The sequence below is a fragment of the Sus scrofa genome, chromosome 10, assembly GCF_054392235.1.
Source record: "Sus scrofa isolate SSC_HxYL_T2T_F1_AM1 chromosome 10, Sscrofa_HxYL_maternal_Yorkshire_Landrace_v2.0, whole genome shotgun sequence".
NCBI lineage: Eukaryota > Metazoa > Chordata > Mammalia > Artiodactyla > Suidae > Sus > Sus scrofa.
Genome location: NC_139392.1, coordinates 69,646,847 through 69,706,954, shown reverse-complemented (window position 1 = coordinate 69,706,954; position 60,108 = coordinate 69,646,847). Strand labels below are relative to the sequence as shown.

The 60,108-nt window shown below is 42.0% G+C and overlaps 2 protein-coding genes across 2 annotated transcripts; both read right to left on the bottom strand.

Annotated features, from left to right (window-relative positions):
* Window positions 1-9,274: 9,274 nt before the first annotated feature.
* LOC110255686 (patched domain-containing protein 3) lies at window positions 9,275-24,623 on the bottom strand. Its single transcript, XM_021064808.2, has 4 exons — window positions 23,162-24,623; window positions 20,125-20,246; window positions 16,695-16,840; window positions 9,275-10,978 (listed from the first exon to the last, which is right to left on the bottom strand). Exons 1-4 carry the CDS (start codon window positions 24,227-24,229, stop codon window positions 9,474-9,476), a joined length of 2,841 nt encoding a protein of 946 aa, XP_020920467.2. The 5' UTR covers window positions 24,230-24,623; the 3' UTR covers window positions 9,275-9,473.
* An 18,201-nt stretch (window positions 24,624-42,824) lies between these two features.
* On the bottom strand, window positions 42,825-58,025 carry LOC106505154 (ubiquitin-like FUBI-ribosomal protein eS30 fusion protein). The gene is made up of 3 exons (XM_084980190.1): window positions 57,849-58,025; window positions 55,356-55,515; window positions 42,825-44,468 (listed from the first exon to the last, which is right to left on the bottom strand). The coding sequence occupies exons 2-3, from the start codon at window positions 55,362-55,364 to the stop codon at window positions 44,097-44,099; spliced, it is 381 nt and encodes a 126-aa protein (XP_084836316.1). The 5' UTR covers window positions 55,365-55,515; window positions 57,849-58,025; the 3' UTR covers window positions 42,825-44,096.
* Window positions 58,026-60,108: the final 2,083 nt, after the last annotated feature.

The window sequence follows — 60,108 nt, the reverse complement described above, 5'->3', positions numbered from 1 at the left end:
GCTACAGCTCTGACTCGACCCCTAGCCTGGGAACCTCCATATGCAGTGGATGTGGCCCTAAAAAGACAAAAGACAATAAAATAAATCTAGTTTCTACCCTCCCCAACCTGTTCCACCACAGCTCTTCCCAACATCTCCAATAACCTCCAGTTCACAAAATCCAATGGACATATTTTTATTCATCATACTTGAACTCTCTGAACCATACTTAGACCAATCCTTGCCTCCTAAAGTTATTTCTTTTTAGTCACTAAAGTGTGCTTTCCTCTCTCCCCGACTTCCTCCAAGTCTACTTCTATTGGCGTTTAAGGAATGGGATGGGGAAGTGGGACAAATAAACACAAAAAATAAAAGAAGAAGCAGTGTTTTTTTGTGTGTGTTTATGTTGTTTTTTCGTGTGTTTATTTTATTTTATTTTTTGTGTTTATTTGTCCCACTTCCCCATCGCACTCCTTAAACGCCAATGAAATGTCTAGTACTCCTTCTTCTACCCTCTTCTCATTCAACTCATTTCCTTAGTTGTCACATTCTCACATTTCCTACAGCTCCACCTAGACTCTAACAGTTGGAAATGTATACCCCTAGCTTAGCCCTGAGCCATGAATCACAAACCTCCAAATACAGTTGCCTCTGTAACATCTTCATCCAGGTGCTCTTCCAATTCAGCCATTCTAAATCTAAACTTAAATCTAAATCTGCTCTTCCTTCTACTTAATCCATCTAGTTAATCAAGCCAAAGCCCAGGAATGTGACTTGACTTCCCATTTCTTCATATTCTACATCTAATCTTCACCAAGATCTTTTTTTTTAAGACCGCACTGGAGGCAAATGCAGATTCCCAGGCTAGGGGTCGAATTGGAGCTGTAGATGCCCACCTACACCACAGCTCACAGCAACACCGGATCCTTAACCCACTGAGCGAGGCCAGGGATCCAACCTGCCACCTCATGGTTCCTAGTCGGATTTGTTTCCACTGTGCCATGATGGGAATCCTTCACCAAGATCTTTTGAGTCTCCATTTTATTCCCCCTTCTTCAACCCCACTGGGATTGCTTTAACTCAGACTAACACCTGTCTGACATCTGTTATCATGAAAATACTGTGATTTCCTACAAACAAGAAACCGAGGACATAGAAAGGATTTGTACCTGGGAAGGCCCCATAGGGTCCTGCTCAGTTTCAGAGCCATCACCCGATTCCACCCTTGGGGAACGCCACATGCTCTGACCCAAGCACAGAGCTGCCACAGAGGTGGGGACACTGCGGAGAACCCCACAGGGGTGAGCCCAGGGACAGAGTGGCCCCAGGGTCTGGACACTGCCATTCCAAGCCTTGGGGGTCCATCTGCCTCGGTGTGCCTGAATGAGGGATCTCTGCCAGTACATTGAGCCAAAGAAGACTCTTCTTGATCCTGAAGGTTTGGGACTTGTTTGGGATCTATCACCCCTTTCTTCTTTCCCACTCCTTTTAAATGGGAATGTCTAACCTATGCCTATCCCATCATTGTATTTTGGAAGCACAGAACGTATTTGACTTCACAGCTAAAGGGAAATTCACCCCAGGAGACCCTGTGCCTTGAGTTACACTCATAAGTTTCTGATTTAGATGGCATTCAAGTGAGATTTTTGGATTTAAATTCTTAGGTTGATGCTGCAACAAAGTAAGACCTTAAGGGCTGGTGTGGTGGTATTAATGTAGCTTGTGTGCGAGAAGGACAGAGGTTGGTGAAGGTGGGGAGGTTGCTTGTCTCTCCCTAAAACTCATATGTTGAAATCTAACCCCCAAGGTGATAGTTTAGGAGATAGGGTCCCTCGAAGATGATGAGGTCCACAGGGCAGGACCTTTGTCATTGGCGTCCTTATAAAAGAGGCTTGAGGGAGCTCCCTCGCCCTTTTCCACCACATTGAGGACTTAGGGCAAAGTGTCTGTAAGGAAATGAATCCTCACAAGAGGCCAGATCTACTGGTGCCTTGACCTTGAACTTCACAGCCTACAGAACTGTGAGAAATAGATGTCTCTTGTATAAAAGTCACCAAGTCTATGGTATACTGTTATAGCAGCCTGAATGGGCTAAGACATGGACCCACATGTGGGGCCAATTGATTTTCAACACAATTGTGAGAGTAACTCAGTGAATAAAGGGCAGTCATGTCAACAAATTGTGCTGTGTAATTGGATGTTCATATGCAAAAAAGAAAGAAAAACTTGGACCCATACCCCTACCACATACAAATAAAGTGGGTCATAGAGTTAAATGCAGCCTAAAACAATAAAATGTCTGGAACAAAATATAGAAGAGAAATCTATGTCACCTTGCGTTAGACAAAGATTTCTGAGACACCACCTTAAAAGCATAAAAATCCCCAGAAAATTGGTAAATTGGACTTCATCAAAACTTAGACTTCTGTACTCAAATACTATCAAGAAAAATGAAAAGATAAGCCACAAAACAAGACAAATATTTTTGAAATTACATACCTGATAAATAACTTTATTCCAGAATATATAAAAACTTTCACAACTCAATAATATAAAATAGACAATCCACCAAAAAATGAGCAAAAGATTTGAACAGATACATCACCAAAAATACATGGGTAGCAGGTAAGCATTTGATTAACATTTTGAGTCATTAAGAAAATGCAAATTTAAACCACAACATTTAAAACATCTAAAACTACAAGTTCCTGGAGTTCCTGTTGCGGCGCAGAGGAAACGAATCCAGCTAGTATCCGTGAGGATGCAGGTTCCATCCCTGGCCTCGCTCAGTGGGTTAAGGATCTGGCATTGCCTTGAGCTGTGGTGTAGGTCACAGACGCAGCTCTGATCCATTGTTGCTGTGGCTGTGGTGTAGGCAGGCAGCTGTAGCTCCCATTTGACCCCTAGCCTGGGAACCTCCATATGCCTTGGGTGGGGCCCTAAAAAGACAAAAAGGAAAAAAAATATATGACTGCTAATATATTATGTACAAACTTTATAAAAATATATATTTGAGTCCCACATATGCTCTAATTAAAAATCTAAGCATATTTTTATAACATGATAAAACAGTAGTAGAACTGATCAGCAGGCATCAGCCGGAGAAGTACTTCATCATGGTGGTTAAAGGGCAAGTGCTGACCAGGCATAAGTCACAGAGGGACACAGCAGTGCCCATGCGTTGTATGACCACATTCATGTTAAGGACGTTCTCTGAGTGGCACGCAATTTCTAACACATTTTCTTCCAAATGACAAGTAACTGTGTGTGTCATGTTTTTTCTGTTATCTTTTTTCAAACCTACAATACTTGACATGATTGATGGCCTGTTTGCCCCATCCCTGAAATATATTTAATATCAATCAGAACAGTCATGTGCAACAGAAAACAATTTGGACAATGTTGGACTAGAGCAGAGTAAAATATATTGCAGTTTAAGAATGTTGGCTTCTTTTTGGACTGAAGTGGGGGCCTCATTTTCCATATGCTGTTCTTGCTTATTACCGCTTTCCGCCTTTGCTCCAGTTTTGTGAAATATACAGCTTAGAGTAGAATCTGAGGGAGTTCCCTTCCGGGCTCAGTGGTGAACCTACCTGACTAGGATCCCTGAGGATGCGGGTTCAATCCCTGACCTCGCTCAGTGGGTTAAGGATCCAGCATTGCTGCGAGCTGGGTGTAGGTCACAGATGCGACTAAGATCTGATGTTGCTGTGGCTGTGGTGTAGGCCAACAGCTGTAGCTCCAATTTGCCCCCAAGCCTGGGAACTTCCATATGCCATGAATGTGGCCCTAAAAACCAAAAAAAAAAAAAAAAAAAAGTTCTAGAGTAGAATCTGAGATTTGACGGTTGTCCTGAAATCTTACTTACAGACAGGAGGGTTTTTGTTTATTTTTAATTTACTTTTCTAGTTCCTGCTCAGTAAAAAGGCTGGCAGGTCGTATTGAAGTGATATCTTTATCATAGGCTTTTAAGTGTGTTTTTAAATAAGATAAGCTCCTCCTGACGATAAAGATAACACAGCTCATTCTAAAAAGAAGTTAAACAGGAGGAAGCAGAGAAAAAAAGCTCATCTTTAACCAATGTCTACGTTTTCGCAAACAGCCCTTAAAATGTTAGATGCATGCATGTTGTTACACATGTTTATATGCAATTTTCCAGAAGACAGGATTGTATCATGTTTTTTCTACAGGCTTGCCCCTGCCTCCACCCCACCACCGCACAAGTTGCCCATTATTCTGTATCAGTGAATCCAGAGGTACATCAGTGCAAATGACTTGTTTTCCATCTGACAGCTATACTTTAATTTACTCAAACATAGTGAAAGATACATTGTTAATAGTTGTTCACAAAGATGAGCTGTGTTCTAATGAGCATCCTAATTTTTACATCTGTGTGTAATTATCCAGCTAACTGTACATTGTGTACTTGGAAGTTGAGTTGTTGGTTCAAAGAACATAAAGACCTAACACTGGGAATAGGAAAAAGGTCTTCTGTACTATATATTGTTAATCTTTCTCATTGTTGCCCGAGTAAAACCTTTTCACTTATATTTGCATTTGTTTTGATTAGTAAGATTTTTTGCTCTTACGTATTTATCTTTTAATGAATTTTCTTTTATATGCTTTGCCCATTTATATTAGCATTCATCTTTTTCATGAGTTAAGTCTCTCTCTCTTTTTTTTTTTTTTTTTTTTTTTTTTTGGCTTTTTAGGGCCGCACCTGTGGCAAATGGAGGTTCCCAGGCTAGGGGTCCAACTGGAGCTACAGCTGCTGGCCCATACCACAGCCACAGCAACACCAGTCACAGCCACAGCAACTCAGGATCTGAGCCACGTGTTCAACCTACACCACAGCTCACAGCAACGCCAGATCCTTAATCCGCTGAGCAAGGCCAGGTTTGAACCCATAACCTCATGGTTCTTTGACAGATTTGTGCCAAAATGGGAACTCCCAGCTTTTTTCTTTTTTTTAAATACATCGACAAGTGATTCTAAAATTAGTATTCTAGGCAAAGAGTCTAGAATAGCCAAAATAATTTGGAAATGAGGAAAAATGTTGGGTAACTTACCCAAACTAATTTCAGTAATTCATATAAAGCTTTAGTAATCAGTGCAGTGTGGTATTGCTTTAGTACAGACAAACAGATCAATGCACAAAAACAGAGCCATCCATAAATTGTCAGTTGGTTCTTTGACAGAGGTGCCAAGTTACTCCTCTGCTGAAAGTAGACTCTTTTTATTAATGATACTGGGACAGTTGGGAAGAAGATGAACTTCTGTCCATATTTCCCAACAAACACAAGTCTATGAATCATAGTCCTAAATGTAAAATAAAATGACTAGGTTTGAGAAGAAAAACATAGATGCATTTTTTTATAATCTTGGATTAGGCAAGGATTTCTTACAGAGGACACAGAAAACACAAAATTTTTAAAAAAATAATAAATTGTCCCTACAAATAAAAGTCCAGGACCAGATGGCTTCACAGGTGAGTTCTACCAAACATACAAAGAGGAATTTATACCCATCCTCCTTAAACTTTTTCAAAAGGTTGAAGAAGGAACACTCCCAAAGATATTCTATGATGACACAAACACCTTAATTCCAAAACCAAACAAAGATACCACCAAAAAAGAAAATTATAGGCCAATATCTTTGATGAATATAGAAGCAAAAATTTTCAACAAAATTTTAGCCAACCAAATTCAACAACATATAAAAAAGATCATACTCCATGACCAAGTGGGATTCATCCCAGGTTCACAAGGATGGTTCAACATATGCAAATCAATCAACGTCATACACCACATTAACAAAAGAAAAGTCAAAAACCACATGATCATCTCAATAAATGCAGAAAAAGCATTTGACCAAGTCCAACATCCATTCACATAAAAACTCTTACCAAAGTGGGTATAGAAGGAACATACTTTAACGTAATAAAAGCCATTTATGACAAACCCACAGCAAATATAATACTCAGTGGAGAAAAGCTGAAATTCTTCCCACCAAAATCTGGAGCAAGACAAGGATGAGCATTCTCACCACTGTTATTCAACATAGTATTGGAAGTCCTAACCACAGCAATCAGACAAACAAAAGAAATTAAAGTCATCCAAATAGAAAGAGAAGAGGTAAAACTGTCACTGTATACAGATGACGTGATACTATATATAGAAAATCCTAAGACATAACCCAAAAACTACTTGAACTGAGCAATAAATTCAGCAAAGTAGCAGGATGTAAGATTGACATTCAGAAATCAGTGGCATTTCTGTATACTAACAAAATATTAGAAAAAGAATGCAAAAATATAATACCTTTTAAAATTGCACCCCAAAAAGTCAAATAGCTGGGAATACACCTGACCAAGGAGGTGAAAGACTTATATGCTTAGCCCTATAAAACATTAACCAAGGAAATTAAAGAAGATGTACAGAAATGGAAAGATATTCCATGCTCCTGGGTTGGAAAAATTAATATTGTAAAAATGACCATACTATCCAAAGCAATCTACAGATTCAGTGCAATCCCTATCAAATTAGCCATGACATTTTTCACAGAACTTGAACAAACAATCCAAAAATTTATATGGAACTACAAAAGACCCAGAATTGCCAAAGCAATCCTGAGGAACAAAAACCAAGCAGGAGGCATAACTCTCCCAGACTTCAGGCAATATTACAAAGCCACGGTCATCAAGACAGTGTGGTACTGGCACCAAAACAGATATACAGACCAATGGAAGAGAATAGAGAACCCAGAAGTAAACCCAGACACCTAAGGTCAATTAGTCTTTGGCAAAGGAGGCAAGAACATAAAATGGGAAACCTGGACAGCTGCATGCAAATCAATGAAACTAGAACACGCCCTCATACCATGCATGAAAATAAACTCAAAATGGCTTAAAGACTTAAATGTAGGACAAGACACCATCAAACTCCTGGAAGAGAACATAGGCAAAACTTTCTCTGACGTCAACCTTACAAATGTTTTCTCAGGTCAGTCTCCCAAAGCAACAGAAATAAAAGCAAGAATAAACCAGTGGGACCTCATCAAACTGACAAGATTTTGCACAGCAAAGGAAACCAAAAAGAAAACAAAAAGACAATTTACAGAATGGGAGAAAATAATTTCAAATGATGCAACTGACAAGGACTTAATCTCTAAAATATGCAAACAACTTATACAACTCAACAGCAAAAATTCAACAACTCAGTTGAAAAATGGGCAAAAGACCTGAATAGACATTTGTCCAAAGATATACAGATGGCCAACAAGCACATGAAAAAATGCTCAGTATCACTGATTATTAGAGAAATACAAATCAAAATTACTATGAGGTACCACCTCACACCAGTCAGAATGGCCGTCATTTTTTTTTTTTTTTTTGTCTTTTTAGGGCCACACCATAGCATATAGAGGTTCCCAGGCTAGGGGTCCAATCAGAGCTATGGCTCTGGCATAGGCCAGATCTGAGCCGCATCTGCAACCAACACCACAGCTCACAGCAACACCGGATCCTTAACCCGCTGAGTGAGGCCAGGGATCGAACTCCCAACCTCATCATTCCTAGTGGGATTCATTTCTGCTGCACCAGCACAGCAACTCCAGAATGGCCATCATTAATAAATCCACAAATAACAGATGCTGGCGAGGGTGTGGAGAAAAGGGAACCCTCCTACACTGTTGGGGGGAATGTAAGCTGGTACAACCACTATGGAAAGCAGTATGGAGGTACATTAAAAAACTGGAGTTCCCGTTGTGGCGCAGTGGTTAACGAATCCGACTAGGAACCATGAGGTTGCAGGTTCGGTCCTTGCCCTTGCTCAGTGGGTTAACGATCTGGCGTTGCCGTTGCCGTGAGCTGTGGTGTAGGTTGCAGACATGGCTCAGATCCTGCGTTGCTGTGGCTCTAGTGTAGGCCGGTGGCTACAGCTCCAATTGGACCCCTAGCCTGGGAACCTCCATATGCCGTGGGAGCGGCCCAAAGAAATAGCAAAAAAAAAAAAGACAAAAAAAAAAAAAAAGAAAAGAAAACTACACCTAGAACTACCATATGACCCAACAATCCCACTCTTGGGCATCTATCAAGACAAAACTTTCCTTGAAAAAGACACATTCACCCGCATGTTCATTGCAGCACAATTCACAATAGCCAAGACATGCAAACAACATAAACGTCCATCCACAGATGATTGGACTAGGAAGATGCGGTATATATACACACAATGGACTACTACTCAGCCATAAAAAAGAACAAAATAATGCCATTTGCAGCAACTTGGATGGAACTAGAGACTCTCATACTGAATGAAGTCAGAAAGACAAAAACAAACACCATATGATATTACTTATATCTGGAATCTAATATACTACACAAATGAACCTTTCTACAGAAAAGAAAATCAGACTTGGAGAATAGACTCATGGTTGCCAAGGGGGAGGGGGAGGGAACGGGATGGATTGGGAATTTGGGGTTAATAGATGCAGACTATTGCCTCTGGAATGGATAAGCAATGAGATCCTGCTGTGTAGCACTGGAAACTATATCTAGTTACTTTTGATGGAGCATGACAATGAGAGAAAAAAGAATCTATACATGTAAGCATAACTGGGTCAGCATCCTGTACAGTAGAAAACTGACAGAACACTGTAAACTAGCTATAATGAAAAATAAAAATATTGTTATATTAAAATTTTTTAACTAAAAAATGATAAATTGGGTTCCAAAATTTAAAAATTTCAGTTCATCAAAATACACCATTAAGAAAATACTTAGAGGAGTTCCCATCGTGGCTCAGCAGAAACAAATCTGACTAGTAACCATGAGGACTCAGGTTCAATCCCTGGCCTCACCCAATGGGTTAAGGAGCCAGTGTTGCTGTGAACTCTGGTATAGGTCACAGACCCGGCTTGGATCCTGCATTGCTGTGGCTGTGGCATAGGCCGGCCGCTACAGCTCTGATTTTACCCCTAGCCTGTGAACCTCCATATGCCACAGGGTGGACCTAAAAAGACAAAAAAAAAAAAAAAAAAAAAAAAAAAAAGAAAGAAAAAATACATAGGAAAACTAACTCCGGAAAGAGAGAATAAATAACAATCTTTTGCACTTTTACCTAATAATGCATGTAGGAGGTACAATGAAAATAATATCCCCCTTAGAGTTTAACACATAAAATATTTGAATTTCAGGCAAAACTTCTAATGATGAAATTAAAGAAAAAAAATAACTGGAAAGTTATACCTTAGGCTTGATGGTGTAGATCACAATAAAGATGACATCACGTCCCCATTTAGTAAAGACATTTTAATGTGAGACTAATTTCTCTCGGGATATTTTAAATAACATTGTGAAATGCGACTGACAAGCCAAACAAACAGGCCTTTGTTTTTAGTTTACTGACTGTTCTTCATAGTGCATTTTTATCGGGTTGGGTTGGGCAATCAGGACTTCTGTAATTGGTCTTGGATTCGTTTGTAGCTATTCAAACTCAAAAAAAGGTTAAGAATACTGGAATAAAAATGAGGCCATGTGCAGCTCCAAATACCATAACAAGAAACATAATCTTAAAAAATGTTCTGAAGATGTATGCTTTAGCTGCAGATAACACAGACACCCCTATTATTGTTGAAACGGCACTCTGTAGCATGGGGTAGCCTAGCAGATACAACGCCTCAATGGTTTTTTGGTTTACCGAGGGATTTGAACTGGAAACAAAGGCATAGGAAATGTGCGCAGAAAAATCAAAAGAAAACCCTATGCAAATGACAAGATTAATCATGGATACAGAATCAAGATTGACATTCCAGAATGCCATGAAACCTGTTACGCCCACAATCACAGAAGCAATAGCAAGAGTCACCCACAAGGAACACAGCGGGTGAGGAATTAACAATAAGGAAACAATGAACATTGCTGTTGATGCAACAATTACATTTCGAACCGTGTTCTCTAATATTGAAAAATACTGATCAAAATAGATGAATGCGTGGTTATACACCATTAGGGGAATTTCACACCTTTTAGCCAAGTCTCGGAACTCAAGTAACATCATCTTTTTATCGCTTGAAGAAGAAATGCCCATGGTCTGAATGAAGGCCCGCGAACAAATGATTTCATGTGATGATGAAATATTAATATCATATCCAAAAAGTGGAAAATCTGTTATAAAGGTGGGAATATGTTGGACAAAAGTATCCCTGTCATTTACATTTTGTTGGTGGCTTTCCAGAAATTGCACATATTCTCGTAACCAAAACTCTGTAAGATTTTTATCCGCATAGACGTTGTTTTCGAAATCTTGCAGACATTTTTCAAGTTTTTGCCTAGTGGCTTCATCCCAGTAGTCAAGAGCTTCAGTAACGATGACCATGACCCTGGGACCATAAATTGAAAAATACTCTTCTTCGACATTAAAATATGGGGTGATGTAGGAGTCATCACTTGCCAAATTTCGAAGATCTAAACCTTCCTGCACTTGGAAACACCCATATATACTAAGTATGAGGTACAGCGTGTACAGAAGCACTACAAAAAACTTGGCCTCTGGTCTTGTGAGAAAAGGACCAAAATAGTCTCTAAAGAACAAATTCATTGGATGGATATCATCTGCTTGTTGCTCTGGGAGAGAATTGCATGGGTTACAGCAGGACTTTTTTAATGACAAACATTTTTGGTCGGGAGTTTCTGGCTTCTTCAACCAGCGTAGACAGATCGCTTCTCTTTTACCATCCAAGGCCATAAATGCTCCAAAGCAGGTGATGTTATAAAGATAACAGAAGAGCAGTGTTGTTCCTGTATAGATGCAGAAGTACTGTAAGGACCTGAAAGAGGTCATAATTCCTGTATAGAAAGCCAGGACATTGGTGATGGTGGTGATTGTAATAGACACTGCCACTTTGGAATAGACAGTAGACATCCGCTCTTTTAAGTTATCCACGATATTGGTCTTCTGCCAGGCAGCAAGCATGATAAACATGTCATCAACCCCAACACCTGTTTAAAAAAAGAAAACAGGAGTCTTCATATATTAACAGCCCATTAAAATTAAACAATCAAACCATTTCCTTTGTCCCCTTTTTTTTTTTTTTTTTTTTTTTTTGGCTTTTTAGGGCCACACCATGGCCTATGGAGGTTCCCAGGCTAGGAATCTCATTGGAGTTACAGTTGCCAGCCTATGCCACAGCCACAGGAACACAGTATACAAGCTGCATTCATGATCTACACCACAACTCATGGCAACACTAGATCCTTAACCCACTGAGACAGGCCAGGGATCATGCTCGCAACCTCACAACTGTTCCTATTCAGATTCGTTTCTGCTGCGCCACGATGGGAACTCCTCTTTGTCCCTCTCTTGAGGCCTTGTTTATCTTGCCCAGTCTGTGTGTGGATACTACTTTCTCCAGTTGCCTCTGAATCACTCCTTGCTCTGTCATAACTCTGTGTTTTGTACATTCTCCTGTTTGCACATAGCACAGGAGACCCTACTCCCCATCTTCATTAGGGCGTTTTTTATGATGAGTCAGAAAACCTGATTGATGGGGTGTTAGGTGAAATGAGATTAGCAATGTATCTTCGATTCCATTGCAATACTTGAGAGACCATTTTCTCTCGTAAGCCATTTCATTCTAAGGCACTAACACTGAGCCAGCATTCTCCTGCTTAAACTATGAGCTGGATTTCTCTCTTCTCCAGTTAGCATCTAGCTATCAATGTGTTGTGATTTAGACACACCACATAATTTATAGACACACGGACACACACACAAATGCAGTTTTCCCACTAGTTTGTTTTTAATACCCAGAATGCTGTCATTCAAACTTCACTGGACCATGTTACGGCATTATCTCAATAAGATGCAAGTACTTTTTTTTTTTTTTTTTGCTTTTTTCAGGTCGCACCCTCAGCATATGGAGTTTCCCAGGTTAGGGGTCTAATCGGAGTTACAGCTGCTGGCCTATGCCAGAGCCACAGTAACATGGGATCCAAGCTGTGTCTGTGACCTACACCACAGCCGTATCCTTAACCCACTGAGCAGGGCCAGAGATCGAACCCGAAACTTCATGGTTCCTAGTCAGATTCATTTCTGCTGCGCCACAATGGGAACTCCAAAATGCAACTACTCTTGAGACAGAAACATGTACCAAAGTAAGAGTCCTTCACATATTAAATGCCTGCTAATGTTCTCAGTCTTTTCCACAGTGACGTTTCATGATTGGTTTGGAATGAAGAGGCCAGGAGAATATTTGAGGACTTTGACATCATCACTGAAGACTAGGAGGGGACTATACAGAGAAGAAAGGGGCTAGAAAGGACAGCACAAGCCAGTTGCAGATAAATTTCATCTCCCTCAAGCGCTCTACAACTTCCACCCACGGACACCTCTGTTTCTGTGTGTTCTGGTCTTAATACTTGGAAGTGAAATGCCGATTTTGATTTCAAGTCTGGAGGATCTCCTCCATGGGTGACAGGGGAAGAACTGGGAATTGCACTTTGCCTCTAATTCAGATGTTCTCTGAGTATGATCAAGGCGGCAGGGTCTACACTGACACAGGTTTATGTTGCCTGTCAGAGACTGCATCTTGGCGGTCCCACTGCTGCCGGCTTTGTGGATTTCAGCTGTACTTAGCTGGCCCACAGGGAAGAATCAGAAATACTAAGAACCACGAATGAACTCATGGACACCTTCTCAAGATGGCCGATAGAAGGACTGGAGCTCAACTTCTCTCCTAAAAACAACAAAATTCACAACTAAAGGCTGAGCAATCCCCACCCACATGGATTGGAAACCTTAAAAAAAATACCCTACTCCAGAAGAAAAAGAGGAGGCCACATCAAGAGGTAGGAGGGGCAATTTCACAATATAAACAACCCCATACCTCCAGGGTAGGAAGCTCCATAGACTGGAAACTAACTGGTTCACAGAGACTCACCTACAGGAGGGAGAGTTCTGAGCCACACATCAAACCCTCATGTGCGGGGATCTGGCACAGGGAGAAAGAGCCCCAGAGCATCTGGCATTGAAGGCCAGTGGGGCTTGTATGCAGGAGCTCCACGGGACTGGGGGAAACAGACCCCATTCCTAAAAGGCGCACACGGACTTTCACGTGCACTGGGTCCCAGGGCAAAGCAAAGTCTCCATAGGAATCTGGGTCAAACCTGACTGCAGTTCTTGAAGGACATCCTGGGAAAATGGGTGAATGTGGCTTGTTGTGAGGGATGGACATTGGAGGCAAAGCTCTCGGGAATATTCAGCAGCAGTGCCTTTCTCTGGAGGTGGCCATTTTGGGAAAATCTGGCCCCACCCATCAGTCAGCTGCTGAGAAGCCCCAGGGCAAACAACAATCCAGGTGGGATCACAGCCCCACCCTCAGTAAACAGGCTACCTAAAGAGCCTCAGGCACACAGCTGCCTGGAATCCCATCCAGAGACTAAGCCCCACCCACCAGAGGGATACGAATCAGCTCCACCTACTAGTGGGCAGGCATCAGCCCCTCCCATCAGGAAGCCTACAGCAAGCCCCCAAACTGACTTCAGCCACAAGGGGGGCAGACACCAGAAGTAAGAGAGGCTACAACTCTATTATCTGTAAAAAGGTCACCACACCAAAAACCTATAAAAATGAAAAGACAGAGAACTCTAACTCAGATGAGGGAGAAAGGAAAAACCCCAGAATATCAGCTAAGCAATGAGGAGATTCTTAGCCTCCAGGAAAAAGACTTTAGACTGTTGGTGCTGAAGAAGATGCAAGACATTGGAAATAAACTGGAGGCAAAGATGGATAACTCACAGGAAACACTGACCAAAGAGATACAAGATATAAAACTTAAACAAGAAGAGATGCAAAATACAATAACTGAAATAAAAAATTCATTAGAAGCAGCCAACAGCAGAATACAGGAGGCGAAGAATGAATAAGCGAGGTGGAGGACAGATTAGTGGAAATTACGGATGCAGAACAGAAAAGAGAAAAAAGACTGAAAACAAATGAAGAGCGTCTCAAAAGAACTCTGGGACAAGGTGAAACACACCAACATCCATATTATAGGGGTGCCAGAAGGGGAAAAGAGAGAGAAGGGGACAGAAAAAATATCCCAAGAGATAATAGCCAAAAACTTTCCTAACATGGGAAAGGAACCACTCACTCAAATCCAGGAAGCACAATGAGTATAAAATAAGCCCAAGGAGGAATACACCGAGACACATACTAATCAAACTGACCAAAATTAAAGACAAAGAGAAAATCTTGAAAGCAGCTAGAGAAAAGAAACAAGTAACATACAAGGGAACCCCGATAAGGCTATCGGCAGATTTTTCAGCAGAAACTCTGCAGGTCAGAAGGGAGTGGCATGATAGACTTAACGTGACGAAAGGAAAAAACCTCCAGCCAAGATTACTCTACCCAGCAAGGCTCTCATTCAGATTTGAAGGAGAAATCAAAACCTTCACAGATAAGCAAAAGTTGAGAGAATTCAGCAACAATAAACCAGCCTTACAACAAATACTAAAGGAACTTCTCTAGGCTGAAAAGAAAAGGCAGCAACAGGAAGCAAAAATTCCACAAATGACAAGGCTCACCAGGAAAGGTGTATATACAGTAAAGATACAAAATCATCCATGCACAATTATACCACCAAAATCAGAAATCAAGAGAAGAGGTGGGTACAAATGCAGAACACTGGAGATGAACTTGCAATTAAGAGCCCAACAACTTAAAACAATCTCATATACATATAGACTCTCATATCAAAACTTCAGAATAACTGCAAACCAAAAATCTACAATTGATACACAAACAAGGAATCTCTGGAGAAGAAACATATCTCATAGTAAATAAGTGCATAATCCACCATGAAGGGGGTCATTTGACATCATTCTTGGAATGCTGAAGTCTTCTTAGATCTGATTCTGATTTCTTCTCCATCAAAGAATTTATGATAATTATAATTAAATAACGCAACTGTACAATTAAATAATACAGTTCTACAATTGTATTATTAATAACCATTTCTCTCCATGGTACAATGTAAGGTCCATAATGTCTTGTTTATCACATCACCTAGAATGGTGTAATGCCTATATTGAAGAATCAATAAGATGTAACAAATTGTGAGGACATTAAAAAAAAAAAAAAGAATGAACTCATGGATATGTATTAGGTATTTTTAAAACAGTTGTTACCATTTACAGAACCTGGTTTAGAAAGGTCCTCACACATTCACTGCTTGAGCTGCTGAAATCACACCCCCCCACACACACTCACGCACCTACACTCATACGTCTGTGCACACACAGACAATACAAAGATGATGTATATACACTTTCCCTCCAGATATTCATGGCTGTGGGGAACCCTGGGTGATGAGTGTGAGTGTGCACCAAGAAGGGGCACCTTCAGTGCACGCTTCCTCCACTCGCTCCCCAGGAAACCAAATGGAATTTCTTCCAAGGTGCTTACTTTCCAAAACATAAACACCTCTTTCTTCTCATGCTTATTTTTGTAAAATAAATTCTGAAAGTACAGGAAAATACAAAGAAAAATGTAAACAACTGTAATTCCACCCAACGGGGATAACCCAGGCTAACATTTTATGTATATCCATCCAAAATTTGCTCTATACAAATAGACACATATATGTGTACATCACTCTATTTTAAGCATCTTGTTTCATAACCAGCATTTTTCATTTAACACTATATATATGGAGTTCCCGTCGTGGCGCAGTGGTTAAACGAATCTGACTAGGAACCATGAGGTTGCAGGTTCGATCCCTGCCCTTGCTCAGTGGGTTAACGATCGCGCGTTGCCGTGAGCTGAGCTGTGGTGTAGTTCGCAGACGCGGCTCGGATCCCACGTTGCTGTGGCTCTGGCGTAGGCTGGCAGCTACAGCTCCGATTCGACCCCTAGCCTGGGAACCTCCATATGCCGTGGGAGTGGCCCAAGAAATGGCAAAAAAAGACAAAAAAAAAAAGAAAAAAAGAAAAGAAACACTATATATCTAACACTTCATAAGGACTGAATAGGATTCCAACACTTTAATAGGCTGTGTTTGAATTGACCAATTACATGTTGATGCGGGATTGAGTTGCTTTTGTTTGGTTTCCATTCAAAATCACACTGACATGAACAGACTTGTTCTGCTTTGTGAGCACTTGTCCAATGATTAGGACAAATTCCTAGAAGTGGAGTTAGTTGGCAGGTCAAAGTCATTCCCTTGTAAAATTTTTAGGTCTCTTGATTTGTTGTGAAATTGGATTTCAAAAAGTGTAACAATTTACAATTTTCCCTCAGCAGAATATGAGAGTGTTCATTTGCACACCACCTTTCCAAAACCTTCAATCTTACTAATATTCATTAATCTAATAAGAAAACAAGGTGCCTCACTTTTGGTTTAACTTTCTTCCTTGATTAATTAAGAGGTCATTTTTTTTCCTTACATTTTCAGTGATTAGTATTTTGGATTGTGTGTGTGTGTCTGTGTGTGTCTGTGAACTGCCTACTCATGTCTTTGTTTTTCCATTTGGGGTACTAGATTTTTTCAACTCTAAAGACACATAATTCCATTTGATTTTTCTTCATTTCTGACAGCCCATTTTGGATCTGTAGCACCACCTACATATAATTAGTATGCTTAATATAAGACAATCCCTTTCCCTTGTCTACCCCCCCACACACACACACAATGTGTAGCCCCACGTTTTTACTCACCTAGAATAAGAAAGGGTGAATTTGCAACTATGGTCACAAAAGGCACCCCAATGTACAACATCAGGCCAAAGACGCTCACCACTGCCAAGGCAGCAGAAATCACTCCAAAGGCTGCAACCCACATTTTGTTTCGTACACAGTCAAACCTGTAAATTTGGAAGGAAAAATCATGGAATTTGTGGGGGTAGTTTCTATACTGAAATTCCATCAATTTATAACATTCTTGGCTTGGACACCTACTCAGAGACCACTTGGGCAATAATTCCACACCTGTCTGCTGGAGAACTTTAATTTCTGGGCACCAACCCAGACAAATTAAAAAAAAAAAAAAAAAAAAAGAGGGGAACTGAGAAGTTGGGAATCTGTTCTTTTACCAGACTATACTGGTTGGTTCTTGTAAGCCAGTCAAGCTCTAATCCGCTAACTTGCATTTCAGAACCAAAGATATAAAAAAAATACCACAAATAGTTAATTCCACTCTGATCTTCAAAGAAGTATGAATGGAATTCAACAGCACATGAAAGGCAAGCAGTCGGAAAGTACACATATCCAGTTATCTTCTCACCTCCCCTTGACTCCAGTTAGTCATAAACACAATTCTGTGTAGTGCCTGTATTTCAAAACTAGTTCAATATGTATTGTGACAAAAAATATGAAAGCCTCCATCTCAAAGATTTTCAGGATTCTCCTCTACTGGATAACTGACCCCTAGAAAAGTGGCACTAATTGCAAAAATAAAACACACTGTGATACATAGTCCATTTTGAATAACACAACCTATGCCTGTTGGATTAATAGAAATGGGAATATATGCCTACAACATTTTAAAGAATGGATTTAACACTTTATCTTCCTAACAACCACAACTTTACATTTAAAACATTGACTAGAACCTTAGGTTTTCTATTTTACTTATTTGCTAACTGCTTCAAAACAAATGACTGATACCTGCCCCTATATATTTTTAGGAGGAGAAATTAAGTTTGATTTGAAGGCTTGGAGATGAAAATGGAGCTGCTGATTCCAAAATAGCAAGAACATAATTAAAGAAAGGCCTTTTTAGGCAAGACCATATTAAAATAGCTTTTTATTTACAGATTTCAAAACTTATAACAAAGCCATAGTAATTAAAACAGTGTGGTACTAGTATATAGACAGACACATAGGCCAATGGAATAGAATTGAGTATCTAAAAGTAAACCCATACATCTACAGCCCAAAGATTTTTTACAAGAATGCCAAGTCTAATCAACTGGAAAAGAACAGTCTCTTCAACAAAAGGTACCTGGGCAACTTTGCATCATATATAACAATGAATTCAAAATTGATCACCTACATACAGAGCTGAAACCATAAAACTTTTGAAGAAAACATAGGTTTAGTGTGCATGACCTTAGACTTGTCAATGGATTCTTAGATTTAACACCAAAAGCAAAAGTAGCAAAAATAAAAATAGGTAAGTTAAATTAAAATTTTTAGGAGTTTCCTTGTGGTTAAGGATCTGGCATTGTCACTGCAGTGGCTCAGGTTGCTGCTTTTGCATGGGTTCTATCGCTGGCCTGCGAATTTCCATATGTCATGGGCATGGCCAAAATCTTTTTTTAATTTTTGTGAATTAAAGGACATTGGCAAGAAAGTGAAGATAAAATCTATGGAGTGGGAGAAAATATTTGAAAATCATATATCTTGATAAGAACTTAATCTCTAAAATATATCAAGTAACCATCAAAAACAGGACTCAACAACAAAAGCACAAATAACTTCATTAAAAATAACCAAAGGGAGTTCCTGTTGTGGCTCAGAAGGTTAAGAACCTGACTAGTATCCATGAGAGTATGGATTCAATCCCCAGCCTCGCTCAGTGTATTAAGGATCTGGCATTGCTGCAAGCTGTGGTGTAGGTTGCAGATGCAACTTGGATCTGGCATTGCTGTGCCTGTGGCACAGGCCAGCAGCTGCAGCTCCAATTCAACCCCTAACCTGGGAATTTCTATATGTGGCAGGTATGGACTTGTCATTTCTCTGAAGATAAAAAGAAAAAAAAATGGGCAAAGGACTTGTCATTTCTCTGAAGAAGATATGCAAATGACCAATAAGCACATGAAAAGATATTTAATATAATTAGTAATTAGGGAAATGCAAATCAAAGCCACAATGAGATGTCACCATGTACCTACCTACTAGGATGGCTACAATCACCAAAACAGAAAATAACAAGTATTGTGAGGATGTTGAGAAATTGGAAAGCTTATACTTTGCTGGTGGGTATAAAATGGTGCAGCCTCTCTGGAAAATAATTTGGTGGTTCTTTGAAAAGCTAACCAGAAGAGTTCCTGCTGTGGCGCAGCGGGTTAAGGATCCAGTATTGTCCCTGTGTTGGTGCGGGTTCAATCCGCAGCCTGGTGCAGTGGGTTAAGGATCTGGAGTTGCAGCACCTGTGGCAGAGATCACAGCTGCAGCTTGAATTAAGTCCCTGGGCCAGGAACTTCCGTGTGCAGAGGGTGCCACCAAAAAAAAAGCTAACCAGAGAATTACCATACAACCCACTTATCCATGCCTGGGTAAGATACTTGAAAAGAATTGAAAACAGGGGCTCAAACAAAGTTCTGTACACCAATGTTTATTGCAACATTATTCACAATAGTCAAAAGGTGAAAACATCCCAAGTGCCCATCAGCAGCTAAGTGAATAAACAAAATCTTGTGTATACATAAAATATTATTCAGCCATGAAAAGGAACTCATGCTACAACATGCACAAAGCTTGAACTCATTATGCTAAGTGAAATAAGCCAGTCACAAAAGGACAAATACTACATGATTCCACTTAATATGAAATCTTTAGAATATGCAAATTCATGGAGACAGAAGTAGATTAAAATTTAACCAGGACTTTGGGAAGACAGTGGGGATTTCCTGATTAATGGTTACAGTTTCTGTTTGGGGTGATGGAAGATATTTGTAAGGAGACAGTTTAGGTGGTTGCACAACAGTGTGAATATAATTGATGCCACTGAATTGTACCCTTAAAAATGTTTTTTAAGGAGTTCCTGTTATGGCTCAGCAGTAATGAACCTGACTAGTATCCATGAGGACGTGGGTTTGATCCCTGGCCGCTCAGTAGGTTAAGGATCCTATATTGTCAGGAGCTGTGGTGTAGGTCACAGACGCAGCTCGGATCTCACTTTGCTGTGGCTGTGGCATAGGCCAGCAGCTGCAACTCTGATTTGACCTGGGAACTTCCATATGCCACAGGCGTGGCCCTAAAAATGCAAAAAATAAATAAATACATAAATACATAAAAATAAAATTTAAAAAATGTTTCTTAAAATGGCATATCTTATAAATATTACATATACATTACATATATATAAACCCACAATAAAATACTTTTTATAGTTACAGTTAAAAAAGCTAATAAAGGGTTTTACCTGTAGCATGATATGACTGCAAATATTATGATTAGAAGGTATGCCAAGTGAAACAAGGGGATCACTGTCTTAGAAGTTGCCTCAAATTCCAGTTGTCTAGAAAGTGATGTAAAGTAGACCACCTGCAACAAAAATATACTCAGATAAGTAACTTTAAATTCCAATATTTGTGTGTGAGTTACAAATGATATTGAGACACTACAGCTTACTGACCAAAAGATTTAAATGCAGCAAAAAAATTTGAATACATGGATAATGATTTTATTTTATTTATTTTTTAAAGGGATGAAATTTATTCCTTTTCCAAATATTACAATAAAACTAGGTGGAAGCGAATGGATTTAGCAATTAGAAGAGAAAAAAAAAAGTACAAATCTGTGGTTTGGCCATTAAAAGTTATTTACAACAATGGGAGGGGAAAAAAGACGACAAGAAGTTGTTTCAGGAGTTCCTGTAACGGCACAGCAGAAACAAAGCCAACCAGGAACCATGAGGTTGTGGGTTCAATCCCTGGGCTCGTTCAGTGCCGTTAAGGATCCAGCGTTGCTGTGAGCTGTGGTGTAGGTCACAGATGCGGCTCGGATCTGGCATGGCTGTGGCTGTGGCGTATGCTGGCAGCTGTGGCTCCAATTAGACCCTGAGCCTGGGAACCTCCATATGCTGCAGGTGTGGCCCTAAAAAGAAAAAAAGTTGTTTCACATTACAGACCTCACTCCCACCCCAAAGCTGAATACTTGCTTACCAAGTCGAAAAAGAGACAGCTGATTCACAAGCTGGAGGTTCAAACTTGAGTCAGAAGTTTATAAAAACCTAGATGGGGCAGTGTCCTTCCCAGCCCAGGTGCCACTAGGCACAGCACAAGAGACTAAAAACTCAACAGGGGAAGGCTGGACACTCAGGATTTGGGAGACCCCCACATCTGGCTCAGGGATTGGGGGAATAAACAAAACCTACTTGGAAGAGAATTGAGGGAGAGAACCAGCAACTGCCTTCTGCATGGGTGGGGACAGGGAGGGAGGGAGGGCCAGGGGCAGGAGCATGTCACATCACCAACCTAACCTGGGAAACTGCAAGGCAGTTAAGAGGAAGACAGATGGATGATGAGAGAATCCACAGGAGGGAGAGGAGAGGGAACGTGACTAGGGGCAAGAGCCCCTTCCCTTCCAGCACAGGAAGGCAGCCAGGACACCAGGTCCAAGCAGTGACCTCACAAGGACAGCACAGTTTTTACAGCTTAGAGACCACCCACCTGCCCCCACCCAGCTACTCATTCTGCTCCGGCCCCAAGGGAGTGGATGGCTGTGTGGCCTGGGGCCCTGCCTCTTCTGTGTCTCAGCCCTTGGAGGCAGCCCTAGCCTCTGCCCCTTTTGCCCACGGCTCCTGGCTCTCAGGGGTGGCAATAGCCTTCCCTTTTGGGGCAGTGCCTTCCTTGCTGCAGGCACCCATCTCCCCCCGAGGAGGCAGACGAACTGCCTCAACCTCCTTCAAGGACAGGACACTTTTTAGGGCCAGCACCTATGGAGGTTCCCAGCCTAGGAGTCTAATTGGAGCTGTAGCCGCCGGCCTACACCACAGCCACAGAAATGTCAGATCTGAGCTGCGTCTGCGCTGCGTCTGCGACCTACACCAGAGCTCATGGCAACACTGGATCCTTAACCCACTGAGCGAGGCCAGGGATCGAACCCTCAATCTCGTGGTTCCTAGTCGGATTCGTTTCCGCTGCGCCACAAGGGCAGCTCCTGAAAGACTTCTTGAAAGAGAATTTCTTCTTCTTGGGGGTCTCCTTGGGTGGGGGGGCTCTCCTTTGGCCTCAGCACCCTGGCTAGGGAGTACTGGCTGGAGGGCATCACCAGTGGCCCCGGCTGCCTGCTCTGTTTCGCTCACGGGGTGGGGGTTGTGTAACTCCCCTTCATCTTTGGGGTATGTTTCCACGGCTTTTCACGTGGCTGTTCTCCTGGCTGTTAACCTTAGCGGGGGAAGCTCCTGCTGCCTCCTCCGTGGTCCTGTCGCCCCAGGAAGCCTTGGAGCACTGGCTGCCCCTGGTGTGGGTTTTGCTGGGGGGCGCCCCGGGCTCGCACCGCAGGGGATAGTTCGGTTGGGGAGGGCCTGGCGGGCAGAGGGGTGGGGCTCACGCCTGAGGAGGAAGGGGGGGAACCGAGCTGCACCCCAGCTCCGAGCCCCACCCGCTGGTTGCGCCCCCACCCCCACCCTGGCCTCTCTACTCCGCGCCAGAATGACCAGGATAATGATTTTAGAATAAAGTAATAAAGATGTGTTCCTTCCCACAAAATCTCTGGCATGCTTTCCAAAGTTTCTTTCAAAAATCTAAAGTTTAAAACTCCTGAATATTATGAAATCAGAATCTGGTGTAAAACTAAAACCATGAATAAACTATAGACATTCTGGCTTTTCCAGATTTTTATTAGGTTGTTTTCTTGTACTATTTTAATTGCACAAAAGGCCTGGCTACAAGGCTTTTTCCAGTAGGTGTCTCACTTTTACCAGTCTTATTCAGGGTATCAGTGGGTCTGCCATCCCAACAAATAAGAAAGAGCTGACTTGTGCCTGGGTCTGTGCTCTAATATACTTCAAAACTGCTCAGCTAGTTACCCTTCTCAAGAACACCAAGGGATTTTGCTTAAAGATTTGTTATTTTTTTTATTCCAATGAACTCCAAGCAAATTTTAGGGGGCTCCCAGAAACAGTAAAGACTAACTCAAAGTAAGAATTTCAAAGTAATTTGACCCAGAAACCAAACTAAACCTGAAGATCCATGTCTGTACTGAGGAGACCTACCTTGAGGATGTAGGGCTTGTGGTTTTTCACCAGAATGGTACCAAGGATTTAAGATTTGGGGCAGCCCTCAGTGTGTTACTTTAGGAAAGTTGGATTAAGGACCAAATGCAGTAGAGGACTTGAGTTTCACGTCAAGACTCCATCCGATAATCAAGGATGCTATTGCTATGGTCCTCGGAACAAGTCTCACCATCCCTCCCGCCTGCTCTTGGCCTCCCTTGAAAACCCAGCAGCCGGGTACCTGGATAGTCTCCAAAGCCAGACTCTTCTCCAGGTCCTTCACTTGGTTCAGGAAATGCATCAGCCAGGTTTTGCTCCGCTGGTTGTCCTCTTCTCCCGTCTTCAAGAAGTACCCCAGTCGCATGGCTTTGGCCTCTAGGAGTAAATGGCTCGGGCCCAAACTCTCGCCTAAGACGGTTCCTCCCAGGACGCCGGCCAGGTAGGTGATACGACCTGCTAGGCTGAAGATGGGGTAAGTGATGTTGTGCAGGTTGAAGTCCCTGTTTGTTCTCCAGGCTAACAAGAGTGGGTTGGAGGGGGCGCAGTAGCCCTGGTGCCTGGAGCACACCTCATTGTATTGGATCTGGGTTCCGTTTTCCCCCATCACGGACAAAGCCCGCACTGCCTCGTCCACTTTCTCAATTTCGAGAAAGCTTTCTCGTTGCAGCAGCGAGGCGGAGTTGGAGACCACCAGAACAAAAGCATAATTGACCTCGGTGCTCTTCCTGGAGAAGGAGAAGTAGTAAGAGTCGTTGGCGGTGAAATGGCCCTGCACAAAGCGTCGCTCAGCCTTGGCCGGGCTCCCTATGGGAGTGTACTGCTCCTCGATATCTTCTTCTGCATCCTTGGGCAGGTAAATCAAGCCACAGCCGAGGAGAGCCGTCAAAACCATGGGCAGCAGCAGGAAGACCCAGGGGTGCGAGCCCACCGCCCATCCCAGCCGCCCGAAGGCTCGGGACAGGGGCGCCTCCAGACAGTTGGTGTGGCAGCGGGGCTTCGTGGACACCTGGTTGTCGGATGGAGACCGCGCCGGCTGCTGCCACTCGGGTGCCGGCTCTGCGCGCTGCCCTGACGCCCAGCTGAGGTCGGGTTCCGGCCCCTGACCGGACGCCCAGAGCTGCGTCGGCGGCGGAGACCCGGGCTCGCCAGGCAGCTGCGAGCCCCTCTCCGAGGCCGCTTCAGGCCCCGCCTCCGGCCCCCGCCCCTCGGATGCTGAGCCCGGCTGTTTCCCCGCCCCCCGCAGGCGCTCCTCCTCCTCCTCCTCCTCTTCCTCCTCCTGTGGCGCAACCTTAGCGGAGCCAAGGTTCATTTCTGGGCGGCAGGAAAGGCCACGGTCTCAAACGTCTCCAACTGGACGGCAGATCAGACAGGAGCGCCCTTCTCCACCCCACCCAACCGTTCCTGGAGAAAGTCTGCGGGAGTCCGTTTGAGCTCGGGCTGCTCGCTCCCCAATGCTGGGGCTTCGTTGGGGGGCGCGTGGACCCCACCCAACGGTTTTGTGGAGAAAGTCTGCGGGAATCCGTTTAAGCTCCGGCTGCTCGCTCTCCGATGCTGGTGCTTCGGTGGGGAGCGCGTGGTAGCCCCAAATTTGTCCCTGGCGCCCATCCTCTCAGGATGGACCTTCTTAAAGGCGGGTGAAATGCGTGCCTGTCTGCAAGACTCAACTTCCAGGGAGAGTCTGGCTTGTTCACGGGCGCGCATACAAAAACATACACAGCGCGCACACACACACACACACACACACACACACACACACGAGACAGAGAGAGACAGAGAACAAGTGTTCTAAGTGGCGGCTTTTACCTTGCGGGGCAGTGGTGGGGTGGGGATCATCCAGAAGCAAGGTTCTTAGGGTAAAGCTTTGGTGAGTCTGGTACACCTAACTTAATTGTTCTTACTTTGTAGCTACAGACATAGCATTCTTCTTGTAATAAGTTAGAAGTTAATGCATAGAATGAAAAGTGAAAAAAACAAAAACCCCAAAGTGAAAGCTAAAATGTCCTTCTCTCCCATTCCTCTCCTTTTTTACAAAAATGCTTTTTATTCTTTCCATTATTGCTGATTTATAGTGTTCTGTCAATTTTCTACTGCACAGCAAGGTGACCCAGTCACACATAGATATATACATTCTTTTTTCTCACATTATCATGCTCCATAATAAGTGGCTAGATACAGTTCCCAGTGCTGTACGGGAGGATCTCAGTGCTTATCCATTCCAAAGGCAATAGTTTGCATCTATGAACCCCAAATTCCCCATACATCCATCCCACTCGCTCCCCCTCTACCTTGGCAACCACAAGTCTGTTCTCCATATCCATGATTTTCTTTTCTGTGGAAAGGTTCATTTGTGCAGTATGTTAGATTCCAGATGTAAGTAATATCATATGGTATTTGTCTTTCTGACTTCACTTAGTATGAGAGTCTAGTTCCATCCGTGTTGCTGCAGATGGCATTATTCTGTTCTTTTTTATGGCTGAGTAGTAGTCTATTGTGTGCATATATACCACATCTTCCTAATCCAATCATCTGTCAATGAACATTTGGGCTGTTTCCATGTCTTGGCTATTGTGAATAGTGCTGCCGTGAACATGTGGGTGCATGTGTCTTTTTTAAGGAAAGTTTTGTCTTGATAGATGCCCAAGAGTGGGATTGCTGGGTCATATGGTAGTTCTATATTTAGTTTTCTGAGGTACCTCCATATATATTCCATAGTGGTTTTACCAATTTACAATTCCACCAACAGTGCAGGAGGGTTCCCTTTTCTCCACACCCTCACCAGCATTCGTTATTTGTGGATTTATTAATGATGGCCATTCTGACTTGTGTGAGCTGGTGCTTTATGGTAGTTTTGATTTGCATGTCTTTAATAATCAGTGATGTTGAGCATTTTTTCATGTGCTTGTTGGCCATCTGTATATCTTCTTTGGAGAAATGTCTATTCAGGTCTTTTGCCCATTTTTCAATTGGGTTGGTGGCTTTTTTGCTGTTGAGTTGTTTAAGTTGTTTGTATATTTTAGAGATTAAGCCCTTGTCAATTGCATTGTTTGAAACTATTTTCTCCCATTCTGTAAGTTGTTTTGTTTTTTTTGTTGTTGCTGTTGTTGTTTTTTTATGGTTTCCTTTGCTGTGCAAAAGCTTGTCAGTTTGATTAGGTCCCATTGGCTTATTTTTGCTTTTATTTCTGTTGCCATGGGAGACTGACCTGAGAAAACATTTGTAAGGTTGATCTCAGAGAATGTTTTGCCTATGTTCTCTTCTAGGAGTTTGATAGTGTCTTGTCTTACATCTAAGTCTTTAAGCCATTTTGAGTTTATTTTTTTTGCATGGTGTGAGGATGCATTGCAGTGTCATTGATTTACATGAGGCTGTCCAGTTTTCCCAGCTCCACTTGATGAAAAGACTGTCTTTGTCCTATTTTATATTCTTGCCTCCTTTGTCAAAGATTAATTGATCATAGGTGTCCATTCCTCTTCTTTATCCAAGGGTTTAAAAGTGGGTGTTTATTCTTACAAACTGTTCTCTTTGTATTTGCAGGCATATCAAAATAGATGTAAGCATGTATTTTCCATAAGTATTATTGCACTGTGTATGCAAATCACCAAATATGTCAAAGGATCTTAGCCTGGGAGTGTGTAGCTTTATCTTACACTTTTTTTTTTTTTTTGTCTTTTGTCTTTTTAGGGCTGCACCCATGGCATATGAAGATTCCCAGGCTAGAGGTGGAATCGGAGCTGTAGCTGCCGGCCTACACCATAGCCACAGCAGTGTGGGATTTGAGCCATGTCTGTGACCTGCACCTCAGCTCATGGAAATGCCAGACCCTTAACCCACTGAGCAAGGCCAGGAATAAAACCTGTGTTCTCATGAGTACCAGTCGGGTTCATTAACTGAGCCAAGACGGGAACTCCTATCTTACACTTTTCAACTGCTCTGTACTTTTCCAGTCTATAAGTGGAACATTAGTTAGCCATAACCTAATTTCATAACAACCTGTGGATTGTTTAGTGTGTGTTGCCGATATCAACAGTGCTAAGTGAATGAATACCTTTTATTCAGAGTACAAGCACTATATTTGTGAGATATTTTTTAAAAGGGAGGATTTACTGGGCCAAAGCATATCCCATTTTAAATGTCAAAGTTATTGATTAAAGTCCATAGTAGTTCTATCGATGTACATCCGCATAATCCGTGTATGAAGTTTTCTTTTTCCACCGCCTATCCCAGAATGTCATTAAAGAGTTTGATTTGTTCCATTGGTATTTAATTTTGGTTTCATTTTTAATTTACTCCTTAGAGCCATCCTATTTCCTCTTTGAGTGAACTCTCCTATCTGTTCCCAGTTTTCATTTTGGACTCTTGGGATTTTCTTCTTGTTTATAGAAGCCATTCAGACTTTAAAGAAATGATCACTTTTTCCTGTGTTTTGAGTCATGAGTCTCTCCACCCCCCCCTCCCTCCCACCCCATTTTGTTGGTTGCCAGGCCTTATGTTTGTAGTTGAATTAACTGATTTTTTTTCTTTTACAGCTGCACCTGCGGTATATGGAAGTTCCCAGGCTAGGGTGAATCGCAACTGCCGGTGCTGGCCTACGCCTCAGCCATAGCAGAACACCAGATCCAAGCTGCGTCTGCAACCTACACTATGGACAATATGTTGGGTTCTTAGCCCACTGAACCGCAACCAAAACTCCTGAATTAACTAATTTTTTAAACAAGTTGTAGATTTTGTTTTACAATAGACCTAAGAACTGTTTTCCTTTCACTGATTATAATCTACTTTAAAATTTATGTGTGTGCTCCTCTTTTTATTGAGGTATAGTTGATTTACATTGTGTGTCAGTTTCGGGGTACAGCAAAGTGATTTGGGTATACAGATGTATATACATATTCTTTATCATCTTCTTTTCCATTATGGCTTATCTTGGGCTATTGAATATAGATCCCTGAGCTATGCCATAGGACCTTGTTGTTTATCTATTTTGTGTAGAGCGGGTGTGTATTTGTTAATCCCAAACTCCCAATTTATCCCTCCCACACCCCTTTTCCCCTTGGGTAACAATGAGTTTGTTTTCTATTGGTGAGCCTGTTTCTGTTTGGTAAATAAGTTCATTTGTGTCCTGTTTTAGATTCCACAGATAAGTGATATCATATAGTATTTGTCTTTCTCTTTCTGACTGACTTAGTATGATAATCGTTGGGTCTATCTGTGTTGCTGCAAATGGCGTTATTTCACTCTTCTTCACGGCTGAGTAGTATTTGATTGTATATACGTACCACATCTTCTTTATCCATTCCTCTGTCAGTGGACCTTTAGGTGGCTTCCATGTCTTGGCTATTGTGAGGAGTGCTGCTGTGAACATTGGAGGGCATCTGTCTTTTCAGATTATAGTTTTCTGCAGATATAGACCCAGAAGTAGGATCGATGGGTCATGTGGAAACTCTATATTTAGTTTTTTGAGGAATCTTGATACTGTTTTCCATCATGGCTGCACCAATTCACATTCCTACCAACAGTGTAGGAGGGTTTCCTCTTCTCCACATCCTCCACAGCATTCATTTTTAGGCTTTTCAATGATGACCATTCTGGCCAGTGTGAGGTGGTGCCTCATTGTCATTTTGACGTGCCTTTCTCTAGTAATTAGCAATGCTGAGCATCTTTTCATGTGCCTACTGGCCACCTGTATGTCTTCTTTGGAGAAATGTATGTTTTAGATCTTCTACCCATTTTTTGATTGGGTGGTTTGTTTTTTGGTTATTGAGTTGGATGAGCTGTTTGTATATCTTAGAAATCAATCCCTTGTCAGTTGCATTGTTTGCAAATATTTTCTCCCAGTCTATAGGTTGTCTTTTCATTTTGTTTATGATTTCCTTTGCTATATAGAAGCTTATAAGTTTGTTCAGTTCCCATTTGTTTATTTTTATTTTTATTTCTATTGCCTTGGGAGACTGACCTAAGAAAACTTTGATAGGATTTATGTCAGAGAATGTTTTGCCTATGTCCTAGAAGTTTTATGGTGTCGTGTTTTATTTAAGTCTTTAAGCCATTTCGAGTTTATTTGTGTGTATGGTGTGAGGGTGTGTTTTAACTTTATTAATTTAAAGTAGCTGTCCAGGTTGCCCAGCAACCTTTGTTGAAGAGTAAAAATTTTACATTTAAATATTGATTGGAGTTCCCGTCATGGCTCAGTGGTTAACAAATCCGACTAGGAACCATGAGGTGGCAGGTTGGATCCCTGGCCTTGCTCAGTGGGTTAAGGATCCCGCGTTGCCATGAGCTGTGGTGTAGGTCGCAGACGTGGCTCGGATCCCGCGTTGCTGTGGCTCTGGTATCGGCTGGCGGCTACAGCTCTGATTCGACCCCTAGCCTGGGAACCTCCATATGCCGTGGGAGCGGCCCAATAAAGACAAAAAAAAAAGACAAAAAGACAAAAAAAATAGATAATAGATATAGATCCATCTGGAATTAATTTTAGTATAATGTAAGAGGTGAACAATCAATGACTTTGAGTGCTTCCTGTCAACCAGAAATTGTGCTGCCTTTCCATAATATGGAATTTCAATTGAAACATTGCTTCCCGACCAAGGACTGCATTTTCTAATAACTTTGACCCACGTGTGTGGCCATGTGGCCAATAATCGACTACAAAATAGACAGGGAAGATAAGCATGGAGGTGTGTGTCACATATAGGCCAAGTTAAGAAGTTCTCTGTCCTATCTGCCAACTAGACACAGGCAGCAAGAAGAGGCCATTTGGGCTGTGGCACCATAAGTTGGCGGGAACCCAGGCCCTGAGTCACCGTGGTCAAGAGAGCCCCTCACTGACCAGGAGCATCTACAGCGACCGTTACATGAGTGGAAGGACACTTTCATTGTGGAAGCCACCAAAAAGGGGCCACTTATTTCTTAATGTGGCCAGTGTAGCTTCACAGATAATGAATCCAATGAGGAGATAGCTGTCCCTAAGCATTTGCATCTGAGCACGCTTCATTTTCTTCAGCGAGCTCTCTGCCCACTGCCAGTTTAGTTCCTGAGCCCTAGGGGACCAAGAACTTCTAGAGTTAAGTTTCCTCACTAAGGAAGCAGAGAGAAGAGGAGAAACACTAACAGGAAACAAGGAGGATGAAAGTGATTGACCCTGGGGCCTGAAGAACATGATGGAGGGACTGGAAGGGGGGCATCCTAAATGAGTTTCTCCAAGCCAAGAAGGTGAAGGTGGACACCATTTAGCTAAACAATGGATGGCGTGATAATCCAGTAACTCCTTGACTTCATGTTTCTGCCTGCGTTAGCCTGCCCACAACAAAATAAGAGAACTGTGTTAGAAAAACAAATATCTGAGCCCCAACTCAAGGGAAATTACAGCAGTCCCTTGGTATCCAAAGGAGGTTGGTTCCAGGAACCCCTGCAGATACCCAGATCCATGGATATTCAAGTCCGTTACATGAAATAGCTAGCAGGGTCGACCCTCCACGTCCTCGGTTCCTGCATGGTGCCACTCAGCCAACTGTGGATCGACAGTCGATGGTGGAACATAGGATGTGGATCCCACGGTTGTGGGGGTTGATGGAACATAGGATGCGGAACCTGCAGATGCAGAGGGCCAATTGTAAAGAAGAGAACACGGCAGTCCTAGCAAACAGGCCTGGCTTATAGGTTTTTGAAGAAGGAGAGGGATCAGTGGAGGGGTCAGGATAAGAAATGTAAAACGAAGGGAAGCTTCCTAAAAGGAGCAAGGGAAATGTAGGCAGAAAGAGTAGGCAGTCTCCGTCGTGGATGTCCACCACAGGAACAGCTGTGACAAAGCGCTCCCACCTTCCACTAAAGTGGAGTAAGTTACTCAGAGCATGAGAAATCCAAAAGCTGAGAACAGGTTAGATCTGGGGGAGAGCACATGGCAGAGGCATTGATCCCCACTAGGCCCCAGAGGACAGAGACTTCAGAAGCGCACGTAACAGGTTGGGTTCAGGAATCTGCTGAGCATGACTCCAAAGCTGAAATGGATGTGGGACCTTAGGCGAAGGTGCCTCTGAGACACAGGTTCTGAGGTCTACATGAATTCTGGTTAAATAGGACTAGACAGAATCCACACTCAATCCAGGAATACATGGTCTACATGGGCAACAGAAATCTTTTGGATATTTTTCAAGGCATTTTGTCGTCCAAAAGTAGGCTAGTGTGCCTGGGTTCAAATCCCAGCTCTACCTCTTACTGACTGTGTGACTTTGGGAAAGTTATTTAACTTCTCTGCAACACTTTTTCCATTGATCAAATAGAGAAAATAAACATACCTCACTGAGTACTTATGAGGATTAAGTTATTTAATACATCTGAAATTATCTGAAATGTGAAATTTCAATATCATTTATTTGAAATGTTTTGGCCATTAAGTGGTTTTTTGTCTTTTTGTTTGTTGTTTTATACCTTAGTAAAGTAAGGACACCCTATTACACTGTTGGTGGGAATGTAAATTGGTGCCACCACTGTGGAAGACAGTATGGAGATTCCTCAGAAAACTAAAAAGAAAATCACCATTTGATCCCACTCCTGGGCATCTATCCAGAGAAAACCACGACTTGAAAAGATACATGTACTCCAATGTGCATTGCAGCACTATATGCAATAGCCAAGACATAGAAACAACCTAAATATCCATCGACAGAAGAGTGGATAAAGAAGATGTGGTACATATACACAACGGAATATTACTCAGCCATTAAAAGGAAAGAAATAATGGCATTTGCAGCAACATGGATGGACCTAGAAATTATCATGCTAAGTGAAGTCAGTCAGACAGTGAGACACCAGCGTCAAATGCTATCACTTACATGTGGAATCTAAAAAAAAAAGACACAATGATCTTCTTTGCAGAACAGAAACTGACTCACAGACTTTGAAAAACTTACGCTTTCCAAATGAGACAGGTTGGGGGGAGGGGGGATGCTCTGGGGGTTTGAGATGGAAATGCTAAAAAATTGGGTTGTGATGATCATTGTCAACTATAAATGTAATAAAATTCACTGAGTAATTTAAAAAAATTTTTTTTAAATAAAGAACATTTTATTGCAAATTTTTTTTCTTTTTGTAATGAACGAGTTAAATTTTTGTCATATCAGGAGTTCCCATGTTGCTCATCAGGTAGAGAACCCAACTAGTATCCACGAGGATGCAGATTTGATTCCTGGCCTTGCTCAGTGGGTTAAGGATCTGGTATTGCTGCAGCCATGCCGTTAAGTCACAGATGTGGCTCCAATCTGGTGTTGCTGTGGCTGTGGCATAAGCTTCAGCTGCAACTCGGATTCGACCCCTAACCTGGAAGTTTATCCCACAGGTGTGACCATTAAAAAAGGGGGGGGGTTGTCAAATCACGTTAATTAATCCATTGGGAAGACTATATGGATTCTCTCCTTAGTGTATATACAGGCAAATGGTGTAATTATTTTTTTCTAATTTTGAAAAATGCTAGGAAATTCTAAATGTCAGAATATAATGTGGGTTCAATTTACTAACCATTTATGTAGCATTTCTGCATTCATGTTTAGAGTTTAGATTGGCCTATATTGTCCAGTTTCAGGTCACAAAATTATGCTGGCCTCATAAAAAGTTGGTTAGCTTTCTCTCTTTTTCTGTTCTCTGCAACAGTTTATATGAGGTAGAAAGAACTTGTTTCTTGGAAGATTGCTAAATTCTTCAGTGAAATATAAACATCTGAGTCTAATGCTTTTATGAAGTGGATATTTTAATTTTTCTAGAAATGTGTCAATATCATTTGTTTTAAAATTAATTGTCATAACATTGTCATATATTAAGGTTAAAAATTATGCTAATCTGTTCTTACTACTCCTTTCCATTTTTTTTCTTTTAAGACTGCACCAGCGGCATATGGAAGTTCCCAGGCTACGGGTCGAATTGGAGCTGCAGCTGCCGGCCTACACCACAGCCACAGCAACGCAGAATCTGAGCCACGTCTGCAACCTACAGCACAGCTCACGGCAACACCAGATCCTTAACCCACTGAGTGAGGCCAGGGATTGAACCCATGTCCTCATGGATGCTAATGGGATTCGGCAATCACTGAGCCACAACAGGAACTCCCACTCTTTTCCATTTCTTTTTTTTTTTTTTTTTGTCTTTTTTTGTCTTTTGTCGTTGTTGTTTGTTGTTGTTGTTGTTGCTATCTCTTGGGCCGCTTCCACGGCATATGGAGGTTCCCAGGCTAGGGGTTGAATCGGAGCTGTAGCCGCCGGCCTACGCCAGAGCCACAGCAACTCGGGATCCGAGCTGCGTCTGCGACCTACACCACAGCTCACGGCAACGCCGGATCGTTAACCCACTGAGCAAGGGCAGGGACCGAACCCGCGACCTCATGGTTCCTAGTCGGATTCGTTAACCACTGCGCCACGACGGGAACTCCTCCATTTCTAATGTTAATTTGTATGTATTCTTTTTTTCTTTAAGCAGACTTTTTCTATTAGGTTTTGATTTTGCAGTTTAACTCTGACTTTAAAGTCTTTGATCATTCTGTTTCATTTCTATCTTTGCCTTTATTAGTTTGTCCAACTTTTGTTGTTCTTTTATGATTTCTTAGGCTCACTTCTTCTTCTTATAATAAACACAACTAAGACTACACATTTTTCACTTCAAATACTGGATTAACTATTCCACAAGTTTTGATGGGTAATGTCCTAAAGATAAATTTTTAAAAATGTACTAATTTCCATAGAAATTATCCTATTTCAGGTCATCTGTTTAACATGCTTTGTTGTCATTTGTTTTTTCTCTTGTTAGTCTTTGTGCTTTTTGTTGGGTTAGTATGTTTTTCTTTCTCTCTATCTTCCTTTTTTTTTTTTTTTTTTTTGTCTTTCTAGGGCCACAGCCACAGCAACGCAGCAACGCCAGATCTGAGCTGCACCTGTGACCTACACCACAGCTCATGACAACGCTGGATCCTTAGCCTACTCAGCGAGGTCAGGGATTGAACCCACATCCTCAGTGGGTTCATTAACCACTGAGCCACCAAGGGAACTCCCTATCTTTCTCATTCATTGACTTTGGATTTGGTTTAGAATCAGGACTAGTATTTCTGCTATCATGGTTTTTCCCTATGATAGTGACTTCATTGATTTGCCAGTTACTTACCTGGTTTTGCTCTACCTGAAGCATAAAATCTGGACACTTGGGCTAACAACATAGTAAAGAAAAGTAAAAATAAAAGATAAAAAAGTTGTAGATTATTCATCAGTGTCACTTTAACCCCCAAGAGTGTTTCTGGACATCTGGAATATGTGTCCGAAACAAGGTTATCAATTATGCCTCAAGGAATACTCGTGCTCTATGCTGATGCTCTACAAATATTAAATTTATATTTGGGACCAAATATTAAAGTCCAGTTTGGAAAAAAAAAAAAAACAAATGAACACTTCACTTTTATAAACCACCATAGAATTCCTTTCTTATTATCTTCCATCCATTACTAAGATTAAAGTACACTTACAAAAGCAAGCCCAACATTTATTGGCCACTGCATGACTATTATTCAACTTACTGGAGTGTATTGACAAGCCTGGATGCAAATACTTCTAGGGTGCACTGATAATATAACAAAATATCAACTCTGTTTTGTTTGCTGCATCCTGAAAGATGAAATCCATATTATTTGTTAACTCTTAAAAGGGATTAAATCTCCAATTTCCTGTTACACAACAGTCAATAAGAGCACATGTTGTATTGTTCATATGCAATTTCCTTATGACACCAAAGATGATGTGAACTCATTTGTTACATAAAAGTAAAGTTAGGGATCTTGGCTCAGCTGAAAGGAATCTGAGGATGCAGGTTGGATCCCCAGCCTCACTCAGTGGGTTAACTGATACAGTGTTGCCGTGAGCTGTGGAGTAGTTTGCAGATTCTGCTTGGATTTGGTGTTGCTGTGGCGGTGGCCTAGGCTGGCAGCTGTAGTTCCAATTGGACCCCTAGCCTGGGAACCTCCATATGCCAAGGGTGTGGCCCTAAAAAGACCAAAAAAAAAAAAAAAAAAAAAAAGGGAGAGAGATCAAAGCTGGGTACGATTATTACATTTCTGAGATTTAATGTTTTTATACTAAAGGGAAATAGACTTATGTGAATGACGTTCAGTTGTCTGAAGTTGATCATATTCTGCATCAACAGACCTTTCTTTCTCACACTCCCAGTCCATTTTGCACCATGTTATTGAAGATTCAAGTCCCTTGTCATTGAATCTCTAAAATTTGCCATTTCTCAGCAATGAAATATACAAATAGGAGTTCCCATCGTGGCTCAGCCAAAATGAATCTGACTAATATCCATGAGGACACAGGTTCGATCCCTGGCCTTGCTCAGTGGGTTAAGGATCAGGCATTGCCGTGAGCTGTGGTGTAGGTCACAGACGAGGCTTGGATCCTGCATGGCTGTGGCTGGCAGCTACAGCTCCGATTTGACCCCTAGCCTGGGAATTTCCACATGCCTCAGGTGCAGCCCTAGGGAAAAAAAAAAAGAAAGTGGTACATATACACAATGGAACACTAGTTAGTAGCCATAAAAAGAATGAAGTGGTGCCATCTGCAGCAGCATGAGTGCAACTAGAGATTCTCATACTCAGTGAAGTAAGTCAGAAAGAGAAAGACAAATATCACATAATATTTCTTATTTGTGATAATGTATAAATTATGGCACAAATGAACCTATCTACAAAACAGAAATAGTCCCACAGACTTGGAGGGCAGACGAAGGGGATGGGCAGGGAGTGGGATGGACTGGGAGTTTGGGGTTGGGAGATGCAAACTCACGTTTAGAATGGTTAAGTAATGAGATACAACTGTAATAGCCCAGGGACCTATATCCAGTCTCTTGGGATAAAACATGATGGAAGACAATGTGAGAAGAAGAGTGTGTACAATGTTTGGGTCACTTTGCTGTACAGCAGAAATTGACACAGCATTCTAAATCCAGCATAAGAAAAAACATTTTTTTAAAGATTTCAGAACTTGAACTTTAATTTTAGAAATTAGATATCTAGAAATAAATGATAATACATTTTGCACAAATTTAAATAATTACTATTTTTAAAACTTTCCAGGATGAAGCTCTGGAAGTGACACCATCAGAGTAACCAATTCCAATAATGGGTAATTTAAACAACATGTGGTAGCATTTACAAAAATGTGTAAGTAAATGATCACAATTAATTCATTAGACATTTATATTTCTGTCATGTACTTACATAGGTGTTTCCTAATTTTGTGTGATCAATCATTCTTTTCGTGACATAGCTTGTAGGATGCACATGGAAAACATTAACTACTATTTTCCATATGTGTCAAAAATATTTTGTAAGCGCTACTCTAATTATATATACATATCATACTAAGTCACAATAAAGAAAATATCCATGCTATGGGGAGCTCCCTTTGTAGCTCAGCGGAAATGAATCTAATATCCATGAGGACACGGGTTCGATCCCTGGCCTCCATCAGTGGGTTAAAGATCCAGCATTGCCATGAGCTGTGGTGTAGGTCACAGATGCAGCTCAGATCTGGCGTTGCTGTGGCTCTGGTGTAGGCTGGCAGCTGCAGCTCCAATTCTACCCATAGCCTGGGAATGTCCATATGCTGCAGGTGCGGCTCTAAAAAGACAAAAAGAAAAGAAAATATCCATGATAAAGTAAACCACTGGTATGAAATGAAAAATAAGCTAGACTAAAATGAAAATAAATATGAGGAGTTCCCGTCGTGGCGCAGTGGTTAACGAATCCGACTAGGAACCATGAGGTTGCGGGTTCGGTCCCTGCCCTTGCTCAGTGGGTTAACGATCTGGCGTTGCCATGAGCTGTGGTGTAGGTTGCAGACGCGGCTCGGATCCCGAGTTGCTGTGGCTCTGGCGTAGGCCGGTGGCTACAGCTCCGATTGGACCCCTAGCCTGGGAACCTCCATATGCAGCGGGAGCGGCCCAAAAAATAGCAACAACAACAACAACAACAAAGACAAAAGACAAAAAAAAAAAAAAAAAAAAAAAGAAAAGATCAAATGATTGGGGTTTTATTTTGCTTTCTTGGGTCTTTATACAATATTTCTATATATTTTTAGCATCTACAGAGCGAAGGCTTTATCTGATACTTCACAAATCCCCTCCAAGAGCTAGAACTTTGTGATCAACACGAACTTGTTCACTCGCCAATAGAGCATATCCTGAACTGCTTGGTGTAATTTTATCATTGGTACTAAGTCAACTAAGACATCCATTTTTGATAGTGATGTTCAATATGAAATAATCTTTGTCATATTTTCAGGACTTTCAAAATTTTTTGAATTACTACTGATTTTTTTTGTTTGTTTTTGTTTGTTTTTTCTTTTTAGGATCACACCCACAGCAAATGGAACTTCCCAAGCCAGGGATTGAATCAGAGCTGCAGTTGCCAGCCTACACCACAGCCACAGTAGCTCTGTGACCTACACCACAGTTCACAGCAACACCAGATCCTTAACTCACTGAGCTAGGCCAGGTTTTGAACCCTCATCCTCATGGATACTAGTTGAATTTGTTACTGCTGAACCACAATGGGAACTCCTGAATTACTACTGATGTTTTTAACATCAGAGCTAAAGAATTTTAGAGCTAGTAGGAGGTAGGCAGTTATCTGGTCCACTTCCTTTATTTTACACAAAGCTGGGGCAGTTGCACAGAAGAATTTAAATGGTTTATTCCTGTTCCTTGGGATCCATTATACCTACTTGACCTCTCAATTTTTTTAATCCTTTTTTTTTTTTTTTTTTTAAGCAAAGGAATTTCTGCAACTCTGGTGACTTTACTTTTGTTTGTTTTATATCATGAGTAATAGAATATACTTCTTGGTTGGCTAACTACATTTTTTCTTTTTAGGGCCACACCCAAGGCATGTGGAAGTTCCTAGGCTAGGAGTTGAATTGGAGCTACAGCTGGGGGCCCATGCCATGGCCAGAGCCATGTGGGATCCATGCCACATCTGCAATCTATGCCACAGCTCACAGGCAACTCCAGATCCTTAATCCACTGAGTGAGGCCAGGGATCGAACCCACATCCTCATGCACACTAGTAGGATTTGTTTCCCACTAACTGTATTTTCTTTTAGCTGTTCAGTAGAAATACTTGTCATGAGGTCTAGAACCTATTAAACTCTTAGTGGCCAGCAGAGGTAGTCCTTATCCTAATAGCTGTCTTCCTAGACTTCTGCAGCACCACCTGCTGGTCAATTGACCCAAGGAAATTAGAAGTCTCTTAGGTAAAAAAGAAACTTTTTAAAGTACTTTTAAAAAAGTAATTTATTGGAGTTCCCGTTGTTGCTCAGCCTGGCTTATTGGTTAACAAACCCAACTAGCATCCACGAGGACTCGGGTTCGATCTCTGGCCTCGCTCAGCGGTTTAAGGCTCCCGAGTTGCCATGAGCTGTGGTGTAGGTCACAGACACAGCTTAGATCTTGCATCTCTGTGGCTGGCAGCTGCAGCTCCAATTCGACCTCTAGCCTGGGAACCTCCCTATGCTGCAGGTGTGGCCCTAAAAAGACAAAAAAAAATTTTATTAAGTGTATACTGTGGACTCTTACAAAACAACTTAGCTCTGGAAGTTCTTGGATGCAGCCATGTAGGAATAGGTCATAAAACCCAAAGCAATTTAAAGAATTTTTCTTTAGTTCTTACCACATATCTTTATACTAGTCTTGGGACTTTTCTAACAGTTTTTATTGTGTAATAGATGATACATATGAAAGTTCATATGTGACATTGATGTAAATTAGGAAGCACAAAAATAAGCACCTGTGAATCCACCTAAGCTGAGGAAATAACATATTATAAATATAAATAACATATTATAAACATCACTGAAGCCTCTGGTGTGTACACTCTGCAGCATGCCTTTAACACCTTATTTAATATAGTAAATAAATATTAATATGGTTCCACATGTTGGAGAAAGAAGGAGAAGGTTGTAAAGAATGTAGCCTCTGGATTTGAATTCTACCCTTTCCACTCGCTATATGCATAAGATGAGGCAAATGACTTCACTTCTCTATACCTTTCCCCATCTTTATCTGTAAAATGGAATTAAAATATATTCATCTTGTAGAGTTTGATGATTATATGAGAAATGCAACATTTTTTTGTAATAATGAAAACCTGGAGGTTGGAAACAATATCATACAAATATTCATTAACAAGGGACAAGTTAAAAAATTTAGTGCACTTGAACAAAAGACTTCTACTGAGCACACACACAAAAGAGATCTGATGAACGGTTACCCCAGGTGGGAGGCAGAATTGTATGAAGGTGGTCAAAAGGTATAAACTTCCAGTTATAAGATAAAAAAGTCCTAGGGATGTAACATACAATGTGATAAATATAATTAACACTGCTATGTGTTATATATGAAAGTGAAGAGAGTAAATCCTAATTCCTCCTCACAAAGAAAAAATTTTTTTCCACTTTTATTTTGTTTCTACATGAGATGATGGATGTTCACTAAACTTCTTGCAATAAACATCTCAGGATGTATGTAAGTCAAATCATGATGCTATACACCTTAAACTTTCACAGTGCTGAATGTCAGTTATATCTCAATAAAACTGGAAGAAAAGAAATAGCTACAAGAAACAACACTAAAAAGCCCATAGCTAATGGAAAATAATCATACAACATACAATGTAATGAACAATGATTTTTTTGCCCTTAAGGTTAAAAAATAAATCATGAGAAAGTCAATCTTTCTTTCTTTGAAAGAATGGTCTCTTCTTTCTGAAGTTATATATACGCACATAAATAACTTAAAATATATTATATATGTGTTCTTCTGTTTTGTTGGGAGAAAATGTTATTTCTCTGAAGAAATTAATTAAGAATCCCCGTAATTTGCAAGGTGTTCTGGGGCTTAAGGAATTAGCAGTGAGCAAAACACAGAAAGTCTCTTTAACACATGGAGCAAATTCTAGAGAACAAATAAACATATAACGTTATGTCAATAGTAATATGGGCTATGAAGACAAATTAAGCAGGGTCAGGAGTTGAAGCCGTGGGGCTCAGCCTTATGTCAACACTGGAAACAGCTGGGAGCTTTTAAAAAATGCTGCAGCCTTGGCTTCACCTGCAGAGATTCTGTTTCAGTTGTTAAAGTACAGCCCTGGCATCATGATTTTTAAGTTCCTCAGGAAGATCTAATGGGCAGCCTGCGTTGAGGACCACCAGGTTAGAGAGTGACATAAGATGCTCTTTTTGGTGAGTGGTCTCTTCTCTTTGACTACTTTATGTGCGGAGGGACACTTTAAAGTCCAAAGTCAAATTTCTGGGCCAAGTCTATCTAGTAAGTGATCAAAATGGTACCCGTCTGCCCACCAACAGCAGAACCAATAAATTGTGATCTATTACAGAGCGGAATATTATACAGCAATGAGTGAACTGCAACTATGCAACAGCAAATGTTATCACAAACAGCACTAAACATGAAAGTATACATTGTATGATTAGATTTACGTAAGGTTCAAACACAGACAAAACCAGTCTTTAGTGTTAGAAGTAAGAAGAGTAGTTACTAGTGGGGGAGTAACTGAAAGAAGGCATAAGAGGGTTTCCAGAATTCCAATGGCATCCTGTTTCTTGCTCTGGGTCCTATTGATTTCTGTAAAATTTCATCAAGCTATACTCTTACATTTGTGTGTGTATGTGTGTGTGTGTATTTTGTCTTTTGTCTTTTTAGGGCTGCACTGGTGGCATATGGAGGTTCCCAGACTAGGGGTCCAATCAGAGCCACAGCTGCCAGCCTACGGCACAGCCACAGCAATGCAGGATCCAAGCCACATCTTCAAACACAGCTCATGGCAATGCCAAATTCTTAATCCACTGATCGAGGCCAGGGATTGAACCTGTGTCCTCATGGATGCTAGTTGGATTCTTTCTCGCTGAGCCATGAAGGGAACTAAATTTGTATATATTTTTTAGTATGTATGTTTAATTCAGTATAATCGGTATGACTCAAAAGACTCCTTAAGTGAAACACCACTGAGCCTTAAGGGTATCCACAAGCTTTCTGCAACAAGAGACCATATAGGTCACTTTCACTTTGTCCAGGAAAAGTCAGAATTCTTTAAGCCCCCGACTATGACAGTGGTCATCTCCTGTGTCCCAATGTCAGCTTACTCTGACAAGGCTTAGCCTTGTATATTTGAGTTGGGTACCTCTGAGACTCTGTGGGTTCCCTTCCGTGGCTAGAGAGCTTTGGAGGTGAGGGAGGCACCATGCTTATACCTATACTTTTGAAAAAGTTGAACCTTCCCAAGTCAAATCTACTCCTACATGACTGAGAGCTGAGGAGGTTGTGAAACCCAATCGTGTCATGTGAACACCTCCAGAGGGCTGGGAAAGTCAGCTCTCTTTAAAATGCTGGATTTAAGATTAAATTCGGAGTTCCCGTCATGGCTCAGTGGTTAACAAATCAGACTAGGAACGATGAGGTTGCAGGTTCCATCCCTGACCTTGCTCAGTGGGTTAAGGATCCGGCATTGCCATGAGCTGTGGTGTAGGTTGCAGACATGGCTTGGATCCCACGTTGCTGTGGCTCTGGTGTAGGCCAGTGGCTACAGCTCCAATTAGACCCCTAGCCTGGGAACCTCCATATGCTGTGGATGTGGCCCTAGAAAAAGACAAAAAGACAGAAAAAAGAAAAAAAGAAAAAAAGAAAAAAAAAAAAAGATTAAATTCAATCATACAGAAATCCTGGGCTCATATCCCATCTTTCAGTCTTAAGGAGCTGGTATGTTTGAAAGCCTCCCATTCCCTAAGAGATTCTTTGCCCCTTCAACATGATGTGAGCTGATGGCTACATTTAGAGCTGTGGAACCTAAATTTGGGAGGAGGGGGATTGGATTTAGGGCACTTTGGAGAAGAGTAAGAAGAGAAATAAAATTTCCCTCCATTTGCCCTCCCTCCCTCTCTCCCCCTCTCCTTTCTCTCTCTGTCTTTCATTTCCCTTTCTTTCTTTCTCTCTTTCTCTCTCTCTTTCTTTCTTGTCTCTTTGGGGCTGCACCCACAACATATGAAATTCCCAGGCTAGGGGTCGAATCAGAGCTGAAGCTGCCAGTATACACCACAGCCACAGCAACTCAGTATCTGAGCCGTGTCTGCGACCTACACTGCAGCTCACAGCTAAGCTGGATCCTTAACCCGCTGAGTGAGGCCAGGGATTGAACCCAAGTCTTCATGGATACTAGTTGGGTTTGTTACTGCTGAACCACAATGGGAACTCTACCTTTTCTTATCTCTTCTTTTGTCACAAGATTTGAAAAATGTTAATCACAGAAAAGTTTTTAAATTCTCATTTGGCTTCCTAGGGAGCAATTTAATTGTACGGTAACATACTTAACTGTTCCCTAGATCCACACCTAATGGAGGTATGTGGCTACTGAAATAGTCCCAGCATCACTTCTCTGTAATAAAGTTTTCAAGCCACTTTCAATAAGTGGCTTATTCCACTTATTCTTCTTACCATTATTATTGTCACACTTTCTCACACCTAAATCTTGCTCAGCTGATTTAAAGAAACTTTCATTTTTTTCATTGCTATCATGCCATCTTTGTAGCTTTTTTTCCTTTTATAATTATTTGTAGCTATTTCCTTATTCTCAGCCCCATTCATAGAATGGCTATAATATCTAATAATTTTCATTTTTTCCCTCATACATTTCATCCCAAACAAATCACAACTTGCCTCTTTCATGGCAAGTTATCCAAGGTTTAACCAAGTTATAGTCTTTCATTCTTGGCAGTTGAATCATTGAATGAATATGTCTGAAACTCATTCCCAGCAGCATTTTAATCAGGACTCTCATAAAATAATCCCTGCATTTGGGCAATGGATAATTTATTTGATTTTTTTTTTTTTTTTTTTTTTTTTTGTCTTTTCAAGGCTGCACCAGCAGCATATGGAAGTTCCCAGGCTAGGGTCTAATCAGAGTTGTAGCCGACAGCCTAGTCACAGCCACAGCAATGCAGGATCCAAGCCTTGTCTGTGACTTACACCACAGCTCATGGAAACGCCAGATCCTTAACCCACTGAGCGAGGCCAGGGATCGAACACGCAACCTCGTGGTTCCTAGTCGGATTCGTTTCCGTTGCACCACGACGGGAACTCCAATTTGAATATTCTTGAATAACAAATTTTATATATTTTTTATTTTTATTTTTTGTCTCTTTGAGGCTGCACCCACAATATATGGAAGTTCCCAGGCTAGGGGTTGAATTGGAGCTGCAGCTGCCCACCACAGCCACAGCCACATCAGATCTGGACTGTGTCTGCCCATACACCACAGCTCATGGCAATACCAGATCCCTAACCCACTGAGTGAGGCCAAGGATTGAACCCACATCCTCATGGGTACTGGTTGGGTTCATTACTGCTGAGCCATGACAGGAACTCCACAAACTGTATTTAGAATGGTCCCATGATTTGTGTACATTTCCTAAGAGACTTATAGGCCTTTCTTTGCTCATCCAGTGACCAATGATATCCACAAGCATAACTATCACCAAAGTAACTCATGTAGTATGTAATAAGCCCAGAAAAATAGTCAAGAAACTTTTTAGGATTGTGTCTATTTCCAAAAATCAACAGATTAATCTGGAATGATCATCAGAAATAGAATTTTGCTTAGGAATCAAGATTTGTCCTTTTTTTTTTTTTTTAACCACTGAAAACAGTTATTAACTTTTTTCTTCCACTTTTTTTCTTTTTTCTTTTTTTGTCTTTTTAGGGCTTCACCCACAGCATATGAAGATTCCCAGGCTAGGGGCTCAGTTGGAGCTGCAATTACCAGCCTATACCACAGTCACAGTCACTTGGGATCCAAGCTGCGTCTGCAACCTACACCACAGCTCACAGTAACACTGGATCCTTAACCCACTGAGCAAGGCCAGGGATCAAACCTGCAACCTCATGGTTCCTAGTTGGATTCATTTCAGCTGCACCATGACGGGACTTTTCTTCCACTTTTAATTTCTCCACTGTTATGATTTTTTTTCTTGTTTGAACCATTTCTAAGCCCTTTGTAAACTAACACTGTTTTTACCTTTCTTTTTTTTTTTTTTTTCTTTTTTTGATTGGACTAAGTGGCTTTATTAGTGAAAGCCAGGATTACAAAGGACTTAAGAGTTGGCATCGGGTCCCTTCATCTTGCCAAAGGTGGGCACGACATTGACAAAGCACCTGTTGTATTGCATACGTCTCTTGGCCCGGCCAGTCTTCTTTTTCTCTTGTTTGGCCACCTTGGGAGTCTGACCTCTGACTTTCCCAGCACGGGCCAGGGAACCATGAACTTTACCTCCAAGCATAGGGCCGGCTACTTCCAGAGTGCTCAGGGCCTCTACCCGACACTGGCTGAGGATGGCCTTATCCTCCAGGGGCGTGCCTGCCAAGAGCAGGACTTGATCTTCCGGAGCGATGCCCTCCAACGAAGCGACATGAGCCTTGATCTGGGTGACCATCTCCTGGCCGGTCACCTCGAGAGTATGTAGCTCCTGGGCGGGGACAAAGAGCTGTGTGTTGGCGACTGAAGCGTGGACACTACTGCTGCTACCGCTAAGATGGAGTCGAGAAAGAGTGTTTTTACCTTTCTTTACCTCTCTTAACAGCTTAAAATCTGCAAGGAGTATTCCAAATTGGTACCCTCGTTTTCAGCTCTCTACCAGGCTGCTGAGCCCTTCCTTGTAATTTCAAACCTCTTTAGTGCCTTCCCTCCAGAACCTAATGCCCTGCAGTCGCCCGTTGCTTTTAGCCATTGGCAAAGGAATACTCTCCTCTTTTCCTCATAGATAATGGCCTGTGATGAAAAAGCTAAGTGGTTGAAGCTTTTTCAAATGCGGAAAGCGATGGCACAGAAAACTATATTGCTTGTATAGTGTACCATAGTTTATGTGGTACTTTATGCGCTGTTTAAAAATAAATGACAGACTTCCTAATTCCCAATGCCTGTGTCTGCAAAGAGTTCAATAGTATTGTCTTATAGTCTTTATATTTCGTTTTAAGATTCAACCCCTAGCCTGGGAATTTCTATTATCTTCTATTATAGTATGTGAAACTGTTCTCCCATTATATGTTCTCCTATTATAGTATGTGAAACTGTTCTCCCATTAATGGTAGCAATATAAAATTTCCCTTTAAAATAATATGTTTAAGAAATTTCCACCGTGGCTCTGCAGAGACAAATCTGACTAGTATCCATGAAGGCACAGGTTCAATCCCTGGCCTTACTCAGTGGGTTAAGGATCTGGCGTTGCCATGAGCTGTGGTATAGGTTGCAGATGAGGCTCGGATCAGCAGCTGCTGTGGCTGTGGTGTAGGCCAGTGACTACAGCTCTGATTCGACCCCTAGCCTGGGAACCTCCATATGCTGCTGGTGCAGCCCTAAAAAGGCAAAAATAATAATAACAATAATAATAATAATATGTTTAAGTAAAAGTCATTACTTTTTTTTTTTTGGCCACACCTGCAGCATTGGAAGTTCCTAGGCCAGGGATCAAATTCATACCATAGCTATAACCAGAGCCACAGGAGTGACAACACCAGATCCTTAACCCACTGAGGCATGAGGGAACTCCCAAAATTATCATTAACTTAAATAATTTTTTTTTGGCTTTTTTGTCTTTTGAGGGCTGCACCCCGGCATATGGAGGTTCCCAGGCTAGAAGTCTAATCAGAGCTGTTGCCACCAGCCTACACCAGAGCTATAGCAACGCCAGATCCAAGCCGAGGCTTCGACCTACACTACAGCTCATGGCAACGCCAGATCCTTAACCCACTGAGCGAGGCCAGGGATCGAACCCGCAACCTCATGGTTCCTAGTCGGATTCGTTAACCACTGAGCCACGATGGGAACTCCTAAAGAATACTTAAAAATAAATAATAGTAAAGTTAAAAATAGTAAAGACGATATGAAGATATGATGAAAACAGTGACCATCAAATGACCAAAGTCTGAGAAATCTCACTGTTTGGGAAATACTATAAAGAGGGGTTGAATATTTATGGTGGGGCAATTGAGATCCCACTCTCATTTACTTATTCTCTGGGTGATACTTCCTGTGCCTCCTGGTGACATACATCTAAGATGATCATAATGACAAGAGCAAACCAAGCCCTGTTCTGCCTTAATCTGGCCAATGGCTGACTGCACCACCCTCGTTCTGGCTGATAGGACAGTTTTGGAATAGCCAGGGAATAACATTGACAGGGGCCAGTCTGAGTGACGGCCTTCATGTCCTGGAAAACCCATAAAATTAATCCACATAAAGAAACAGGTAAGTTGGGCAGGATCAGGGAGCAGAGATTCGCCTGCCACCTCGCCCTTGGAACCTTGGGGAAATTGTAGGAATTCCAAATAATAAAACGATGCAGAAAATTTTAGGATCACTGAAGATATAAACTAGAAAAGAAAAGCAAAACCAAGGAGAAAAACCCAACATAGCTGTCCAGATTAATAAGTGGTAGACAAGCATTAATGTGCACAAGGACAGAACTAGCCCTGGGCCGCCTAGCCACCCAAAAGAAAATGGGAAATTTAGTTACAAACTATTCCTTCATTCTTCCTGAGGGAAAAAATATCAAATGCTCATGTTTATCGGGGCACAGGACTTCAACTGTCCGAGGTTTAGATTCCTCATCTTTTGAACAACAACAATATATATACATATTTATTTCAGGCTAGATGTTGAAGTCTAAGTAGAATAATACATTTGAAAAAGTATTTTTTTATGAACATGATGGGCTATGGAAATGCTACATATTCTTTTTTTTTTTTTTTTTTTTGGTCTTTTTGCCATTTCTTGGGCCTCTCCAGAGGCATATGGAGATTCCCAGGCTAGGGGTCTAATCAGAGCTGTAGCTGCTGGCCTACACCAGAGCCACAGCAACTCGGGATCCGAGTCACGTCTGCAGCCTACACCACAGTTCAGGGCCAGGCCAGTTCCTTAACCCACTGAGTACGGCCAGGGATCGAACCCGCAACCTCATGGCTCCTAGTCGGATTCGTTAACCACTGAGCCACGACGGGAACTCCTATGTATTCCTTTATATATCTTAATTTATCCAATAGAGAAGCCTTCTCACACGGTTGGATCTTCACTTATTTCGGAGCTAAGTTTTTCGAAAATTAATTTTATGGAAGTATAGTTGACTCACCATGTTGCATTAATTTCTGCTGTACAGCAAAGTGACTCTGTTATACATATGTGTACATTCTTGTCCATACTCTGTTCCACTGCGGTTTATCACAGGATATAGAATATAGTTCCCTGTGCTGGACAGTAGGACCTTGTTGTTTATCCATCCTGTATATACTAGTTTGCATCTGCTAACCTCAAACTCCCAATTTATCCCTCCTCTCCCGGGCACTCCTCCCCTCCCAGCTTGGCAACCACAAGTCTGTTCTCTGTCCATGAGTCTGTTTCTATTTTGTAGATAGGTTCATTTGTGTCATATTTTTGATTCCACATAGAAGTGATACCATATGGTATTTGTCTTTCTCTTTCTAACTTACTACATTCAGTATGAGAAGGAGCTAAATTATTTTTACCATTAAGAATATCTAGCAGGCCCAGGCACTATGTTAATAATTTACACATATTCATTTACTCCTGAGAATAATATTAGGTGTTATCACTATCCCCATTCAGATGAAGAAATTGAGGCACAAAAACATTGAGCATTCCCAAGGTTATTCAGAACTAATAAGATTGATATCCAAAAATTTGGCCAAGTCCATGCTCTTTAACCATCCGAGTACATACGTGCAACTAGATTAAAAACTTCTTATGCTTATAGAGCTTATGTGACTTAAAAAAAAAAAATACCAATCAGGAGTTCTGTTGTGGCTTAGCTGTAAGGAACCAGACTAGTATTGATGAGGATGTGGGTTTGATCCCTGGCCTCGCTCAGTGGATTAAGGAGGACCCGGCATGGCCGTGAGCTGTGGTGTAGGTCACAGATGCGACTATGATCTGGTGTTGCTGTGGCTGTGGATGGCAGCTGCAGCGCCGATTCAACCCCTAGCATGGGAATTTCCACATGCCACACATGTGGCCCCAAAGGACAAAAAAAAAAAAACAAAAAAAAAAAACAAAAAAAAAAAACTTAAAAAAACACCAATCTGTCAGGAGTTCCTTGGTGGTCTAGCGGTTAGGATTCAATGCTTTCACTGCTGTGGCCTGGGTTCAATCCTGATCTGGGGACTGAGATCCCACATCAAACTGCTGCATGCTGTGGCAAAAACAAACAAACAAACAAACAAAACCAAACCCAAAACAATTTACAAAGTGAATATAAGCCATGCAGTAAAAACAGAAAGTTTAAAATTGCGAATTTAATTTCATGTGACAGATGATAATTATTTTCCTCATCACCAGCCGTAGCATGAATTACTTTCAGGTGACTACCAGATACTGTGAGATGACAATTCCCCATCACATTTTTTTCATTCAAATTACTGTAAACCATTTCTTCTACAGCCTGTCATAATATCATGTGGCCTTCCCGTGGCATAAATGCATCATTTACATATTAAGTCCGCTTCGGTTCTTTCTCCTTAGCACCCTGATTAAAATAGAATTGCTTGGCGCTAACTCAATGATAAACACAAACACAAGACTAAACTGGCAGGGTAGCACTTGGTTACAGGGAAATCAGTTAGATGATCCATGATAATATGCTTATATTATCTTTTAAATGTTTAAATGAAAATACAAAATTGAAAATCGCTCACAGAGAGCTCACAGATACCAGAATCTGTAGTTTGAGGAATCCCACCACAGAATATTCTTTTTGTTTTTATGTTTGTTTATGGCTGCGCCCAAGGCATATGGAAGTCCCCAGGCCAGGGACTGAATCTGAGCCACAGCTGCAACCCAGGCTGTGGCTGTTGCAAGGGCAGACCCTTTAACCCACTGCTTCGGGCTGGGGATCAAACACACATCTCCACACCAACTGAAGCCACTGCAGTCATGTTCTTAACCCACTGTGCTACAGTGTGAACTCCCAGAATAGTCTTTGAAAAGCAATTGAGGAGTTCTCAGCAGTGGCTCAGTGGGTTAAGAATCTAGCACTGTCATTGCAGAGGCTTAGGTTGCTGCTATGGCGCAGGTTCAATCCCTGGCCCAGGAAATTCCACATGCTGTGTGTGGGCACAGCCAAAAAAAATTTAATAAATTAAAAAAAAAAAAAAAAAAGCAAGGGGGGAATTCCTTGGTGGCTCAGCTGGTTAAGGTTCCAATGTTGTCACTGCTGTGGCATGGGTTTGATCCATGGCCCAGGAACTTCCACATGGCACAGGTGCAACAAAAAAATTAAAATAAAAAATAAAGGAGTTTCCGTCGTGGAGCAGTAGAAACAAATCAAACTAGGAACCACAAGGTTTCGGGTTCAATCCCTGGCCTCGCTCAGTGGGTTGAGGATCCGGTGTTGCCGTGAGCTGTGGTGTAGGTCCCAGACGAGGCTTAGATCTGGCATTGCTGTGGCTGTTGCATAGGCCGGCAGCTGTAGCTCTGATTAGATTCCTAGCCTGGGAACCTCCATATGCCTGGGTGCGGCCCTAAAAAGACAAAATAAATAAATAAATAAATAAGAGACAAAAATAAATAAGCAAATAAAAATTTAAAAAGCAGTGCGCAGATGACTTCTCCGTAATTTGATGTTCAGTCCTACCCCAGTCTTTTGCCAGACAGGAAGCACTGGAGCACCCCTCCTGCTAGTGAGAGTGGAAAGTCTCCAATAGCATCCATACTCCTTCAAGGCTCCACCTCGTTTCCATCACGTACCCACAGCCCTTTGGGCATCTCAGGCTGAGGCGTCCAGCCAGTGTGAGCCCCATTTTGATAGAGACCACTGGGGAAAGAGTGTAACAGCAGAAGTGGTATTGCTCCAATACATCTCTTCTCAGGGTTCCCATGGCCACACGCTGGCCTGATGGGCTCAGAGTGACGAGGGCTCTTTGGGGTTCTTTTGGCAACAGCCAATTCCCAGCATCATACTCCACTCAGAGTCCCAAGCCTAAAGGACTGCAGCTCACATGAGAAATCCTACCACAGAGTATTCCTAAAAAACGTAAGTGGCCTGATAAATTCTCTGTAATTATGGCAACTTAATCCTTGTTTGTCTGTTCTTTTTTAAACATCATATCATTTACCAAGAAAATACTTTTTTGTTTTTGTTTTTGGCCATCCCAGGCATTCAGAAGTTCCTGGGCAAGGGATGAAACCCAAGCCACAGCAGTGACAATGCCAGGCCCTTAACTCGCTAGTCCACCAGGGAACTCCACCCTGTCCTTGTTAGTTTGGCCCCTATTCCTCAACTTCCCAGGGTAAAAGCTGGACCGGAAGCACTGCTTCAGGACTAGATCAAAATAGAAAAGAATTCAGTCTTATTTCCTATTGTAAGCACCCCTCAAATTACAGTGTGCAGGCTGAGGTTTGATGTATTGGTTTCCAAATATGCACAGTGGACTCAGCAAACTGATTTGAAAATACAAACAGCTTAAGATGCCTGTGAGTGGACCTTATGCTTTAAGACTCATATGACAAAAAAAAAAAAAAATGTAGTTCCCTTTGTGGCTCAGTGGTAACAAGCCCAACTAGTGAGGATGCAGGTTCAATCCCTGGTCTCACTCAGTGGGTTAAGGATCCAGCCTTGCCATGAGCTGTGGTGTAGGTCACAGACATGGTTCGGACTTGGCATTGCTGTGGCTGTACGCTGGCAGCTTCAGATCTGATTCAACCCTCAGCCCGGGAACTTCCATATGCCTCGGGTATGGCTCTTAAAAAAAAAAAAAAAAAAGACTGGGATGACAACACTGAATATATTGTACCAGTTATTACAGAGAGGCTGAGACAGGGTCCATCACGCTAGCTTCTGGTTTAAAATTTCTGTGATATAAAGAACCAATAGCACAGATCTTCACTAGCAGTTCTGAGAATGAAGTCTGGACACTAAAATAGAGTGACTCTCACTCTCATGATGACCAAAATCTGATCTTGGCCTCATCAACCTTCTACCCTAACTCCTAGATGAACAATCTCTTTAGAAAACCCACCTGGGATCCATAGGACCCACCTGGAACCTCCTTTTGTTGACGAAAACAGGTAAGAGGTAAATGACAGGGGGTCCAAAATTAAGGATAGTGATATCAAACTTGTCATATATGTGGTAAAAGAAGCAAATCATTGGCTATCACCAGAGCTGTAGGTTTGGGTTTTTTTGTTTGTTTGTTTGTTTTTGCCTTTTAGGGTCTCACCTGCGACATATGGAGGTTCCCAGGCTAGGGGTCGAATCGGAGGTACAGCTACACCTACACCACAGCAACTCAGGATCCTGAATCTGCTGAGTGGAGCCCAGGGATCGAACGTGCATGGTTTTTAGTTGGATTCGTTTCCACGGCACCATGACAGGAACTCCTGTTTCTTTTTTTAATGGCTGCCCCATGGCATATGGAAATTCCTGGGCCAGCAACTGAATCTGAGCCACAGCTGCTACCTATGCTGTATCTGCAGCAATGCAGGATGCTTAACCCACCGCACCTTAGCAGAAACTGTTTTTTTTCTTTAAGTTTATGTTAAATGACCATATTTCCTAACTTACCCTGTATAACCCTGTATAATTCAGCCTGTTGTCCCAGCACAATTATTAACAGTGCCATTTTCACTCTGGAAAATGTTCTGGGTTTGACTCCAAATTATCTGGTCGCCCGAGCTATGGCACCACCCATAGTACTTTATGCCCCACCTCCGTCTTCTGCCACCTCTTCTCCCTCATCTCCTAGGAATCTAATCTTCATTTTGGCCCATTGGCTATCTTTCCTATTTTCCAAGTGTTTCAGGCCCCCAAACTTACCCCTCTACTCAATATTTACTCTCACGTAATCCCATTCATTCAGCTCAGGTGATCCTGGTAGATGAATAGGAAGCAAGAAAGCAATCTGATTATTTCATTTAAAATCGTTTCTACATGGGAGTTTTCACTGTGGCACAGTGGGTTAAGGATCCAGTGTTGCAGCAGCGCTGGTGTAGGTCACAGCTGTGGCTTGGATTCAATCCCTATCTCAAGAGCTTCTATATGCTGTGGGTGTGGCCAATTAAATAAATAATGTAGTTTGAAGTTGTGATGTTATAAATAATCTAAACGTATAGAGGAAAAGTTTTTAGATTCCTCTTGCAAAATCTCCACCCATTATCAAAATAGGGTGCAATTGTGTTAATTATGTAATCATTTCTGTCTGAATTATTTTTGTGACTGCTATTATATATATATATAATATATACACACTTTTTCGGTTATATAATAAGGCTCTATGATTTGGCACCCTTTATCCTCAAAGTTGGCCAACACAAAAAGACGTACAAGAAAAGACACTGGAAAGAGATTCAGAGAAGCAGGACTACAAGTGGTTAGTGTGATCTTCATTACACATTTCCATATTTTCCAAATGGCTGGTAATGAGTTTATGTTACTTTTACCATCTGGGAAAGAAACTAAATAGAAGAGAATAATATGCAAGAAAAGAGTAAATGTCACTTGGACTGTTACTTATTTTTATCATTAAGAAAATCTGGGGAGTTCCCGTCGTGGCGCAGTGGTTAACGAATCCGACTGGGAACCATGAGGTTGCGGGTTCGGTCCCTGCCCTTGCTCAGTGGGTTAACGATCCGGCGTTGCCGTGAGCTGTGGTGTAGGTTGCAGACGCGGCTCGGATCCCGCGTTGCTGTGGCTCTGGTGTAGGCCGGTGGCTACAGCTCCGATTGGACCCCTAGCCTGGGAACCTCCATATGCTGCGGGAGCGGCCCAAGAAATAGCAACAACAACAACAACAACAACAACAACAACAAAAAGACAAAAAAGACAAAAAAAAAAGAAAGAAAATCTGGGAGTTTCCGTCATGGTTCAGTGGTTCACAAATCCGACTAGGAACCATGAGGTTTCGGGTTCGATCCCTGGCCTCACTCAGTGGGTTAAGGATCCAGCGTTGCCATGAGCTGTGGTGTAGGTTGCAGACTCAGCTCAGATCCCGAGTTGTTGTGGCTCTGGCGTAAGCCAGCAGCTACAGCTCCGATTGGACCCCTAGCCTGGGAACCTCCATATGCTGCGGGAGCGGCACTAGAAATGGCAAAAAAAAAAAAAGGAAAGAAAATCTGAAAGCCAGATTTGACATTGGATAATGATCTGGTGACTATAAATATATATATTTATCTCACATATATGTCAAATAATGCTTCTTGCAATGGTCAAAGAAGCTCACCTTAGCAATTCAGCTTTGCAAGAACTGTTTTTCTCTCTCTTTTTTTTAGGGCTGCACCTGCAGCACATGGAGATTCCCAGGCTAGAGGTACAATTGAAGCTGTAGCTGCCGGCCTGTGCCACAGCCACAGCAATGCCAGATCTGAGCCACATCTTTGACCTATACCACAGCTCACGGCAACACCGGATCCTTGACCCAGTGAGTGAGCCTTGGGATCAAACCTGCATTCTCATGGATACTAGTTGAGTTCATTTCTGCTGAGCCACAATGGGAACTCCTACTGGTTATGCTTATTAGCAAAATAAAGGCCCCCTGCTTCCATGTGTGAAGCCCCATAAGATGTTAACCCAGCCATATCAGGAATAAGCTCTGGAAAAGTACACTTTCTGTAGGAGGTGCTGCTCCTCTCACCACCATTCAGAGCACTGGAATTTTTTTTTTTTTTTTTTGCTATTTTAGGGCTGCATCCCAGTCTATGGGTTGAATAGGAGCTTCAGCTGCTGGCCTACACCACAGCCACAGCAACTCAGGATCCTTAATCCGCTGAGTGGAGGCCAGGGATCGAATGTGCAACCTCATGGTTCCTAGTTGAATTCGTTTCTGCTATGCCACAGCAGGAACTCCACGAGCACCAGAATTTTGATTGCCATTGTCAGTTGAGAGCTATTCAGTCCCCAAACCTAACTTACAACAATGCCTATAGTGTTCTTTTCATGCAATACAATAGAGACAGCAGGATTCATTAAGAATAACTGAATAAATATTAAACTACAATAAACCACCTGTGTCGATTCTGTCATTAACATCAACCCCCACTCACCTCCACACTAAGGAATTATAAGAACGCTTAGCTAGATAGAGTTGGGGAATAATTTACAATTTGATCCTGTTAAATTCCTCCTCCTTTGTCATCCTAGGCCCGAATTTCTTTGCTGACTCTCTTTTTATTCTGATAATGATTCATGTTCCATAACAGTAAATGGTCTTTCTTGTATGGAAGCTTTAATGATCTCTCACAGAAAAGTCTCATCTCTCTTTTTCTGTGATTGTTCAGTTCATACTTTAATAGAGTCTTTACCAACCATGCTTCTATTGCTATAGCTATTGCAGTTCCTTTTTGACCTCATAAATCCATGCAATGCTGAAATTTTTCATAAGATTCATTTTTTTGAAGTCTAGTTGATTTATAATATTATATTAGTTTCAGGTGTACAACATAGTGACTCAACATTTTTATAGATTATTCTCGATTTAAAGTTATTACAAAATAATGGCTGTATTTCCTTGTGCCGTACAATATATCCTTGATGCTTATTTATTTTATACATAATAGTTTCTGTCTCATAATCCCCTACCCCTATCTTGCCCCTCCTTCCTTCCCACTCTTCACTGGTAACTACGAGTTTGTTCTCTATATCTGTGAGTCTATTTTTATTCTGTTATCTTCATTCATTTAAAAAAAAAGAGAGTCCACATATAAATAATAACAGTGTATTTATGTTCTCTGTCTGACTTATTTCACTAAGAATAGGAGTTCCTGCAGTGGCTCAGTGGTTAGGGAACCCGACTAGCATCCATGAGGACATGGATTTGATCCCTAGCCTTGCTCAGTGGGTTAAGGCTCTGACGTTGCCATGAGCTGTGGTGTAGGTTGCAGATGCGGCTCAGATCCCATGTTGCTGTGGCTGTGGCACAGGCTGGCAGCTGCAGCTCTGATTCGACCCCTAGCCTGGGAACCTCCATATGCCAAAGGTACAGCCCTAAAAAATGACAAAAGACAAAAAAAAAAAAAAAAAAAAAGAAGAATAAGAATACCCTCTAGGTCCATCCACATTTTGCAAATGGCAGAATGTCATTCTTTTTAACAGCTGAGTACTATTCCGTGTGTGTGTGTGTGTGTGTGTGTGTGTGTGTGTGTGTGTGTATCACATTTTCTTCATCCATTTGTCTGTTGATGGATATTTAGGTTGCTTCCATATTCTGGCTATTGTAAATAGTGTTGCTATGAACATTGGGGTGCGTGTATATTTTCAAATTAGTATTTTCATATTCTTTGGACATATACCCAGGAGTGGAATTCCTGGATCATACTGTAGTTCCATTTTTAAATTTTTGAAAAACCTTCATACCGTTTCCATAGTGGCTGCACCAATTTACATTCCCATCAACGGAGTACCAGGGTTCTCTTTTCTCCACATCTTCACCAGCATTTGTTATTTGTGTTCTTTTTTGGTGGTGGCCATTCTGACAGGTGTGAAGTGATGTCTCGTAGTTTTGATTTCCATTTCCCTGATAATAAGCAATGCCAGAATTTTAAGCAGTGTGGTCTCTGCCAATGTATGATTTTTTTCACTATCCTGAAGTCCAGGGTAGGGTGAGATGGGCAGTCATGGAAGGGAAGGAGTTCTATATAGTCCAGTTTTTTAATAGCAAAAAGAATAATTTTCATATTGCATACTATATGAAAAATCCCTCTTTGTTGTGTTTTTACTATGATACTTCCAACATCAAAAAAACAAACAAACAAACAAAAAAACTCCAACCTAGGGTTTTGCTGTTTAACCACTTCATATCCACTAGGTCCATAATAGGTCAGATATCACAGAGCCTAACATTTTGATAAGCCATATAGGAATAAAAACTTGTCATGGCTCAACAAACGAATCTGACTAGTATCCATGAGGATGCAGGTGCGATCCCTGGCTTTGCTCAGTGGGTTAAGGCTCCAGCGTTGCCGTGAGCTGTGGTTTACATTGCAGACATGGCTTGGATCTGGCGATGCTGTGGCTGTGGTGTAGGCTGGAGGCTATAGCTCTGATTAGACCCCTAACCTGGGAACCTCCGTATGCCCCAAGTGCAGCCCTAAAAAGAAAAAAAAAACTTGAGTGACCCAAAATTTAGGGTTCATAAAATGAAGACGGCTGCTGCTGACTGAGACAAGCATGTGCTATCAAATAAGAATGTAAGAAAAAGAATATTTGGAGAGTGAATAATGATGGAACATGTGTCTCTACGACACTGTGTCAGCAACAAGATTATAGGGAAACATTTATAAATGCAAAAGCACCGTTTTTTCTGTTGTTTCTTTTTCAACTGCACCCAGACCAGGGATCAAATCGGAGCCACAGGTGCAACTATACCACAGCTGCCACAGTGCAGGATCCTTAACCCACCATGCTGTGCCTGGGCTTGAACCTGAGCCACCACAGAGACAATATGGGATCTGTTGCACTTGAAGGCCCCTTCAAGGAGACTGAATTTAAAACCTCTGGCCAGGACAAGAATTACCAGACCCTTATCATCACCCCACCCATCTCATTGTAACGCCCCTTCCCCAACCTTCAGCAAGCTGGTCTGTTCCTTCCTGCCCCTTACTAGGAAAGCTATGTGGCCCACTCCTCACCCTGCCCCTATAGGGGCCTTATACACCCCCATCCAACCAGCAAGTGAATCCTAAGACATATCTCCAACCAATCAGCAGGTCAGCAGGTGCATGGTGAGATCTCGTTTCTCCCTGGCTTATAAAAGCAGACATGACCATGTGCTCAGATTATCGGGAAGTCATCCCCCTTCGCTTGCAGCGTCTCTTATCTCAATAAACTCTACTTTCTCTCCACTTTGCCATGCTCAGTAAACGCTTCTTTCTTTTCACCCCCATGTGAGTCTGGAAATTCTTTTCAGACTCGCGTACACAGATCACAACAGGATCCTTAACCTGCCGCGCCACAGCAGGAACTCCTAAGAGCACCATTTTAAAATGAGAGAAGTGGGTAAGTTGTCTTAGACACTTTGAACAGAAAGGTTTATTGATAGTTTTTAAAAGAATTACATCTGTCCAGCTCTCTTATCGATTCAAATGATCAGATCCCATTGAGACAGGAAGGGAGGGGGCAAGGCACAACCCTTAAAGAATGTCATAGCCATTGAGGACTCGACAAAAAAACGGGTCAGAACAGATTAGGCCTAAAATGGTAGAAGATTCGACTTCCAGTGGACCCTGAGCCTCATTATAAGTTCATTGTAACACATTAGCATCTAAATGACATGCTCACCGGGAGTTCCTGTTGTGGCTCAGTGGTTAATGAATCCGACTAGGAACCATGAGGTTACAGGTTCCATCCCTGGCCTCGCTCACTGAGTTAAGGATCTGGTGTTGCTGGGAACTGTGGTGTAGGTCACAGATGTGGCTTGGATCCCGAGTTGCTGTGGCTCTGGCGTAGGCCGGCAGCTACAGCTCTGACTAGACCCCCTAGCCTGGGAACATACATATGTCGAGGGAGCAGCCCTAGAAAAGGCAAAAAGACATGCTCACAGGTGCCATGATGGTTCTGAGGCCCATCATCAAAGCCCCCATTCCTGGATATCCCCCCCCATGTCTCCAAAACTGTTGAACTAATTCTCCTACTCGTTAGCCTATGAAATTACCTATCCCCTAAAAAACTCACTACCCCATATTTCGGGGATGCTTTCCTTCTAAGACGGACCAACCACACTCTCTCTAAGGAGTGTGTGTCCCTAAATAAACCTGCTTTCCCACTTAGTTCCTGGGGCAGAGCCCCCTTCTCCTGTACACCTGTTCGTTTCCCTCACAAGTGTCCTATATTAATAAATCTACTTCTTACCCATCACTTCGACTCTCGTTGAATTCCCTCCATGATTCATTAAGTCCCAACACCAGGTGAGTGATTTTAATTAAAAGACAGTGGGTCTGAGTCCCAGCTGTGAGTTCAAGTCCCAGTCTTAGGTTTGGCTGGGTTCAAATCCTGTCTGAGCAGTTTGGTTTCAGTTTCACCATCACTCTGTAATATATTAAAATAGCTTTCTTTAATTAAGGGATAACATATATACAATAGACACATTTTTGAAAACAAACTTATGGTTACCGAAGGGGACAGGTAGGGGGGAGGGATGGACTGGGGGTTTGGGATTGGCATATGCACACTGAGGTATGCGGAATGATTGATCAATAGGAACTTGCTTTAGAGCAGAGAATTCTGTGCGGAACAAGAATCTGAAAAGAATGGATTGTGTACATGTATAACTGGATCGCTTTGTTGTACAGCAGAAATTATCGCAACCTTGTAAATCAACTACACTTCAAAAAAACTTTAAAAAATGGGAGTTCCTATTGTGGCTCAGTGGGTTACAAACCTGACTGGCATCCATGAGGATGTGGGTTCTATCCCTGGCCTCGCTCAGCAGGGTAAGTGTCCGATGATGCCATGAGCTGTGGTGTGGTTTGCAGAGGCAGCTCGGATCCTGTCTTGCTATGGCTGTGGCATAGGCTGGCAGCTGCAGCTCTGATTTGACCCCTAGCCTGGGAACTTCCATGTGCTGCGGGTGCAGCCCTAAAAAAGACAAAAAACAAACAACTCCTCAGGTCCAGGTTCAACACAGCCACAGTTGTACTGTGACCCAAAAACCCAATGACTTTACGCTGCCCTGTGGCCAGCATCTCAAAGATGAGCTTCAGGTGGGTCTCAAAACTTTTCAAAATTGAACCACGCTCTTTCAAGACCTCAGAAGGCATGGCAGAACAGGAAAACCTGCTCTCCTCATAGGCCTGGGGCTGGACCTCTGGAAGCTGCTGAGAGAGAGAGCGCTCCTTTTCACTCAGGTTCCTCCATGACAGCTTGGGGCCACCCCACAAACCCACAGAACCTGGTTTTGAAGATTGGTGTGATCCTGAGACGTGTCCTTCATGAGGCCTCCTACCAACTCAAAATGCCCATGCATGCTCTGGCCAGTTTGTGGCCATTCTGAGTTGCTGCAGCTGTGGCATAGGCTGGCAGCTATATCTCCGATTCAACTCTTGGCCTCAGAACTTCCAAATGCCAAAGGTGCAGTCCTAAAACAAACAAAAAAGCCTTTAAAAATATGGAAAAAATGCATTTAGTGCATTAATCAATGTACAGTTTAATAATTTTTACATATACGTGTGTGCATGTATGACACAAACATGTACAAATGGAAACTCACATCTCTTGCATTCCGTAAAGTTCCCCTCCTTTTCCTTCTCCACCTAGCATTACAAAGCAATTAAAAAGTGGCTGAATCTAACAGAGAAAATACTTTGAAGAGTACTCACACTAATTGTACAAGGAATTGCATTTAGTTATGAGGAAGGAACCCTACAAAACAGTGCTTTAAACAAATTGGTGGTTTTCCTTTTTTTTTTTTTTCCGTGTTAAAAAACGATTCAGATGGTAAGGAGGCTCCACAGAACCTAGACGACTTCTCTCTATTCAGCCAGCCGTGGCCCTGAGCTCTCTTCTTGGTTGTCAAAATATAGCTCCTGACTCCACCCAGGTGTGGTGACCACACTCCCAGCAGGAAGAGGGCAAAGGTGAGGAGCAAAGGCACCTCCCACTGAGTCAGCCCCCTTTACAGGCTTCTTGAAAGCTGGATCCAATGACCTCAACTAAAATCTTAGTGCCTAAAACTGTGTGGAAAACACAGATCTGGGGGGGCAAACCCAACATAAAATCCAATTTTATTCTGAAGGCAGAAAGGGAGCATGGGCATTGGTTAGTCATCCAGCAGTCTCAGCACACGAATGGTCACAAACTGCTCCCAGAATGACCATACTTGCAAATGCCACTTGGTTTGCAATGGATGAATGTGATTTAAAATCATCCCACTGTGGGTAAAGAGTTCTGAAGTAAACACTCTTATCACCTCCGTAAAGACTTAATATTAGGGAGTTCCCGTTGTGGCGCAGCGGAAATGAGTCTGACTAGTATCCATGAGCATGCGTATTCGATCCCTGGCCTTGCTCAGTGGGCTAAAGATCCCGTGTTGCTGTGAGCTGTGGTGTATATTGCAGACACGGCGCGGATCTGGCATTGCTGTGGCTGAGGTATAGGCTGACAGCTGCGGCTC

What these genes read in the sequence shown, in the direction of transcription:
- LOC110255686 (XM_021064808.2), bottom strand. Translation starts at nt 24,229, where the DNA reads ATGAACCTTGGCTCCGCTAAGGTTGCGCCACAGGAGGAGGAAGAGGAG. An exon ending in TGGCTTTGGAGACTATCCAG is followed by an intron (nt 20,247 to 23,161) that starts GTACCCGGCTGC and finishes TTTTTGTTGCAG; the next exon opens with GTGGTCTACTTTACATCACT. An exon ending in GCAGTCATATCATGCTACAG is followed by an intron (nt 16,841 to 20,124) that starts GTAAAACCCTTT and finishes CCAAATTTACAG; the next exon opens with GTTTGACTGTGTACGAAACA.